Raw genomic sequence first — 60,948 nt, forward strand, 5'->3', positions numbered from 1 at the left:
GGAGGAGGGAAGTCCAGGTGGAGAGATATTTGTCATTGCACGTAATCCTCAATTTACAAATCACAATTTAAGCATTTAGCAGACGCTCTTATCCAGAGCGATTTACAATAAGCAAGGTAGCCGCATACATAGAATGCAGAGAGACAGTGGCCCTCATTCATCAAAGTGGTGTAGACCAAATAATGGACGTACGGCGAGATCACCGCAATTGTCGGCATTTATCAATCTATCGTGACTTTGACTTGAGCGTACGGTACGCTCAGATCTCACGTCTGGTCTAAGGGTGTGTAGGATTGTCTACACCCGTTTGTCCCATCGTAAACATGCGGAGCAGCATTGTCTGACCATCTGACAGGCATCTAAACATATGTATTCACTCCAAAAATGTATAGCTCTAAAACTAATAACTAATACATGTGAAAAAATATATTTTGTAAAGGCATACATCAACGATGTGTCATATGAAATTGGTAGGATATTTCCAAGTGTACGAGCAATTATTACTATATAACTCCTTTATTGAGCAAAACAGCAGTGTGCGCGTCTCCACTATCAGTGCGCTCTGCTCTGGGGTTAAATTAAAACCCAAATTTATTCCAATCATGACGATGTGATTGGTGTCATTCTACAACGTACGGGAAACAGACAACGCTTAGGCTATTCATTATTTAATTCATGATTCAGGTTTTCGTTTAGGATATTTTACTTTACTTATGGCTACAATTAATAAAGTAGTATTCTTCTGATATATCGTGACACATTAGTTGACAGGACTTGCGCTGTTACGAATGCGGTCGTATTTTAGTTTTATTTGTGTTATATTTTCTTATTGGATGTGTGGGCTCAAATATATGTGGTCAAGAAAACAACCTAAGTAACAAAAACATGAGAGCAATATATGTCTGCATGGTAGCCATATATTGGTCAATAGGTAGCAATCGAGGTAGAAGGTGGCAGGAAGGGGTATAGGAAGAGTGAGGTGCTACAGTAGGTGGTGAGGTGGAGTCTGAAAAGGTGAGTCTTCAGATTACGGTGGAAAATTCAAAGTCAGTATGCAGTTCCGACCCGGGTTGTCGCAGGTATTTTAGGGAGGGTCTAGACATCTTTCCTGTGTTAGCTGAGTGAGTGGGAGGGTTTGAAGGGTTGGATCAGGCATTGAAAATATGGGGGTGCCATGCCTTTGGTTGCCTTGTAGGCCAAAATCAGTGTTTTCTCCTGCTGTGAATTGAACTCCGAGTACAAATGCGGGTCCATTCCAGCGGCAATTTATCTTACGGTTCATTTAACTCTTAGAGGGTACAAATAAGACCCTCATGGGTACATATGGTTCCACACATTTTTACGAGTAGCAATTCAAACACACCCAAAACAGCCCAAACTCCACTGGAATGGATAGTTAAGTTGCGACAACTTGCGAGCAGTCACCAGGGCAGGCAGGCGTGTCTAGTCGGGTTATGATGCCATAGCATGGGAGGACGACCGCCGTTAACATAAAACACCTAATGACACCTAGTGACTTTTAATCACACTACAATGCAGTATAATTGATTATAATGATGTATTACAAATGAAAATTATAATCCAAAAGTAAAAATCCATGAGTGACCACTGACCAGCAATTATAAAGTATTACGATTATTATTATTATTATTATTATTATTATTATTATTATTATTACCCTTATTATCATTATATAATTATAAAATGCAGTATGATTTATGAGTATTGTTATAAAGCATTATGAGTTCTTATGAGTGCTAATAACTGTAATTATAGTGTCATACTGTATACTGTATATACTGTATAAACATACTTATAATGCATTACAGACATGGGTTACATTGTTACCCAAATGTTTTAGGGGGATGGTGCTTTGAAAATGAAAGTTAAAGTGGAAAAGGAGTAATAGAGAGGGGATGGACAGAGTGGATGAAGGGTTAAGGGCAAAGTTGGAGTCTATATAAGCCATACGCACAGCAGAGAAAAGCTGTTAGCGGGAGCTCACCGTACCTTAATCGATTGTGAACAGTGCTACGGAGCACAGCCAATCACAAGAGCTCCTAGAGACTTCTGTGGGTTAGGGCACTTACACGCTGTCTGCTGCCCGATCAGCGAGAGGACAGAGAGAGCGCAGAGTGAAAGAGACACAGAGAGAGAGAGAAAAAAAAACAGATGAGGAAAAAAGAATGTGAAGGAGAGGGAGAAGAGGGACTTGAATGAGAATTGGGCTTAGCTATCTCATCTTTGTGACCTTGAAAGCTGCTCTCTTTTGTTTTTTAATCTTGTGTGCGACTACGCGTGCGTGGTACGTGCGATGTAGAATGTGTATCAAGTGGCATCGCCTTGTGCCATCTGTCTGTCTGATGTCTGTCTAAATCATGCCTGTCTGCATGTCCATCTTTTCTTATTCTCTATCAGCTATGTGTTTCTGTTCATCTTTTTACCAGCTGTCCGTTTGTCTGACATCACGTGAGCAATTTACTTTGTCCATGAACTATACCAGGGTTTGAGTAGTTAATGTGGTTATAGGTGGTTAATAAAAAAACTAAATGGAGTCTAATAACACGTAGTGTGGCCTGTCTATGACGTATCTATAACGTGTCTCAAAATGTGGATTATCTGATCCCCATTTAAATTGATTACAAAAAAAGTCTAATATTTCAATATTTCCAGGCTTGCCTAGCTAGTACAACATACTGGGCAACTATTCACTTTTGATATTTTGAAATATATAGTAGCAAAAAGTTTTCTGAAGAAAATACAAAATGGAAGAAAATCTATTTAGGCGGAAATGGCCATGGCCTATAAAGGGAGTATCATTCATGATCCATGATTCCTAAGTTATAGGCCAAAACGGCCACGTATAACACAACCAGCGCCTGAAATTCCCCCTCATACTGTATTTTGCACATAAGGGGAATAGGGGGGGGGTACAACTTGTGAGCTTATCTGAAAGTCTTGTGTTAATCGTATTCCACATTGCATTTTGTCACTCGGCTCCAGCTTAAGGGATTCTAACTATGCTGTTGTTAGTTGACTGTCTGTACTGTAGTCTTTATTATAGTGGCTCCCTTTTATCTCCATGCTCTATTCTTGTGCTGTCTCCTCTGCTTCACGTCTTTCCACTTCGTTAAAACAAAAATCATAATATTCAGCACAAAGGATAATGCGCCCATGAATATTATAGAAAAGATTATGATAATCAAACTGTTCACTTGGCATCAGGAATTTTTATGAACTATGTACATTGCTGTAATCTCTTTGAACTACATTAGTGTCCTATTCTTGTACTGTCTCTCTCCTCCACTTCATGTCTTCCCACTTCATGAATAAAATAAAATAAAATAAAATAAAATAAAAATGTGGCTGCTGCCTCTACTTAGTAATGTTTAAGATACATTTTATTCATCATTTCCCCCTATACCAGCAGTTATCAGTGTTTACCTGCAGAAATACAATGTCTTATCAGTGTATTTTGGAATTTTAACAGTTGTTTTGGTAGACAGGGGCTTATTTGGGTGTTACTTTTTGAGAGCTTCCAACCAATAACAGCACAAGGGTGTCCAAAGGGACTGCTGTCAAATGAATCTATATGAAGCGATCGAAGCTGCATCACTTGGAGGTAACCCATAGTCACAAAGAAAAAACCTATGGAATACTATAGTCTCAAATTTCTCAACGGTCAACAGACATTGATGAGACTATCAGAAAAATATGGTGAACTAGCTTGAAAGCCTCTTTTCAAGTTGCTTGGGGAAAACAATTTTCTACAATATAGGCATGTAGTGGGGGTCCCTGCCTCGTCTCTCACTCAGCTAAGGGATCCTTGGCCTGAGAAACGTTGAAATATTACAATTTGTGTGATTCTGCGTGAACCTGGTGACATTCTGCACAAGACATTTGGCATTGATCGGTCCAATGGTTTGCGAGATTATCTCCAGACACACACATAGACACTCCGAGACCTATTTTGACTTCCATTATAAAAAAAGGTTTGTTAAATATTTGAGTATAGAATTATTTATTTTAGCTTCTGCTGCCACGGTCACTAGTCTTCCTGGGATCCACATGAAACCATAAATACAACATAAAAACCTAACAACTGACACTCGTCAGTCTAAACCTAATTACAGTATGTGAACAAAAACTTGGGGTTTGCTAAATTAGCTCTGGAAAGAAACAGACCCGTCAAGTCCCGCTAACTTCGAATATCCATTATTTAAAAAAAATATTCAATAGTTCAATATTTCAATATGTAAAATATGTTAGCAAAGATGTGTGGGATTGTACGTGAGCCTGGAAACTGTGCACAAGAAATCTGCTAATCCAGCAGGTTGCTAGATTAGCTCCGGACAGACACAGACAATTCGAGCCTCACCGAGTTCCATTATTTAAAAAAAGGTTAGTTATATATATATATAATATTTCAAAAAGTATAGAATATATGTGAACCAACATTTGTGGGATTCTACATGAGCCTGGTGACGGTGGCTCAAGAAATTAGACATTGATCACTCCAGCTTTTTGCAAGTTTAGCTCTGGAAACAGACACAGAGCTCCATTCCAAGCATTATTCAAAAAAAGTTATTCAAAATAATGTGAACAAAAATGTGTGGGGATTCTAGCCTGGTGGCAGTGTGCACATTCTGTGTTCACCAGTCCAGTGGTTTGCGCAGTTAACTCCGGACAGACACACACTGATCCCTATTGACCTCCATTATTTAAAAAAAATTACATTAAAATATTTCAAAAGGTGTAGGACATGTGAACGAACAATAGTGGGATTCTAAGTGAGCCTGGTGATCATAACTTTTGCTTTGATCGGTCCAGCGGTTCGCAAGATTATCTCCGGACAGAATCACAGTCAAGTGAGCCCCATTGACTTCCATATATATGATTAAAGTTAAAGTACACCTTCACCCATTTCCAACCGTATCTTCATATAATTGGTCCTCACTGATGCTAATTAAATGATGGCACCATTTCTGACTACTCACTCTATGTCACAGAGTAGGGATGTGGACTGTTCAGAAACCTGCTTACCAATGACATCATGGGGATTCCAAGCTAACGGAACCTACAGTCTTTCTCTTGTAAAATTAACACACTGAAATAGAAGCCATTGTTCTTGCAACAACAAAAAATTGTGTTTGAAATTACCAAACCTGATGACAATGGCCTGAACTGTCCACAGTACACCTCTGAGACGAGAGCGAGTAGACACAAATGGTACCATCTTATTTGGAGACAAGGTTGAAAATGGGTGAAGTGCTCTGTTAAAGATAAAGTATAGAACACAAGGTGGGAAAAATGGTGAGATACTATGTGAGCCTGGAGTTAATCGACCCAGCGGTTTGACTTCCATTATAAAAAAAAAAGTGTTATAGTTCAAAAAGTATAGAACATTATGTTAACAAAAAATAGTGGAAATCTACTGGAGCCTTGCGACAGTGTGCACAAGAGATTTGATCGGTCCAGCAGTTTGTGAGATTATCTCTGGACAGACACACAGACACTGAGCCCCAGTGGCTTCCATTATTTAAAAAAGAAGTTACATATTTCAAAAAGTATACATATAACATATGTGAACAAAGACATCTGGGTTGGATTCTACATACGCTTGGTGACAGTGTGCACAAGAAATTTGGCATTGATTTCAAAAAGTAAAAAAGATAAATTACGTGGAAAAAAGTAACTTCTGTGGCCTACCGGAAGCATGCATACAAAGTCTGGCGGTTTCCGGAATTAGCTCCGGGCAGACAAGACACATAGACGGTTAACTTCCTGCAAAGCCACTCCGTATAAACACATGGACATTTTTGCCTGTGGGTGGTGATTGAGGAAAGGGTCACCAAAAATATATAGTATCATCATGGAGGTACCTTTTCTGCATTCACCCAACAGATGGCTTGCTCCCTGATGAGCGCTCGGTGGGGAGAAGCAAGTGTCTTGCTCAGGGACACTTCTATGTGTGGCCTCAACTATGACTGGCCGAGCAGGGGGGGAGAAGCCTCTGTACCCATTCAACTATGGCGCCCTAAAAATCAGTAGGGTCCACCTTGCAATCTGCCATTTAGATAATGAGATATCTTGACAATTTGGCCTGAGGGTGGTGCAAGAGGAAAGGTCTCCAGGCCACTGTGCTCAGCAAGTGTCATGGTAATCTAACAATTAAGATTTTGAGATTTTAAAAAATGTGTAGGGTTCATTCTCCAGGGAGAATAAATGTGCAAAGCAGATTTCATGGTCATTTGCCTATCAGATTTTGAGATGTTACCAGAAGTTCTTAGGGGTCATCCTCCAGGAAGCACAGCAAATTCCATGGCAATCCAGTCAGTAGTGATCCTTAGTTCTCCACCACCGCAAACAGGGCTAAAAGAAAACAAAAAACAAGCACAAAAAATTATAAATCTCACGGACGTCATACAAACCAGTCCACAGAATTTCATTTTTGAGCTTACCAGTACTTTCTGCCATGCATTTCTAAATTAAAGTCACGCTAGGACTAGGAGCGCTCCTGTTCACCGTGTCCAGTGTTTTTTGGCATAGCTCCCAGGGCGCCTCTAGTAGAATAGTTCAACTTTTGGAGATCAGTATCACTATCAGGATTGGAGCAATACACCCACAAACGTCAAACATTGAGCGGAGGCATCTCGCTCAGCACATCCAGTTTGGATGAGCGTCTATACGAACAAAAGTGGTCGTCCCCATTTAGGGGAGGGAAGTAGGGCGGGGAGGGCACCGTACTCCTATGGGCTGGGGTGTTGAATGGGCAGGGTAGGATGGAGGAGCTATGTCCTCCCAGTGGGGGTTCCTCGCGGGCAGGTGAGCCAGTGGGAATGGGGAGGAATTAACAGACCAAATTTTAAAAAAGGGTAAAAAATTATTGGACACTAAAATGTCAAAAAAAGACATGCCGATTCAGCTACCTGGTCTAGCTGGTAATGTATTTGTCAGATACTTCTAATAATTGCATGTCTTCAGGAGACCATTAATTCCTTCTAGATGGAGAAAGTTCTTTAAAGACTGCTGCCAAAAAAAAAGGTTTAATTCTCATTTAACTACACATTTTCCTGGTTGTACAATAAAAAGGAGAAAAAACAAACAGTTTAAATAAAAAAGTCTTACTGCTGTGATGGTTTTGAACTTTTAACCTGCAATGGTTAAAAGCGGTATTGAAATGACAAACTGTTTAAATTAAGACACACAGGGGACACCAGTCCAGACCATGAACTCACTCATGTCAATCGAGCACTGCATTGCAAGTTTCACATTCTTGTTTCATAGAAATAAAGCCCATAAGGTCGCCCTCCTCCCCGACCTAGTCAACATCTTCATCCGCCTCTCATCTTCGTCCTCGTCATCACATCAACGGCGTCCTCTACTACCTGACCTACTACGAGACTTCCTACCAGCCCTCCTCTTAGGGGCCCTCCTCTTGCTGGAAGCCCTCCTCCTCCTAACAGCCCTCCTCTTAGGGGCCTTCCTCCTACCGGCCTTCCTCCTCCTACCAACCTTCCTCTTTCCGGCCTTCTTAGCGGCTGGCCGCGCGCGGGCGCTCTTCCTAACTGCAGCTTTGAAGCGCTTTGGTCCGCCCCGTGCACGGTAAGCTCTCATTTGCACTTCATATCTCTGCCTCATTTGGCCAGCTTTGGACTCAAATGGAGCCTTTTCTCTGGGGCCCTGGCTGTTCCACATTTTCCCCAACTGCCTGGCAATGTCCGTAATGGCCATAGACGGGCTACTACGCATGATCCTAGGACGGTGCTCGGCGCTGAACAGGATGAATGCAGAAGCTGGCCTCTTGGGGGCGTTGGGGTCCTTCATCCTCTTCTTCTTGCGTATAAGTCCTGGGGGAGGAACATAACCTTTCATCTCGCGGTCATAGCGGACCTTATCTCTCTTAGCCATTTCCTCATACTGCCTCTTCTCCATGAGCGACAATGAATTCCACTCCTGGGCGCATGCCTTCGAGAACTGGGTAAAGTTGACGGTACCCCCTGCATTCCTACGACAGTCCTGGACGAAGAAGGCGTAAGAAGAGGTCCTTCCACGGGGCTTGTTCTTGTCTTTCCTCGACATTCTCACCATTGTAGCAAAATATCTTAATTGATTGTTTAACCGATTAATTAAATAACTAGCTGAATGATTAGTTGATAACTGTGTCCTGACTCACAAGGTGTTCTAAATAAATGACTCTTATGTATTATCTATGACGTATCCATGACGTATGATTCCATATTTGGGAAAGGTTTCAGCCTGATCCGACCGACGGTGACTCCCATTATAAAATGTAAGTTGCTGTAAATACTTAAAAATATACATATGTGAAAATGGAGGTCCTTCCTTTGTCTACTGGCAGCATGCACAAGAAATGTGGCAGTGATCGGTCCCGCGGTTTGCAAGATTAGCCCCGGAAAAGCTTAGACTCACAGATAGACCCTCTTCTAGACCAGTGGTTCCCAAATGTATCAGCTCAAGACCAATGTTCCCTGTAAGCTGTGAATGAGTGTTCGCGCACAAATCCAGAAGGCGTCGTGCGGCAACAAAATACGTAGCGCACAGGATAGATTTGTGTATTAAAGTTGCCATCTGGTTTGATTATTGCCTGCACCGCATGACCAACCCCTGCTTTGCATAAGGACTATATAGGTCTTCACCTACGACGTCATTACTCACACACACACACACACAGCTTAGCCCTACTGTAGCTATCCGACCATCGGTCACGACGAGAATCACAACAAATGTTTTCCATCACCTAAACATTTTCTGAGCGACCACACCAACAGTATTTCAGACAGAAAACTCTTGGATTGAGTTCAATATATTTGTATTGAGCATACATTTGAGCATAGATATCTGAAGGATAGTTTGTCGTCAGGGCTCTGTCTCTATTCATTCCCTGGAAGCATTAAAATGTTATGATCAAGTGCTATGCCAAATAGAATTACAGGGAATAAATTAAAACCCCAAAGAGAAATATAGAAACGGAGCCCACAGGTGGATGCTGGGTAAACGGTGGGATTGCAAAACTTCATGGGCAGCAGTAGACATGTAGCGAGGCAATGGACAGCAGAGGCAGCAGAGCGGCACAGCGAGCAGCAAGGAGAAGCAAGGAATGATAAGGGAGCCAATTTAACTAGCCCGCCCTGATTAGGCGAAGAGTGCATGTGACTGCCTTGAGTTGTCTGTCTGAACCAGCTCCACAGGCTTCGCATCATGAAAATGCAGTTTTTGTCCAACATGCATAGGGTGACCAGTTGCCCCCCTTTGCGTGGGACAGTTCCACATTTCCATGACTTTTCAGGCGTCCCCCAAATTGAGACGCTGTCCCACATTGTCACTGGCAGCAGTGGCAGGCTCCAGTGTACATACAGTAGCCTAATAAATCAATGTGCAGGTGTTGAGAGGTGCACTGATTGTTGCTGAAGCTCTTAACATGAGCACACACAAAACTAGACCACACTGGACACAGCACTGCTCAAGCAGCACTAGCCATGGTTCACATGACGCTCGGTATGACAGTCATGTTTCAGGGCTAAAGCAGCACGTGAATAAATGATAGGGACACATTTATTTTGTTGAGAGACAATGTTCAAAGGAACCGCTGCAGCATCGTTGATCTAATCGAAAGCAAAATAGGAGTAGTCTACTACAGAATCAAGTTAGAACACAGTTATTTGCTAGCTTGTTTTAAAAGCAACGGTTCAAAATTAAACAATGTAATTGTTGCATTTTGATCCTATCCTCCTAATAGTTGGCTTTCCACTTGTAAATCTCTCTCATTGTCTCTTTTCCAGCAAGACATGTTTTAAGCATGTTAAAATAACATGAGAAATATCCCTAGCTACAGCAGGTTCATAACAAAATGATAGGCAGTATTAGGCCTATGGACAAATATGACATCAAGGCATTAAATAGCTACTTAAGTAATAAGTTGCTATAAATTCCCGCCCATCCCACATTGTCCCACACAAGCGGTACTTCTGTCCCTCAAATGAACAGTTTGGATCTGGTCACCAAAAACATGCACCAGCAAGGCAGTACCAAAACAAACACTCGCATCGACTTTGCATCGCATATGTAAAGCGACTGAAAAAGACAGAGGATATAATGAGAGCAGTTTCTTACTTTATAGCAAAAGACATGATTCCCCTGAGCACAGCGGAGAAAGACTGATTTACTGTAACTGATTAAAGTGCTAATACGAACTGAAATACTAATATTTATGAAGTTGGACATTGTCTTTTAGTTAACTGTAACTATCTCTAACTGTAACAACATCTCCCACACAATTCACGTCTAGCCTTGTAAAGTTAAATGTTTATATTTATGTTATTCAATATATTATTTTATCGCTAAATATATTCCGCAAAATGTACCACGATGGTTCGATTGCTTGATCTTTAAAAAAAAAAAACATGGTGCGAAAATGCATGCGGCGAACTGATGCGGAGTTCATAGGCCTACACAATGAATGGAGAACTGGTTGCTTGAAATGTAACCTATGCAAGTAGGACTGCAACTGTTAATTGAACTAAAATAATGGATTTGAATACAACATTTCTTTGGGGAGACATGTTTTTATTCTTTCCAAAATCTTCAAAACATTGTGAAAATAACTACAGCTTTAGCTTGTATATCGGCCATTTTTGCACTTTATGTGTGACACTGTTGTACGACAAAGAATAACATAGGGCTTAAGTGGTTGATCAGACAAAATGATTTAGTTCATTATAAAGAAAACTTGCCTCTCGATTACTCGATTAATCGGAAAAGTAATCGACGGAATAACCACTAAGAAAATAATCGATAGTCGCAGCCCCATACCTTATATAAGGCAAACACTCCCCCGTATCCATTTTCTGTATTGCTAACAGCCACCCTCTCTCTCTCTCGTGCTTTATTGTTGTTGTAAAATGTCTGGTTGCTCCAGACGAGTGTTATGTCACAACGCTGAGGTGAGAGATCCCATTAGTTCTGCTTGACTGAGTTCACTTGTTAGGGAACCATTTCACCATAATCACAAGAGGGAATAAAAGATGGGGCTGTGAGATTGAGACATCAGTCTGCGGGCTGATAACATCCAGGGGAATTCCAAAAGGAGGAGAGGAGAGGAGGTGGGATGAACTGGGTGAGAGAGCAGTAGGAGGAGGTGGGGGGTAAGAATCCACTACTTAGTGGTTGTCAAACATTTTTCTATTTCAAGGACCCGCCCCAGTTTGATATGCGTTAAGCCATGGACCCCATAAAAATCAAGAGGCCCTGGAACCCCCTCAGGGACCTCCTGGGGGTCTCCAGACCCCACATTGAGAACTAGTGCTGTACTTCATTCATCTTATAGAGCAGTGATTCCCAACCTGTGCCTGGGCCCACTGGTGGGCCGTAAGGATATTGCAAATGGGTCCCCAAATAATTTACAAGAAAACTCAGATTTGATTGATAATATGACATTAATAAATTATAAATACTAGTCCATACCCGGGGTTGTGCGCACTAGTATTATGTGCTCTGTTCACTTCATTTGGGACAAAAACTGTTCCGAAATGTTCCGAAAGGAGCTCGGAACACAATCGATGTATTGATTATTAATAATAAAATAATAATGATAACAATAACAATAACAATAATAATAATGATAATACACAACACTTGTGTATTATCAAACTTGAACTTGACAAAATAAAACATAAATATTTCAATAAACATGCACGTGGCCCACCCATCTGACCACTTGGGTGGTCAGATGGTTGGGCCACGAACGCCTTTGCCTTCAATATGTTCAAGTGAGCCCTGATAAAGAAAAGGTTGGGAACCACTGTCTTAGAGGATTTAGCTTTAATTTGGTTGCTTTCTGGATGTACTGCTGGACAGCCTATAAATTACTTAGCCAATTACTCAACTGCAGTCACAGTCACAACCTCACCAGCATTATCTGACTCTCTGACACTGGAGCTAATAGGGGTGAAAAGTTAAGAAAGACACCAAGGTCCCTGGACGTATAGGGGCTGTTCAAAATGTCGTGGTTTAAATATATATTTTGTTTGTGTAATATATATTAGGGCCCCAATGTGATATACTGTCATGGGGTCCACAATCCACAATTTCAAGCGGCCTCTTTGACCGCTAGTATGAGCGTAATCATTCCAACCATACTGTAGTCCAAAGCTGGGCTGATGGTCCAGATAAGGCACATAGACGATGGCTATGTTTGTCCTCGGTGGACATTCTTCTTTGAAAATAACTTATCGTCGCTGTCGGATGGAAACCTTGTATATGTCCAAAACCGTTACTTATCAACCGTTATTATTCAGTCACAAGCTCTTGTTAATACTTTTTATTGGTTCAATATTTATAAAAACAACAGACAGAATTAACCACTTTCACTTTCAAAAATAGTGAAAATCTACAAGCTCACAACGCATTGTGATACAATGCGTTGTCAGCTTGTATATTGGTTATTTTTGGTGTCACTTTTGTGTGACTCTTCTGTACACATTCATTTACAAAAAAAAAGAAAGAACCTGAAATATGGAGATACAAGATGTCTACCCAACAGCAACAATAAAGAAAAGGCTCAATCTGGGATGCTTGCCAGAAGAGAATACCTCTTTTCTAATTATTTTAACCCTGTTGCACACAACCTAAGAGTCTACACAGATTTGCAGCCACCTGTAGGCAAGAGCTGCTCTCTACAGTTAAGTATCTATCTACAATATTACTATCTTATTAACCACTTACTATACTTAGTAAACTGAATAAAGTACAAAACAAAAAAAGCCTGAACAGGCTGCTTCAAGTGCCAGTGCAGTTCTGGTCAAGGGCAAGCGGTCAATAGCTAGAGCTGCCCCTTTAAATGGCGGTTGTCTAGGAAACAGGTGCAGAAATGCAGGGATTTGGGTGGTGACAGAGTAACCTGGGAGCCAGTATTTAGCACAGTGCTCCACAACACATTTTCATGTCAAGGACCCCCAACTTGATACATATTTTTGGCCACGGACCCGCATCTAAAAGTATTTGGGGCCAGGGACCCCCATAAGAGAAGATTTGAGTACATTTCTTTATCTTAATTATTCCAGATTTAAAAAAGGGGGGGGGAACCATATCTACAAGCTTCACTGTTACATCTGCCATTTTTGAATAGCCAAAGTATAAATAGGGTTAAAGTGGTTAAACTGGATTTGTATGCTTGGGTCCACCTGGAACCTCCCTCAAGGGACCCTTGGGGGTCCCCGGACCCCACTTTGAGAACCACTGATTTAGCAAACCCCCTTTAGAACAACAACCTGCCCAGAGAATGTCACCCACTGTAGCCTCGCTGCTCCACTGGAGCAGTACAAGTGGCACACTGTGTTTATAGACCATGAAAAGCAAACAGTAGCAACAAATAGACCTGCTAACGTGATGTTCTGTCATGCTCTTTACCTGTAGCATAATTAAAGGAGAAAAACAACCTACTACAACGATCTCACAAAATCCACATAGGGCAAATAGTTTCACTTGAACTTTCACTTTTATGAGTCAGCTTTCAGACAACGTGGCCACTTCTGGCATGAAATGTGGATTTTTATCTTAAATGTGATTATACTCGATTGTTTTATATCAATTAGCAATTAGACACATTACTGTTCATTGTATGACATTCCAGCTTGACCAAAATAGAGGACTAAGGCTAAGGCACAACATTCACTGGTACATGAAATAACTTTGAAAGCATGAGAATAAAAGAGCAGACTATTGACCTCACCCACACAGACTTAAAGAAAGCATTCACCTTTCTAGACTTTGCCAGTGTCCTTACCTTCTGGTTTTCACAATTCACTACTGCCCCCTTGTGTCCAAACAGATATTAACTTGAGGGAGACAAACCTCAGAATGTTTTGAGGAATGAATGAAACTGTTAAAAATTGGTGGAAAAAATATCTTCTGAGCAATTTTGAACGCATTTTATGCGTCTAACACATGGGTGTTAGACGCACAGGGGGTGTGTGAACCCTAGGGATCCTTAGAGTTACTGTATGGTAGTAAGTTTTGTTTAAAAGAAAATAATAATAATGTCCGACATATTATCAACAAAGATAAAACATTTACATAACATTGATAGTGCTGTCAAAATAATCTATGAACCTATCAAAGCTGCAGCATAACTTAGGAGGCAACCCATAAAAGAAAAAACAATGTGGAATACTTCTAAGCAAGTTTCAATTCTTTCAACGGTCAACAGACATTGATGAGAAAATCAGCTAAATATGTGAGCTAGCTCCGAAAGGCTCCCTTATCTAACGTCAAGGACTTTAAGATGGCATTGTCAGCGTATATGACTCAGTCTAGATAGTTAGTCCACCTCTCCAACATCACTCTGCTATGCTATTCCCCTGTCACTCACACATCAAAAATGTCACGTAACAGCTGTGTACAGTAATTACAATGCAAGTGTAACAGTGTAGCCCAGCCTGAGGTCAAAGGGGAGTGAATGCAAAGGAATAGCCTGCCAGCCCATAAGCCTAATATCTCCCCTGGCCAAGGGGGGATTCACCATCAAGATCAAAGGGGTTTTATAAGTAATTTGTGTCTCACTACTGTGTTCTAGGTTTTTTCGGAGGGTATACCACAATTATTCCCTCCCACACGCACGGCATGCGCAAATGTTGCCGTTTTAGGGTCCCTTTGGATGGGCGTTAGAAACTTGGCTTTCCACACGGGAGACATGGGTTTGAATCCTGGGTGTTACATTTGTGCCGGTTCAGGTTTTGCCGTGGGTTTAGGTCAAAAGGGGATGTGGGGGGGGATTAACTGAGTAGCCCAGCCCGAAGCTCATAAGCACAATATCACCCCGGCCAAGGAGGGGACACCCCCTTTGGATGAGATGAAGACTCACACAGGAGACCCCGGTAAATCCTAGGTGTTACACACACATGAAGCTGCATCATTTCTAGAAACAGACAGATGCCTTTTATGACACAAATAGAACAAGCTGGTAGTTTATGAGGGTCAATTATATAGATACAAAAGGTAAAGATCTGAACGTTAAATCCTAGTTCACTGTTTCTCAACGTCAAGTCTGGGGACCACAAGAGGTCCAAATGGACCCTTTTGGGCCTGTAACTCTGAGAGTGTACAAATGGAACTAAATCGACCCGTAATGGTCCATTTGTACACTCTCAGAGTTAAATAAACACACAGAACTTTACAATGTAGATTGGAGACCCATAGACAAATTAGGGTATCAAATGGGGGCCCGTGGCCTAATGCATATCAAACTGGGGGTCCTTGAAATGAAAAGGGTTGAGAATCACTGCCCTAATTCATACTTTGTTGCACAACGGTGGCACTTGCAGAAAATAACAAACAAGCAGAAATTAACACTTCCCAGTGACTGAGCGGTGACATGCTATACTGTACAGAAAGTAGTGCAGGTGTTCAGATAGCCTGGAGCCACGACTTGGATGAGGACCTTTCAAATCCAATCGCATGGCCCGGTCCCCATCTCGGCCGGTCCCAGACCCAGCCACCACATCAGAGCAGATACTGTGCTCCGCTAAAGGTTACGACTCACTGTGACATTTCTGTAGAAAGCAAGCAATCCCGCATTCCTGAACTAATCCTGCATGTATGTGTGTGTGTGTGTGTGTGTGTGTGTGTGTGTGTGTGTGTGTGTGTGTGTGTGTGTGTGTGTGTGTGTGTGTGTGTGTGTGTGTGCAGGCATTTAGAACTCTGATTATGCATGCTTAGCAAAGGGTTCTGAAATAAAGAGCAAGATGGACGCAATGGACAGTCGATTAAGATAGTGAAATAGAGAGTATGAATCCCATTATGGAACATTCTGCCTTTATGAATTCAAGTTCAAACCGTTGCATTTATATTATCATAGACAAGAACATTAAGTGTCAGCAAATGACAATAGAAACTTTTTTTTCCACTTCTGATCTTATTTTACAAACTATTCAACAGATTGAATTGGAATGACTCATGAAACTAACATCTACTATGCCCTTTTCCATTAAAGAGACAAATTCATTTTTATCTCTTGGAAATATATTTTGGAAAGGGGTATTTTGTGAGTTCATGGCAACTTAATTTAACAATAAAATAAATGTATATAATAAAACTGTTTCTCTGCAGTATACCCTAAGTTTAGACCAGTCCATTTCAACTCATAAACGTTCTTGAATCACCTCACACAATCTTACACACAGGTACACATAGGGCTGGGCATCTCAGTATAATATTGATATTAATTGTGACATGAGACTAAATATCATCTGGGATTTTGGTCATCATAATATTGTGCATGAGAGCAATTCACCCATTTTCAGACTTATCTTTATATAAGTAAAACTGATATGGTCATATTATGATGGTATCATTTCTGTCAATTTGCTCTGTGTCTCAGAGGAGGGTTGTCATTGGTAGGCATGTTTGGTCATTTCAAAAACAAAATCAATTATTATTATTATATATTTATATTATGAATGCGAGAACAATGATGTCTATTTCAACATGCTAACTTTCCAGGAAGAGAAAGGCTGTAGTTTCCATGTCGTTGGAAATGGAAATGGTGCCATCTTATATGAGAATTAGTGAGGACCATTTATATAAGGGTGAAAATGTTAGCCTTATTTTAAACTTTAAAAAATGCAAAGATTTGCAAAAATAGCCGATCTCACAATGAGTAGCATAACGACATGTTGTGAGCTTGAAAATCTAATTTTTGCCATTTTTTTGGACATTTTTGAAAATATTTGAGAAAAAAAAGAAATAAAATATTATCATCACAATACCATATTATCGGCACAATAATGATAGTCATTTGACAAAATATATTGTGATATGTTATTTGTCCATCTGCCCAGCCCTAGGTACACAGATCAGAAGAACCAACCAGAGTTTGCGCACGCACGTGTGGTTCTCCTCACGTGCACGTGTGTGCATGCATTTCCATGTCAGAATTTCACTCAAAACGGCACACCACTGTTCAATGTGTCAGCACTGAAACATTTTCCAATAATGTTCACTCTAAATGCCACAGACCCCATTATCTGTTTACTTACTTACTTACTTAATTAATATTCAGAGACTGCTTAACGAAGGCAAACAGAGACAGGCCGTGTGGCAGCCATCTTCTAGTGGCCAGTTGGCCATCACGTAAACACATAGCTTAACAAGCCTAATAGACAGCGTCACACACAACGTCCATGAACAGAGATGGCGAACAATGACGGGTCCCTACATTACAGGCCTGCACACAGATTGGAATCTACAGTACGGACACAATGAGTCAGACATGCACGCACGCACGCACGCGCACGCACACACACAGAGATATCACCTTTAATCACTCATTGCATTCAAAACCTTTTTCATAATACAAGGCTCCAGTGGTGGATGAATAAGTACTCTGACTGACTTAAGTAAAAGTAGCAATACCAGTATAAAAATAAGTATATGTCCCACATTCAAAATGTTACTTAAGTACAAAAGTAGCATCAAAACATACTTAAAATAGCAAAAGCAAAAGTACCCAGGCCATTATGCACAATAGCAATTTTCAAAATCATACAGTAGGCCTATATGATGCTATATCATGTTAAATTGGACTATTAATATTGATCATTAACCACTTATGCCGTTTTATACTTAGACTATATAAACAAGTGGATCTACAAGCTCATAACGTCGCATCACATCGTCTGTAGATCTACTATTTTCAAAAACTGTATAACATCTTTTATTACAAATTTGATTAATTATTAATAATCCAAATCTGCAAAGTAACTAGTAACTAACAACAGCTGCCAAATAAATGTAGTGGAGCAAAAAGTACAAGTAAAAGTAGGCTACCTCAGAATTGTACTTAAGTACAGTACTTGAGTAACTTTCCACCACTGCAAGGCTCTATCTCGTGTCCAATCAGCATTTAGCGTGCTGTGGTGGCCAGTGTGTCCCTCCCTCTGATCTTTTATGCCACAGCAGACACACAGAGCCTCTGCTCTCTCATAACAAAAGCATTTTTTTTCCTCCGAGATCCACTTCATTACCCACACTAATGTGGAGCAAAATGTTTATTCAAATGAGTGCGAGTCTTGAGATCAAATCCACTAAAGCGAATAAGAAGAGAGAAGAGGGAAAAAATGCTGAAAAAGGATTATCTGCTTGCAAAAAGAAATCATATTTGAATTAATTACAAAATGAAGGGGCATGGGGGGTTAAAAGAATGCTTATTTTCTGGCCATTTCCTCATTTGCTCGTGCGTTTGTTTATTCATCAGCCCGGCCACTGGCATTATTAGTATGTGTGGGTGGAAACAGAGAATAATTACATTTTATCAGGATCAACTTGACAATGAGAGCCTTAGTGAGTAATTGATTGGCCGTTGCTTAGAGGGGGGTGGCACATTGTGAGCATTTGATTGGCCACTACTGGCTTTCTATTAGCAATTGATTGGGTGGTGTAATTTTCCACCCCAATGACTGGCAGCAGGAACTGATATTGTGCGACTTTGGCACCAGTGTGGATGTCTGCATGCATGTGTATGTGCGTGTAGCATCAACAAGCCTTTGTCTGTCTGTCTGTGTCTCTGTGTGTGTGTGTGTGTGTGTGTGTGTGTGTGTGTGTGTGTGTGTGTGTGTGTGTGTGTGTGTGTGTGTGTGTGTGTGTGTGTGTGTGTGTGTGTGTGTGTGTGTGTGTGTGTGTGTGTGTGTGTGTGGGGGGGGGGGTTAAATATATGAAGGTCAGATGTCGTATGCCGAAAATAGCCGATCTATAAGGGCGCTCGGGTGGCGCAGTAGTAAACTGTATCTGCCCACCATGCTTTGTCGAGCGCCAATACGAACACAATTGGCCCGTGTTCGGGAGAGGAAAACCGGGTGGGGTGGGTGATATTTGTCGCTGCACATACTCTATGGGCTGGGGCGGCACCTGCCAGTGGGGAGTGTTGGGCGGGAGGAGTAGGACGAAGGCTCTAGTCTACGTCCTCCCGGTGGGGGCTCCTTACTGGCAGGCGAGCCAGTACGATACAACAGCAGTGACAATACACAGAAATGTGTGTGGGGAGGAATCAATTGGAATAACGACTAAATTGAGGCGAAAAGGGAGTAAAAAGCAATAAATAATTAATAAATAAAACATAAAAAATAGATGATCTATAAGCTCACAGCGCGTCACATCCACGACTGAGCTCATAGATTGGATATGTTCTGCCCGTGCTGCCGTCGAATGACATGGCATAAATTAGGCATCAGTCACATGTGACAGTGTGTCAGGGTCACCTCTCGTCAGGATGCATGGAGAGGAGACGGCAAATCCACCCTACACCCCTCCATGCGCACTTACACGCACAGTGTGCATTCTCTCACGCTGGTGATTGTCCGTTTTCACATCACATCCCTAAAATTGTGCACCGAGATGGTATTCATTGATGATGGAAGAAAAGGAATATGGTCAGTCATAGCAGCTGTAAAAGCCAAGCCATTAGGGTTGATATGACATGTAGCACTGTGAGATGTGGTCTTTCTACTGCAGTACCACTCACACAGTCATTCTGCCGGCTGAGAAATGAGCGCAATCACAGCTCCATCTCAAGATAGGCCACAATGACTCATCCCATCTCTCTTTCTTTTTCACTTATACTTGTCACAGCCACTTTACTCATACGCAGTCAAATCCTCCATGTTACTTTAAAGTCGCAGTCCAGGGGTCGTCAAAATGTTTCAGGCCAAGGACCCCTTAGCTGAGAGAGAGACGAGGCAGGGACCCCCAACTACACAGCATATTGTATACAATTGTGTTGGTTATTCAACTTTTCTTTTTTTGAGAAAGCCTTCCATTCAACTTGATAAGAGGCTTTCAAATCTAGCTCACCATTTAGCTGATTGTCTAATTGTTGTCTGTTGACTGTGGAGAGATTTGAGACTAGCTTGGAAGTATTCCACAGGTTTTTGTTTTAAGTGAATGGGTTGCTTCCAAGTGTCAGCTTTGATGACTTCATAGATCTTGTTTCACAGCACTATCATCACTGATCACCTTAGTAATGAATGATTTCCCGGTCAGAGTTGACAATATGGTAATCTCGAGCAAAGAAGAGGTTACCTATTTGGGCTGTATTCTTGACAAACTGACAGATGAAAGAATTGCATCAAAATTGAGCAAGAAAGTCAATGAAAGAACAAGATTTTGGCCAACAATAGTGCTCTCAAGATTATGCTTGCATCTCTTGGTTCGCCAACATCTCAATGTCACTAAAAACTAAGCTTCAGACCTCCCAAAAACAAACGGATACGACTAAGCCCATGACCCACCTAATTCCAACACACTTTGCTAGTTTGGGCTGGCTCAGGGTAGAAGACAGGGTTAAGCAAATATCAATATGATTGGTATTTCAGATATTCAAAGGGACAGTGCCCTCAATACCCTCATACCTGTCTAACTCTGGTCTCTTTCAAAATTGTCTAGAAAAAAACATCTATCAGGAGACCACAAGGGGAGGTAAATGTAAATTCCCATCAAAAGGAGGTGACATTCACTGCTGCTGTTTTTCCTTTTTCTCCTTTGTACATCTAGTGTTTGTATTTGTTGATGACATACTATCATTGTGTTAATTATTTATGCTATTTTGATGAATTGAATACATAGGACCACAATAAGTCCCCAGGACTTTTTTATGTTATCCTTTTAGCCAATATCTTACTATTCCACATGCTGTTTACATTTTGGACCAATACATTATTCAATCAATCAATCAATGTTTAATGTTTGTTTATACAGTATCTTTGCTAATAATATGTGGGATTCATGTGTATTTTCAGACAAACATTTCGGGGAATAAAGAAAAACAAAAGTTCCTGTCACACAAAACGTTGGCGGTCCCCATGTAGTAACTCTGAGGACCCCCTAAGGGACCCAGACCCCCTGTTGAAGAACCATGCTGCAGTACATTACTTCCATGTCCTACCTGGGATTCTAACCCTGATCTCCCACACGAGAGACCACATTTCTACCGCTCATGCCAATACGGCATGAGCTATGAGCTCATGTACTGGAGCAATATACCGCTGCTATATTGCAAATTTGTTCTCTTACCATGCCACTTTTCAGGCCCATGTATGCACAATGTTGAGTAGGGATATGGATATGGAAACTGTGATCATCTGCCATTTCATCGTTGTTGGGTGGAAACCTTGCATGTCCAAAACGGTTACTTCTCATGCAGCAAATGGAAAAAAGAACATGTGTTCCAAATGGATACAATGTAGTTATTATTTATTCACAAGCTCTTAATACTTAAAGGGATATTTCACTTTCAAAAAAACGTTGGTTCATTTTATCATCTACTCAGGCTTTTGTGAGCCCCCCAGACAGTTTTTAAGTTGCTTGATTCAGTATTTAGATATTTGATATTCATTTTATCAGACACGCCCCCTTCCTATACAAACCCATTATAACTTCAAACTCCATTTTTAACATGTTAGATTCATCTAAAACACCCGTCCTTGGTTTTGGTGACTCAACCCGCCCTCCTAATACAAGGGGGCCGTGTTTTTTCTATAACTTTTTTCATTTATTCTTTATATTATTTTTGGAAAATGAAAAAAAATAAATACAATAAAGAAATAAAATAAAATAAGTGAAAAAAGTTATCGAAAAAACACGGCCCCCTCGCGTATTAGGAGGGCGGGGTGAGTCACCAGAACCAAGGACGGGTGTTTTTGATAAATCTAACATGGTTAAAATGGAGTTTGAAGTTATAATGGGTTTGTATAGGAAGGGGGCGTGTCTGATCAAATTAATATCATATATCTAAATACTGAATCAAGCAACTTAAAAATAGTCTGGGGGGCTCACAAAAGCCTGAGTAGATGATAAAATGACCCAAAGTTTTTTTGAAAGTGAAATATCCCTTTAATACTATGTTTTACAAATAGCAATCTACAAGCTCCCAGTGCATCGCAACGTGTGTGTTTTGAGCTTGTAGATCGGCTATTTTGCAACTTTTGTGTGACATTGTAGTATGACGAAGTAGGTCATTCATTTACGGAGAAAGAATATGTAAAAGGTTGAAATATAGACAGTTTCTGCCCGATGGCGACAATTTGTTGTTTTCATACCTGAAACTTTTTTCCTTTCTATCAATGTCACTATAACCAAACACCATGATACAGGGATTGTATATACTTGCTGCTCTGTATATGTTGGTTACAGTATGTTTTCCACCTGTACAAGAAGCATTGCCATCTATCCATTGCTACTTTTTAAATCATGCACCTTATGTATACTGAACTTTGTATATTATATTTGACTGTGCCTTCCTGCTATTTTTGTTTGTTCCTTTCCTTTATATTCTCTCTTCCACTATTCTAACTATTCTTGTAACTTTTATAAACTGTAATGGCATGATGTAACAATTAAGTTGATTCTGAACCAGTAGGTGTCCTACCCCACTGGTTCTCAAGTGGGGTCCAGGGACCAGACAAATCTTCTCTTATGGTGGTAACTGGCACAAAATCTATTTCAAATGGGGGTCCATGGCCAAATACAAATAACTGTGGTAACGGGTACCACACTGGGTACCCTAACAGTAATAACGGGTACAGCGAGTACTCTTACCCAGATACAACGGGTATTGCATAACCGGGTGGGGCATGCATTCCCCAACATGCATCGTTCCCAATTTACATCATTCCCGACTTGCGTGGTCACAGTGTAGACTAGTTTGTTTTAATGAAGGAGAAGAAATTGAGGAGGAAGAGAACAGGGACTAGGTGAAGAAAAGTATCTTTGCTTCTCATGGTGGCTAACTGCAGAACCAACTTGACCTCACCCAGGAAGGACTGAAGCAAAGATACTCACTGGACAATGGAGGAGAATAAAAGGATGCTTTAGTTAAGCAGAATGAGCAACTGACCTCACCGAGAAATAACTAAGAAACAAAATGCTCGTCTAATTAGCGACTGTTAAGCAAATATATAGTCATTTGTGTGCATTCATTTGTTAGAAGCTTAAAAAAAAAAGGTTTCTTCAAATAATGTTACTTGACTTAGTGACTGTAACATTACCCAATTACTCAATACCATTACCTCCAACAAAGCGTACGGTATCCTGTAAAGTAATACTGTAATACCAGCTCTCAGCCTGATGTCCAGATCAATTTTACCATTTTTTTTTTATCCTAGTCGTGGTTGCATGGGAAGGATCCACAATAAACAAGCTTAATCCGTGAACACCTGATAGCAGATAAACACAGGTCATTGAAACAAGTGCATTAGATCTCTATGAAACCTGATCAGAGACTTGACTCTTTTTGAAGGACACAGACACAGAGAGCGTGACAAACTGCTTATTAAACAGAGAGCGAGCGAGACGGACGCTCTGTGGAGCGAGCAGCGGGGGGAGGGGGGGAGGCGTGACCACGGAGGGGTGACAGAGCGAGACGCCACAATGAAGAAATGTGGAGATGAGAGGATAGAGAGAGAGATGGAGGGGTGGCTGGCACTGACAGGGGTGAGAGGAAGGCGGAGAAAGGGGGGCACTTGCTTTGGGAGTAACGTTTTTTCCAACATTAGCCGGATAAAAAGATCATGCTTTTTTCAACCTGGTGTCTGTATTTTGGGCATGTAATTATAGGAAAAATTCCCCAAAAGTCTATAAGCCGATGCTTAATTTATATCTGTTTGTTATACGTCAGTATTGTGCAGCAAAAATAGCCGATCTACAAGCTCACGTGTTGCAGTGCGCTTGTAGATCGGCTATTTTCGCTTAAGCGTTGAGCTAAATGGTGCAGTTATCCAAAGTGCTCTACAGTGTGCATTACATTCACCCATTCACATAACGAAGGCAGAGGAAACCATGCAAGGCACCAAATCTGCTCATCGGGAGCAGTTAGGGGTTCAGTGTCTTGCTCAGGAACACATGAACACACTAACCCAGTGGGAGCCGGAGATCGAACCAAGGGCCGCTCTAACTCCTGACTCTGAGCCACTGTTAAGGTCTACAGATTAGATACAATAATAATACAATAATAATTTGTAATGCTTGTCTTTTATACACATGGAAAAGAAGCAGGGGACCCCCTGTCAATATCAAGGATTAGCTGCATCATAGTGTAGTTTTAAGAGAACAGATCTTTTTCCAGTTAACAACACAGTAGACAACCACAACACAACACAACCACCCAAACTAATGTCCTTCCCTTTTTAACTGAACTGGGGGCCACATTTTCTGGATTTCTTTCCATTCCTCTCACATCATTCGTATTTCATGCCTTGAAAGGGTAAACATACCTATTCCCCTCCTGCTTTTGGACAGAGGGAATTGATGATTTTACGCTTTGAAGATAAGAAAATAACAATCGATAGCGTAAGGGGCTATAGTACAGTACATTGAACGACAGTCCGTTTGAAAGTCAACTATTTAATTTGTCTAAGGTATAGTAGTTCCAAATGTTCAGAAAACAGACAAGTTTAAACCTAACATTTCCCTCTTCCTAGACCTCGTCAGTGGAATTGCGTTGCTAGGCAACAGCTTGGGTCCAAGTGTATTTCCTGAGCCCTCTAGGGGACCAAGTACAGACCCCTGGGGGACCCCATAGTATCTAGGGTTTAAGCGGTATACTCATTTCAGAGACAAATCTAGCGTGTTGTATAAATAGATAGATAGACCTTTCTCAATCCCACAGGGGAAATTCAGTTGTCAATGTTAGGCCTACAGCAGTAAAGAAGGAGACACAGGATAGATAAAGAAATGGAGATGCAGCTAAGGGTAGCAAAAGCAAATACCAATAGTAATGATAAAGATACAAAATATTGTCAGCAGCAGGTAGCAATCCACTGGGGCTAGGAGAGTACCAGACACCAGGTTGTACTGCAGAGACTAAACAACAACTGGCCTGGCCATCTGCACTTGGAATACTATTAATGTACAGTAAAGTGCAGTGTATGTAGCCTACAACAGTATTGACATATACATCGGTGTTAGCAGCAGAGGAAGAAATAGCAACAGTCTAAGCCGCAAGTAGTCCAAGAGCAAAAACACCACAATTATGAGACATTAACAGTCCTTTGTTGTGTTCAATATTTGAATGATCATCTAACAGTTTGTCTCTGATAGAGTACAGTAAATATCCATAGTCCATAAGGGGGGGGGGGGTGTCTATGACCTAATGCATATCAAATTGTGGGTCCTTGAAATTAAAATACTCCAGTGTACAAATGGAACCTCATAGACCCCTCGACCACTGGTCGTCACCAGACCCCATGTTGAGAACCAGTGCAGTAGAATCTGTCTCCCTGGCTTTAAAAAAAAAAACTCCTATCTGTTCCTTATTTCCTCACATTCCAGCCAGTAATGATAAAGGAGGAAGTAGGAAACAGCAGACCTTCTGGGAGTCTGTTCTTCCAGTCCACCCGTCCTCGGGGGAAAAGACAAGGGAAATGACTATCAGCTACACTGCTATGGAGAAGCAGCAGCCATCAGATAAGAAAGTGTTGTACACGCCACTAGTAAATCAATCAAGGTCATCAAGGTCACTCTCTGTTCTTGTTCTCTCTTGGCGTGTGAACGTTGACTTTGTCTTAGCTGGGTAAAGCTCTATTATCTAATGCAATTCAGCTGTGGCAAAACTAAAAGTGTCTTTGCATTTTCCAGACAAGAGAAGACAATACATCCCATCCCTATGATATGCCAAAGCTTTTTAAGTAGCCCTAACTTCATCCTATATGGCTTTTTCTCAGGTGACCTTGCAGTGGTTCGCTATTCCACACTGCCACCTAGTGGTCACACACAGCCATAACTAGAAGGGCCTGTTTGGTACGTGTGATAACATTGCTTTGGCATTGTTTGTGCACGTGTTTGAAAAGGCACAAGGCGGATAGGATATGATGATAATAAAGGATGCTTATCGTTAATGGCTTGTGTCAATTATGTGTGTGTAGGCTACAGGGCCAGACTGGGAACACATTATCAGGGCGTGAATGTCAAATGACAACAGGTCGTGTCTCATGTCTCAAACACAGTTAACACAACTTTAGCCTAATAGCCAGTGGTGTAAAGTAACTAAGTACATACATGTACTCAAGTCTCTCTATCTCTGAGGGAAAATATTGTAGGCTTTCTTTACTCCTCTACAATTATATTGTAGCCTACTTTCCACCACTGGCTAGGACTACCCCTGGCATTGCACATTGAACAGTAGGCTATGCAATGACGACGCATACCTTTTGACATAGTCCTTTGTTGCTGGCTTCTTCTCGTAGTTGTAGAATGGTTCCTCCTTGGCAGTAATAGTCCTATTTGTGTAATAGGCTGTTGTTTAGAATATTTTTCTTTGTGTTCATTTAGTCTACATTTGCTGTACGTTTGCGGTAAGAACCATGACATGACAGCTCCTGCTGGTCCAAACAAAACACACAGCTGTGTCTATTGGTGTCTTGTTGATTGAGTGACGTCAACCCTCCACCAACTCAGTGCCACCTATTAGAGAGTTACGCCAACTCCGTTCACTTCTTCGGGCCAGGTCTTCCACATACACATACATTGGCGAATAGTGCCAAATCCCTAAACCGGAAGTTCATGGAATGCATTGAAGTCGACGGCTCCTTGTCACTATTTCCAGCTACATGAACCACGTCACCAACGCTGTTTCTGACCCCTCATTGGCGCAACTCTCTAATAGAAGGCTCTGCACCAACTGCCCCATGGCATAGTAATAATGCAAAAAAGTTAACTTTAAAGACTTCAAGAAACGAAAATAATAACAATAATATATATTTTTTAAATATATCAGCAATAGCTGACTTCTATCAGTTCTGACTATACCTTTTCCAGCCCGATTATGTGTTAACGGTGTTTTATTTTTGAAATAACAAAAAAGGAGTTCAGGAACATACATTTTAAACTCTCCCAAACAAACTAGAACAATTTCATAAATTAACGTATTTTTTATCTGTACAATATATTAAAGATGTAATTGCATGATTGTATCATTAAACATATATCTTTAAATACAGTAGGCCCTAGTAGGCTATATCTGATTCTGTTGCTATAATCAAGTGGAGTGCAACCTACAGTTCCATTCTGGTGGAGATATTATGACGAACAGAGGATCTGAGGGCCCTTAAGAATGGTTGTCTGCTAAAGCCTTACCAGACAACACCCAAGAGAAGTAAAGGTAGGGTGGTGAACTATTTTAAAACAGAAAAATTAAGTGTGCACACAAGATCATGCTCCCATGATGGATAATTATTATTTTTTACCACAGTGGTAATTACAGGTGTGTGCACTGACCAATTTCACTGATGTTTAAACAATGTTTAAAAGGCAAATCTATTATACGAAAACACACACAAATTTGGGCAGTTTTCTGCATGTGTTTCCTTAATTGTTTAAAATCAAGGAAAGAAATGAAAACATCCTAAACAGCACTTTTTTCCAAACCTCGCTGGACAAAAAGCTTGAGAGTAGCCTACAGGTTAATAGTCAAATCTTTTGTTTCAACAATATCCAATCCCTCCTAGAAAATGAAATTCGTTCTTCAGCAATCAGCCCCTACAAACGAAGTAGACTATACTCAAAAGACTTGCAAGGGGAGCATTGTTTTTTGTTTTGTTTTTCAACTCATTGATCAAAAACAAAATGAGACCCACCATGGAACAAAACAGAGGGAGTCATCTAATGTCCATGTCTTTAGAAAGTGACTTGTTATGGGAAATGGAATGGCAAACTTCTCAGCTCCAAAAGCAATAAAAACAGTTCCTGTGCGTATCCTAAGCTATAATAAAACTGTCACCAACTGAATGTTGGTGAAGGTCTAATGCTGATGCAACACAACAAAGTGATAATAAAGCCCTGAGCACACTAGGGGCTCTGAGCACATTCCAACAACTTGACTTCCAGTCAGTGGTGGACTGACCATTAGGAGCACTGGTGTAGATCTTTGTTAACCGTGTGTGTGTGTGTGTGTGTGTGTGTGTGTGTGTGTGTGTGTGTGTGTGTGTGTGTGTGTGTGTGTGTGTGTGTGTGTGTGTGTGTGCGTGCGTGCGTGCGTGCGTGCGTGCGTGCGTGCGTGCGTGTGTGTGTGCGTGCGCACATGTGTGCGTGCATGCGTTGTCTGTCTGTCTGTCTGTCTGTCTGTCTGTCTGTCTGTCTGTCTGGCTGGCTGGCTGGCTGACTGTCTATCTGTCGGTACAAGATATTATTGCCCACAAGCTCACAATGCGTCACTTTGTGAGCTTGTAGGTCAGCTACTTTTGGTGCAAGACACGATTTGAAACCAAGTATATATCAAGCTACAGGCCTGAGAGGGAGACAGAGTGAGTGAAGAAAAGGACATTGAATATGAAGTACATTGGTGATTGATTGTACTTGTCCTTTTGTTTTTCTGGTAGGCAGTGGAGGCCAAGATCAGCAAAGAGATCATCAACCACCTGGAGAAAATCAAAAACAAGAAATTAAACTACGTAACACTCGGCAAAAAGCGCCTCACAAATAACCCCATGGTGATTGGTTCACTCCGTGTATGGGCACAGTTTAGGACACAATTCAAATATAAGCAAGCTTTGAACTGTCTCCCAATAATGTCTAATGCACGTTTCCCGCCCTCACTCATGGATGCAGCATTCAAGTCATGGGCCATGAAGGGGTTGAAGCGGGTGAAGGATCTGTTTAAAAAAGGGTTGCTTATGTCCTTTGAGCAGTTGGTAGGCGAGTATGACATTCCTCGTTCACACTTTTTTAGGTATTTACAGGTGCGGGGTTTTGTTAAGAAATATTTTGCTTCTTCTCTACTTCAACCGGACGGATGGCTTGATGAGTGGCTGGAGGGAGACCCGAATCAGAGGGGGATGGTGAGCTTAATATATAGCGATATTCAAGAGATGGCATCCCCATCACTGGACCGCAATAGGGAGTCCTCCTGGTGTAATGATATGGGACTTGAAATCCCCGATATTTCTTGGCAGCTGGCAATTAAAAGAATACATAAGTCATCTGTATGCATCAGACATGGACTACTTCAATTCAAAGTGTTTCATAGGTTACACTTCTCTAAGAGCAGACTTGCTGAGATTTACCCTAATGTTGACCCGACTTGCTCCAGGTGCCATCAAGCTCCAGCCACTCTCTACCATATGTTCTGGTCATGCCCATCATTATCACAATTTTGGCTTTCTGTTTTTGAGACCTTTTCTTTTATCTGTGACAAAGAGATCTGCCCTAACCCCTTGGTTGCGGTCTTTGGAGTGGTTCCTAGTGAAGTGACTGTTTCTGGCGCCCAGACTGATGCTGTGGCCTTCTCCTCTTTATTGGCTCGACGCCTTATCTTGTTCAATTGGAAATCAGCCAGTCCTCCATCGCATCGACGCTGGTTCGGAGATGTGATGGCTCATCTAAAACTTGAGAAGATGAAATATTCTACCAGGGGTTCTGTTCAGACATTTTACAGGGTTTGGCAACCATTTTTGAATTATTTTGATCAAAAATTCCCGGCTGGGGACACTTAGGTATGGGAGTTTTTTGTTTTTTTTTGGGGGGGGGGGTTATTTTTGTATTACTGTCTATTTACTTCAGGTATTGTTAATGTACGGTTAATGTATGGTTATGTTCCGTCCTGTAATGTATGTATGTATGTATTGTTGGTGTTGAAAAATCAATAAAAACAATTCAATAATTAAACTACGTAAGTGGAATTGTGGACAAATATTTGATGGTCACTCATGTGATCTCATGGTTGTCAAAGTTTGGCTCCGGTGACCCCCAGGGTTCCCTTCAGGTCAAAAGAAAACATATTTAGCCTACATGTTTTTTTGTATTTATTTTATTTTGTCACTGTAGGGTGGAAACTTTGTGTGTCCAAAACTGATCCAATGTAGTCATTAATTAGTCACAAGCGCTTCTTAATACTTTTCTTTGGTTAAATATTTTAACCCAGAGACACACTTAACAACTTTCACTTACATTTTTTCAAAAAATTGTAGATCTACAAGCTCACATGATGCTCAAGGACATTTAATCATCCGCTGGCAAAAAAGAAATAAGTAATCTCACTAACCAATGTGAAATGTGAGCCCATGCAAGCACTTCTTGTTCTGTTCAACTAACACTTTTTATTTGTTCTACTTGACAAAACCGTAATACCCAGACCAGGCCCTGTCATTTGTCTCAAAGTGTCCAGAACCTGAAGCATTTTGTAGGGATGTCCGATATTATCGGCCTCCCGATATTATCGGCCGATATTAGCATAAAAATTGATATCGGGAAAATATCGGTATCGTTTTTTTTTTTTTTTTTTTTTTTTTTGCTTTATAAATAAGTTACAGGAGTTCTTACTGTATATGGTGTGTGTGATATGAAATTTGAGCTTACCCTAATCACAATAATCCCCGCATATATCGGTATCGGTTGATATCGGTATCGGTAATTAAGAGTTGGACAATATCGGTATATCGGTTATCGGTAAAAAAGCCAATATCGGACAACCCTAGCATTTTGTAAATGAACTGAAGAAGACAGAGGTCTTCTCGAAAGCCTGGCTCATAATGCCAAAAGTCTCTCTAACTATCATCAGCTGGTTAGTGATGCATTTGCTTCTTCTGAATGAAGACTGATGTTCTGACATGAACTCTAAGTGCAAGCTGTCTTATTCTATCTTTCTCTTTCTTTTCTTTTCTTTCTTTTTCTCTTAAGAAGAAGGTGTGCAAATGAAGTAAAATTACGGAAGGCAAACCAACGAAGGTCAGAATAAATCAGTACATCAATTTCCTTAAGACAATGAATGAGAAAGACTGCGTAAGTAGCCTTGGGGTACATACACTGCTCCCACTCTCACCACGTACACATACTGTACAAGGCAATTGTGTGTGTGTGTGTGTGTGTGTGTGTGTGTGTGTGTGTGTGTGTGTGTGTGTGTGTGTGTGTGTGTGTGTGTGTGTGTGTGTGTGTGTGTGTGTGTGTGTGTGTGTGTGTGTGCGCGTACGTGCGTACAGTACGTACGTGCGTGCGTGCGTGCGTCTAAACTTTTCAACAACAAAAAAATCTAAACAATTTTCTAACATTTTCTAAAACCTTCAAACATCTTCTAAAATTGCTCCTCACTGTGGTTTGCTACACTTCCTGTAAGCAATTCCACACTATCACCTAGTGGCCACAGGCACACAAAAACTGAGTGAGGTTTAATTCAAGTTAGGTGGACAAACTCGGATAGTTATTCAAAAACAAAAAAATATTTGAACACAGTAAGAATGTGTGTATTATATGTTTATTATTTGCTGATGGACTAATGCACACAGTCACAAATAGTTGAATTTAAATGTTAAAATATTTGATTCACACATTTTCATTAGACAATGCATTGTACAAAGTGAACAATGGAAATTTACAAATAAGTATATGGCTTGTCTTGGCCATGGTCACAGAAAATGTATTTTGATTATTGTACCAGTAATTGTCATTTCTTTGTATACTTCAGTACTAAGCTTTGTACATATAAATTATTTGTCAGATCTTCCTGTTACAATTGTTGTTTAGAAAGCCTAAACTGCAGGCAGAAATGTAATTTTTATTTAAATGTTCCAATGTTCAATGCAAAAAAACATAATTGTATCATTAATCGCTAATTATTTGAATGACAATTAATCGTCAATTAAAATTACATGATCATGAGTCATGACAGTAAGTCCATTCATCGTATGCATATTGATTGAGAACTTTAATTATCATTCAGAGATAAGGCAACACGAGTATTACGCTGAGGAAGGCATTCAGCCGAAATGCATCTGTCGATGGGCTGTTGCCTGTTTACTTTTTAAAATAAAATGAAGTACCTGAGGGACATAATGTGAGTGCTGGCATTATTCTCTTATAACACTAGTACTCTCCCATACAAAATAAGTAGAAAGCACTGACTCAAATGAATACGTGCTTTGGGTCTTCTGCAGTGGTGACAAAGTACTCAACCCCAGTACTTGAGTCAAAGTAGAGATACTCCTTGTCAAATATTAATTACATAACTACAAGTGAAAGTTGCTCAGTCTGCACTGGAGTTAAAGTGCAGGGGTAATTGCTTTAAAGTAAATACTCAAAATTACAAATTACAAAGTTAATTTTCTTTTGCATTAAAATTTTGACACCCCCTGCCCAAAAAATATCAATAATAGTGAAAATGGCAGATCTACAATGTCACAACGCGATGTTGTGAGCTTGTATATGTCATTTATTTTCACTATATTTGAAATAAGGCTTAAGTGGTTAATTTATAATGTGCGTTTTCCTTCATAAAAATTTAGTCGAGTCAAAAGAACAATAGTTGTCTTAAAAGTGGAGTGGAAAGTCATGATTATCCAAAAATATTTACACAAGTACAGTACTCAAGTAAATGTACTTTGACTGTCCACCAGTGCCATTCTGAAAACAATTGGCAACACTAGTATTCTCCCATATAAATAAGTGGAAAGCACTAACTCAAACAAATAAGTACTTTGGGTTTTCTGACAGGTTTCTTGTGGGATGTGGACACAGGAGATTAAGACAAGGTCATAAATCAAACTAAACCCATTCATGCAGATAAATAGCGCTGTGAGCCAGCTGTCCCTGACGCAGTGTTCTCCACACTAGACAACATTTTAATAATACATCTTTGACCAACACTGTGTTTGGATTGTTCTAAAAACCATGATCTTGTTTTTCTTTTCTTTGAATAAGCGTTCACTGACCTCCCTCGAGAAAAGCATGTCATCCCTGCGTTGGTCCAGAGCAGCTCTTACCCATCCAGCCAGGGTAGCACTGGCAATGAAACTGGGACTTCATGTCCAGGACCTGACGTGGGTTCATCTGTCCAAGGACTCTGTAGTTATTCCCTCCTTCTGGTTTCTTCTCAGCTATCACTTCAAAAGTAGTCGGGTCAAGGTGGAGGTAGGCCTGGGACTTAGGGTCAATCCTCTGGCATCTCCCCTTAGAAGAGCACATCGTCTGGCTGCATAATGTGGCTGCTGTTGTCACATTTACCAGGTAATGGCCCAGGGTCTCATCGATGTAGTCTTTGACTGCAATGCAAGAAGCCTGCGTAAAGAGCAGACGATACACAATGAAAAACAAACCAAACATAAGAAACATGTGCTTTTTTATGTGCATTACGTACAAATGACTTCAAGGTAAAGGGCAATCTCACTTTACCTTAGATTCAGCATAGGTTTCATCTCCCCAGAGTATTATCCCAGCAGATCCTAAAGCAGCGCTCTCACCGATGGTATAGACCAAGTGCTCCTATACAACTAGACGCGTCGCAATTGGCAATTGCAAAGTGTGGTTGCGCCGACGCCGGTCGGGACTCGAGTAATACGCTAGGAGGAATACCGTCGGAGACTGCGCCAATTACATTGTCACGTCACTCCTGAGATCGCTTGCGTTTCATTTTGAAGGGACTGACTCCCCCAAAAATCATGTTTTTGCATCAAACGGTAACATTTTGCGCATTCGTGGCGACCCCTATGGGTCAAAGTGGAAATGCTTTTGGGGAGTCGTTGAGTAAATCACCCTCGACATGTGATTTAAATTTGGGATCGATTGGACGTTTCGTTCGTGATTTTTGACATTTTTGGTAAAACGGGTCCCTCCCACTAACTTTGGAAACAATTTACGGAAGAACGGTAAGGACTATGAAAATGCCGTTTGGATATGTTTACCGCATGGGCCCAGAGATCATGTGTACCGATTTCTGTGACATTTGGACAAAATATGTTGGAGGAGGAGCTAAAAGTGTGGTTTGAAGAAAATTCAAAATGGCGGAAAATCTATCCAGACGGAAATGGGCGTGGCCTATATGGGGAGTTGCGTCGTGACCCAAGGAATCCAGGGGAAAATAAATTTTGATTTTACGACCTACGGTTCAAGAGTTATAGGCCAAAACGTAAAGTGGGCTGTTATAGCGCCACCATGTGGCCGACTGGTGTGATTATTTTTTAAATAATTTAGCAATAAACTATTAACCTCCCCTCCAAGTCTTGTAACTGTAGCCCTTACGGTTTCCGAGAAAGAAATACTTGAATGGGAGTTTTTGCAATTCCCATGAAAGTGAATGGGGAAATTTAATGCACTAATAAATCAATATCAAAAAATCTATCCATACGCAAATGGGCGTGGCCTATATGGGGAGTTGCGTAATGACCCAAGGAATCTAGGGAAAAATACATTTTGATTTTACAACCTACGGTTCAAGAGTTATAGGCCAAAAGGTAAAGTGGGCTCTTATAGCGCCACCATGAGGCCGAATGGTGTAATATTTGTTTAAATAATTTGGCAATAAACTATGAACCTCCCCTCAAAGTCTGGTAACTGTAGCTCTTACGGTTTCTGAGAAAAAAATACTTGAATTTTAGTGTTTTCACTTTTCCATTGAAGTTGATGGGGAAATTTAATGCACTAATAAATCAATATCAATTAAACTATGCAACCAATCTCTTAGCCTTATGCAAGTGCACGATTCCCGGTCAGACCGGTCATTTTGACATATAGCACTAAATTGGGAAAAATAAACTGTGGGAGGAGTAGCGGCCCGAAGTATTGTTTATCTATAAATAAATAAACAAAGTATAAGGAGTACTATAGTCTGGTTGCCCTGTTAGGGCAACCACACTAATAAACAGATAGAAGAGGTGGAGAGATTATTAACTCACTGTCATGGCAATGCCACATGTGTACATTGCACCTGAATACAAACAACTGACACTTGCCTGAGAGAAGAAGTCTAATGCGGAGGTGTAGCTGTAGACGAAGCGAGAATACGGAAACACAGGCAGAGTTAAGGGGGTCACCTGTGAACCCACTCTCATGGCCTCCAGGATGCGGTGCTGAGTAAAGAGAAGGACATCTCTGTCAATGTTAACAGAACATTGTCAGAACAGTGCCAGACCGCTCACCTGGCTGCATGCAGCTCTCAAGGTCAACTTCAGGTAACTCACTTGATTTCCTGTTATTCAGCAACACTTTGTTGGATAACAGCAAAGTGTTGGACACTATGTGTCCGAAATCATTCACTCCCTACTCCCTATGGTTAGTTCAATGTAGGGTCTATAGTGAACTCAGCAGCAAAATAAAAACATGGTAAAAACCTTGTGTACAGTACACTACTCAGGTCACCACCACTAATGATGTTATTGCTGTCGCGTGCCAGATAAACATTGTCATCACCTTTGTGATCACCTGCCCGATTGCCTTTATAGGAGAAAATGCCCTCATTTTATCAACATATTTTCTCTCATTTATGTCTTTTGCTGAACCACAGTTGCTCTCTGCCCTGCCCTTAATCAGTACAGAGGTTATGCTAGGTCGTTTTGCATTTTGTTCCTGATAAGTATGCTTTTAGCAAGAAACAAGGGAACTGATGGCGTGCTCAACTCAAAAGTCTGAAGAGTGCTGACCGAAAAGGCACATAAATAGCAAATGGCAAAAATGATCAGCACTTGCAGATAAACATGTAACACTTTTAATTACTCAGAGCAACAGAAGGAAACGGATGCGTTTCTGAGACATGTGGGTGTGACATGGATATCACACCCAAACAGTGAACTTACTAAGTTCCCTTGAAGGGCTTTTTAACAGGTTAAATGGTAAAGAAAATCCGTAGGGCTTAACCATTAATCATAATCGTCCATACTCTTAACTACAATAATATATAAAGTATGTACACTTTTGCTTGATTGGGTCTAGATAGTTTAGTTTCTCTGGTTTCTAAATTTGCAACTGCCCTCCAGAAATGACTAGGACATTTTCCTCTTTTAAATGTTTTTTTTTTACTTTCTAAGTTCAAATTATTCTTTATTTATTTATCTTATTGTGTATCTCTGTGAGGGTGAGTGTGTGGGGGCGCACCTGCCCTCCCAACTCTTTGCATGGCCCCAGTAGGGAGTGATTTTGGACACAGCCAATGTCTCATCTAACCTTCAGTTGCGTGAAAACCACCTCACACATATCAACAACAGGCCCCTAATGTCTGGTGATACGCAGATATCAAATGCAAGGGTAGACAAAGTTAGATGCTCTAGGCGATAAACCTGAAGTGGCCTTGATAGAAATATTTTGATTAATCATAATTTGTCTAATGTCCTGAACCTGCTTTAAATGTCAAATTAATATAATGCTGTCATATTGGCCTAAACTCTGTCATGTACTATTCTGCTATTTCTCTGTCTATGCAAGGTCAAATTAGTTACAGGCCTTTCTGTGGTTATCTATTGTTTTAAGAACACCATATCTCGGTGTTCTGCTCCAAATGCATAACCCTTCTCGCAGTGTCACGAAGTTACCTCTGACCAGACAGGTCAGAGCCGAGGCTAACGTGTTGTTCGAGACATGTGGACGCTGTTTGTTCAAAGATAAACTGTCACACCATCATCATCATCATCATCATCATCTACCATCATCATCCTCATCTGACGATGACGTACTCATCCTATCCACCAATAGCAGGACTACTCCTCTGACGGCTGGACGCTTGATGTATCTTCAATGATGTCATATGTTTATGTTACTGGACGCGGTTAAAGACCAGTGCTTTCTCTGTTTAATGGCAGAGAGAGACGACGACCGATGATGCCTACCACTGTGATACTGTAACCTTCCCACTCTCTCTGTCTGAATACAAGATATTTAATTACATCCATGGCTGCCTGTGTCCTGAGTCTGGTTTTCTTTATCGCCTTTTATGAAAATGTTCTAATACTTATATGAATATCGATGTGATGTACTGCCATGTATCGATATCTATATATCTGGTTGATAAGGAAAAAACCTACTTTAACAGGCCTACTTCACGTAAGTACACCAAGGTCACAAAATATTAGAGTAAGAATCACCTTTATTGTCACATCACAGGTTTGCAGGCGTAAAGAAGTGAATGAAATTATTTTATTCATGCTCGCTCCATCATTTTGTATTTTTCATTAGAAGAGAGAGGACATAGATATTAATGTACCACATTATGATATTATTAATACAACTCATCTGTAGAATAATTAAGAAAAAACGCACACCAGTATGATTAATTAGTAATTTGAGTAAGGTCTGAGGAAGAGCCTCCCGGCTCGAAACCTCCCTCGAGAAAAGCATGTCATCCCTGCGTTGGTCCAGAGCAGCTCTTACCCATCCAGCCAGGGTAGCACTGGCACTGAAACTGGGACTTCATGTCCAGGACCTGACGTGGGTTCATCTGTCCAAGGACTCTGTAGTTATTCCCTCCTTCTGGTTTCTTCTCAGCTATCACTTCAAAAGTAGTCGGGTCAAGGTGGAGGTAGGCCTGGGACTTCGGGTCAATCCTCTGGCATCTCCCCTTAGAAGAGCACATCGTCTGGCTGCATAATGTGGCTGCTGTTGTCACATTTACCAGGTAATGGCCCAGGGTCTCATCGATGTAGTCTTTGACTGCAATGCAAGAAGCCTGCGTAAAGAGCAGACGATACACAATGAAAAACAAACCAAACATAACAAACATGTGCTTTTTTTATGTGCATTGCGTACAAATGACTTCAAGGAAAAGGGCAATCTGACTTTACCTTAGATTCAGCATATACTGCATCTCCCCAGAGTATTATCCCCGCAGATCCTAAAGCAGCGCTCTCACCGATGGTATAGACCAAGTGCTCCTACAATAAACAGATAGAAGAAGTGGAGAGATTATTAACTCACTGTCACGGCAATGCCACATTTGTACGTTGCACCTGAATACAAACAACTGACACTTGCCTGAGAGAGGAAGTCTAATGAGTAGGTGTAGACGAAGCGAGAATACGGAAACACAGGCGGAGTTAGGGGGGTCACCTGTGAACCGACTCTCATGGCCTCCAGGATGCGGTGCTGAGTAAAGAGGAGGACATCTCTGTCAAGACCACGCAGTTTCTGGCTGAGGTAGATATCGGGGTAGAGAGCAGTGGAGTTGTTCCAAAGCCAGGACAGCTCATTGTTCCTCTCTATCGCTATAGGAGGACACTCACCAGTGTAGTCAACATTATCTTTTATGTAATTGTAGCAGCTGGGAAAGCCGTAGTAACCCCACAAGCCCTGGGGTCTGTTTCTCTGACCTAGTTTCAGTGTCTCCACCATCCATTCCCTCGCAGCTTCCTCAAACTCCTTACGGGCGACCTCCTCTATTTGGGCAGGACTCCAGTCTGGGTGCTTGGACCTCACTAGTGCCATGGATGCCTTTTTGTACACCTGCTTACTCCCCCAGTTTCTCTCCCATATTGGTCTCCAGCTTTCCCAGTCTATTACACCCAGACCCTGAAAGTCTGGGTCGGGGATATCAGTGAGGATGTCTTCATTTGCCACCCGGAGGTGCTCATCTAGATTGGCATTCTGTGGCAGTCCACCGTTAACAGGCGTACCTTGGGGGGAGTAGCTAGGATACAACCCTAATTTTCCAGAGTAAAAAATGGTTATGCTGTCACCCATGAAGCTTTGGTCCTGGTTCTGGACGATGCTGAACATCCCCAGGTCCAGATCCACACCATAACGAGACTGGCAATGGGCTGAGGGAGCATTCCATATGGTAGCGAATGGCTCTTTGGAAAAGAGTGATGATGGAGCATGCTGCAGTCCAACGACAACAGCAATCACGTTTAAACACAGCAGTACCGCAAATGGACCTGCGTAAATGGACACCAGCAGAAACGGCATTTGAAATGCACTTATTTGTACACATGTACTCATGCATTAACTCATGCAGGCTACTTTTTATTGGAATTCTGGTCACGGAAATGGTAAATGTATTTATTTTGAAGTAATGATACATGGGAATTAAGTTTGAATAAACCAGTGTGTTATTACCAATACATTTCTTTTTATCGCAGCAGACAAAATTAATGATTAAAGTTGCTGTATCAACTCACCCATTTTAGCACTGTTGTGAACTTGTCTCTGTCTCCCTGTGGCCTACAGTGGAGATGTAGGAATTGTGGATGCAATCAGTTGAAGGTACTAGCAGCATAAGCAGATGGCGCGCCGGAGAACAGATTGATTTGTGACACAGTGGTCAGTTATCAGAATGTTAGTTTATTGAAGTTGGGCACACATTTTATACTCATAGGTTTACATAATACAGGGGAGGAGAAAGCAAGGGTAATCAAGTTCATGGTGTACGTACATGTAGTTCAACTTTTTGTTTTCTCTCAACTTTTTATCAAGAAATGGGAACATTACCAGAACAGTGCCAGACCGCTCACCTGGCTGCATGCTCTCAAGGTCAACTTCAGGTAACTCACTTGATTTCCTGTTATTCAGCAACACTTTGCTGGATAACAGCAAAGTGTTGGACACTATGTGTCCGAAATCATTCACTCCCTACCCCCTATGGTCAGTTCAATGTAGGGTCTAATCTATATTGAACTCATCAGCAAAATAAAAACATGGTAAAAACCTTGTGTACAGTACACTACTCAGGTCACCACGTGTGCCAGATAAACATTGTCATTTTACTTTCAGCACAACACATGATGTATATCGGGTTTGCGATAGTAGTCTGTGGACCCCTGTGGCTTAAAGGTATCCTCATTTTTCCTCGCTTCTTATTCCCTCCCACCGAAAATGCATGGAGAAAAAGCTGCGAGGACTGAGAGAACCAAGGAGTATATTGAGCAAGAAGAGGTCACACATAACATGTTCTAGGGCTAGGCACTTGGAGGCAAACTGGACAAGAATAAATACATCGGGTTGTACCCTACTTCTCATGATGAACTGTGGGATAAGATGAGTCCACTAAATAGAGTGTAAAATAATTATCACTTTACCACTACAAAATGGTGTAATCACCATAGTGCACTACAGTATATTGAGTAGGGAGCACTCAGCAGGCACATGATCACCTGTGCCTGATCACCTGCCGGATTGCCTTTATAGGAGAAAATGCCCTCATTTTATCAACATTTTCTCTCATTTATGTCTTTTGCTGAACCACAGTTGCTCTCTGCCCTGCCCTCAATCAGTACGGAGGTTATGCTAGGTCGTTTTGTATTTTGTTCCTGATAAGTATACTTTTAGCAAGAAACAAAGGGAACTGGTGGCGTGCTCAACTCAAAATTCTGAAGGGTGCTGACCCAAAAGGCACATAAATAGCAAATTAAGTGATTAGCACTTGCAGATAAATATTTAACACTTTTTCTGAGACATGTGGGTGTGACATGCATATCGTACCCAAACTTACTAAGTTCCCTTGATAGGCTTTTTAACAGGTTAACTGGTAAAAATATGTACGGCTTATCCATTAATCATCCATCCTCTTAACAATTAATAACAATAATATATAAAGTATGTACACGTTTGCTACATCTACATTGTTTAGTTTCTCTGGTTTCAAAATGTGCAACTGCCCTCCAGTAATGACTTGGAAATTGTCCTCTTCTAAATGTTTTTATTCACTTTTTAAGTTCAAAATATTATTATTTTCAAATTATTCTTTATCTATTTAGCTTATTGTGTATCTCTGTGAGGGTGAGTGCTTGGGGGTGCACCTGCCCTCTCAACTCAGTGCATGGCCCCGGTAGGGAGTGATTTTGGACACAGCCAATGTCTCATGAAGGTTAGATGAGACATAAGCTACGTCTCATCTAACCTTCAGTGGTGTGAAAACCACACGTCCCACACATACCGTAATGTCTGGTGATATGCAGATATCAAATGCAAGGGCAGGCAACGTTACATGTTCTAGGCGATAAACCTGAAGTGGCCTACTTCACTTTATTACACCAAGGTCACATGATATTAGAATCAGAATCACCTTTATTGTCACATCACAGGTTTACAGGTGTAAAGAAGTGAATTAAATTATGTTATTCATGCTCGCTCCATCATTTTGTAGGTAAACGATGCGAGGACAGAGAAAACCAAGGAGTATATTGAGCAAGAAGAGGTCACACAAAACATGTTCTAGGCACCTGTAGGCAAACTGGACAAGAATAAACATGATCTTTGAATAATTGATGTGCATACTATCTAATTTTATTGAGATATCTAAAGAGCACAGTTGACTGTGTACTGTCTTCACCCATTCTGCCCAGTAAGAAACAATTCACTCAACTCAATACAATTAGATAGTGTGCACATTGAAAAACAAGAGATCAGAAAACAATGTGTGATGTGTCTTTGTTTTTCTAAACTACGGTAATCATTTGACAAAGATCGCAATAATTCAAAGATAATGTTTATTCCTACGCTTGTCCAGTTTGCCTCTTAGTGCCTCGAACGTGTACTCCATGCATCCTCAGAGGAATGGACCTAGCCTGGGACCAGACGAATCTGCGAGTGCAAAAAGAAATTGCACTCTACGATTTGGGTCTGGCACCGCTCCATAGAGAATCCATTTCCTGTTTCAGAAGACGTGGGGCACCAATCAGGGCCCAGTATTCGAATATGGGCGACTGTAATTGGTAGTTGGTTGTAGGTCTAACCAATTGCGTCGAGGGACATTGTTTTGATCCCACCCCTTGGGAAACAAAACGTCCTCATGGAAGCACCAGACTCATATCCACGCAGTGATATAGTCTAGCTACGCCAGGCTAGAATGGACCAAGGAGCAAATAAAAGACTCAAGTGAGGGAAACAAGGATACTATTAAGAGATATGGGATCCATCGGTTGTACCCTACTTCTCATGATGCACTGTGGGATAAGATGAGTCCACTATAGTGTAAAATAATTATCACTATACATTCGGACACCACTACAAAATGGCGTAATCACCATATAGTGCACTACAGTATATATTGAGTAGGGAGCACTCAGCAGGCACATGCACAACCAGTGCCCGAGCACCTGCTGGATTGCCTTTATAGGAGAAAATGTCCTCTTTTTATCTACATATTTTCTCTCATTTATGTCTCTTGCTGAACCACAGTTGCTCTCTACCCTCAATCAGTACAGAGGCTATTTTAGGTTTTGTATTTTGTTCCTGATAAGTATGCTTTTAGCAACAAACAAGGGAACTGATGGCGTGCTCAACTCAAAAGTCCTAAGGGTGCTGATCCAAAAGGCACATAAATAGCAAATTAAGTGATCAGCACTTGCAGATAAACACTTGCAACTCAGAGCAACAGAAGGAAACGGATGCGTTTCTGAGACATGTGGGTGTGACATGCATATCACACCGAAACTGTGAACTTACTAAATTCCCTTGAAGGGCTTTTCAACAGGTTAACTGGTAAAATAAATCTTAGGGCTTATCCATTCACCATTATCATCCATCCTCTTAACTATAATAATATATAAAGTATGTACACTTCTACTTGATTGGGTCTAGATTGTTTAGTTTCTCTGGTTTATAAATTTGCAACTGCCCTACAGTAATGACTCGGAAATTGTCCTTTTCTAAATGTTTTTATTCACTTTCTAAGTAACTCACAACCAATGTCTCATCTAACCTTCAGTGGTGTGAAAACCACACACCTCACACATATCAACAATAGGCCCCTTATGTCTGGTGGTATGCAGATATCAAATGCAAGGGTAGACAAATTTACATGTTCTAGGCGATAAACCTGAAGTGGCCTACTTCACTTTAGTACACCAAGGTCACAAGATATTAGAATCACCTTTATTGTCACATCACAGGTTTACAGGTGTAAAGAAGTGAGTGACATTATTGTATTCATGCTCGCTCCATCATTTTATAGTTTTCATGAGAAGAGAGAGGACATAGATATTAATGTAGCACATTATGATATGATTAATACAACTCATCTGTAGAAAAATGAAAAAAATCTGCACACCAGTCTGATGCTCCCATTGTGGAATTTGAGTAAGGTCTGAGGAAGAGCCTCCCGGCTCGAAAAGTTACCACAAATAAAACATTCCACAATGGGAGCATAATATATCTGCTCTCTCACATCTACCAGAGATCCTTTTAATACAATCTGTGACAGTGCGTAAGAAATTAGCTGCATCAATCACAGTAAGCTTTAACCACTTAAACCCTCTATACTTAGTAAATGGACCTGAGTTGGCAGTTGGCCCGGTACTTGCTGCACTCGTCCTCCATGAATTGAGTGCGTGGGGATCTCATTTGAAACAAGCCATTGCGGCTTTTATGAGCGATCCATTTTAACTGACCTTGTATTGTAAACTGTACTTCCATGTGCTTTTTCTCTGCAATCTTCTAAATGAAGTATTCAATCAATCAATCAAAATCTCTTTGCTAAAAATAGCCAATCTACAATCTCACAACAAGATCTGTTATTTCTGGCGAATGTTCCCCCCAGAATAGGGATGCTGGGGTTCAAGTGGTTAAAGAAGATAACTGGGTGTGTTTGGGAACTGTCATCTGAACGCAAGGGACAACATGATCAGATTCACTCCAAAGGGGGAAGGAAGGCAGCAATGGAAGAGGACTTTCCTCGACCAACAAAAAGAGGATGAGGTCACCCCCTACAGGTCCTCTGAGGTAGTGTCTATGTCTTTAAAATACATTTTAAAAGACAAGACAAAGAAAATGTATAAAAATGTTCAATGCCCCATAACCAATATCTCATGGACCCTGATAACACACCACACTTTAACCGGATTGGTTTTCTATGCATCCTTTAACCATTGGATTGTTCAAAAAAGATAAAAAAAAACATGATCTTGTTTTTTTTTCTTTGTATAATTATTCACTAGCCTCCCTTGAGAGAAGCACATCATCCCTGCTTTGGACTCGAGCAGCTCTCACCCATCCAGCCAGGGTAGCACTGGCATTTAAACTGGGACTTCATGTCCAGAACCTGATGTCTGATCATCTGTCCAAAGACTCTGTAGTTGTTGCCTCCTTCCGGTTTCTTCTCAGCTATCACTTTCCAAGTAGTCGGGTCAAGATGGAGGTATGCTCGAGACTTAGGGTCTCTCCTTTGACATCTCCCCTTAGAAGAGCACATCGTCTGGCTGCAAAGAGTGGCTGCCGATGTCACATTTACCAGGTAATGGCCCAGGGTCTCGTCAATGTAGGCCTTGACTGTTTCGCAAGAAGCCTGCGTAAAGAGTAAATACACAATGGACAAACCAAACAAAATTAATATGCACTTTTAAGTTATTTACAAGTGACGTCAAGAAATATTATAATCTCCCTTTACCTTAGATTTGGCATAGGTGTTGTCTCCCCAGAGTACTATCCCTGCAGATCCTAAAGCAGCGCTCTCACCGATGGTATAAACCAAGTGCTCCTACAATAAACAGATAAAAGACGTGGAAAGATGATTAACTCACTGTCATGGCGATGCCACATTAATATGTTGCAGCTGAAGTACAAACAACTGCAACTTGCCTGAGAGAGGAAGTCTAAAGAGTAGGTGTAGACGATGCGAGAGTACGGAAACACAGGTGGAGTTACAGGGGTCACCTGTGAACCCACTCTCATAGCCTCCAGGATGCGGTGGTGTGTAAACAGGAGGACATCTCTGTCGAACCCACGCACGTCCAGGCTGAGGTAGATATCGGGGTACAGAGCAGAGGAGGTGTTCCAAAGCCAGAACAGCTCATTGTTCCTCTCTAACTCCAAAGGAGGACACTCACCAGTGTAGTTGACAGTTTTATCACTGAAGTAATTGTAGCAACTGGGAAAGCCGTAGTAACCCCACAAGCCCTGGGGTCTGTCCGCCTGCCCCAGTCCTAGTGTCTCCGCCATGAACTCCCTCGCAGCTTCCTCAAACTCCTTACGGGCAGCCGCCTCAATTTGAGCAGGACTCCAGTCTGGGTGCCTGGGCCTCACGAGTGCCTTGGATGCCTCCCAGTACACCTGCTTGCTGTCCCAGTTTCTCTGCCATACTGGTCGCCAGCTTTCCCAGTCTACCACAGCCAGACCCTGAAAGTCCCGTTCAGGGATATCAGCGCGGATGTCCTCAGCGGCCACACGGAGATGCCCATCTAGACTGGCATTCTGTGGCACTCCACCGTTAACAGGCGAACCTTGGGAGTATCTGGGATACAGCCCCATTTTGTCGGAGTAAAAAATGGTTATGTTGTCACCCATGAAGCTTTGGTTCTGGTTCTGGACGATGCTGAACATCCCCAGGTCCAGATCCACACCATAAAGAGAGTGGCAACGGGCCGTGGGGGCATTCCATACGCTGAGGAAGGGCATCTGGGTGAAGGGTGATGATGGGGCATGCTGCAGCCCAAGGACAAGTCCCATCACATTGAAACACAGCACAACCTCAAATGGACCTGCACAAATGGACACATTACTTGAACAGTATTTGAAGTGCAATTTTCAGCTGAGAAGAACAGAAAATAGTGCAGCAAGTTAATGACTTAATCGTTCACTTTGTGATGCAAGCATGAAATTTGGCACACATACTCTATAAGGGCCACTCTTATGGAAAAGGGCGCTGGCCACTCAAAAATCCAAGATGGCGACCATTTTTTTCAAGATGGCCACCACCGTAGCGGAGCAAATAGTGATATAATATTTCAGGTTGTGATACAATGATGATATTTGGCACACATACTCTCTAAGGGCCACTCTTATGGAAAAAGGCACTGGCCACTCAAAATTCCAAGATGGCGACCATTTTTTTCAAGATGGCCACCACCGTAGCGGAGCAAATAGTGATATAATATTTCAGGTTGTGATACAATGATGATATTTGGCACACATACTCTCTAAGGGCCACTCTTATGGAAAAAGGCACTGGCCACTCAAAATTCCAAGATGGCGACCATTTTTTTCAAGATGGCCACCACCTTAGTGGAGCAGAGGGTGCTATAATATTTCAGGTTGTGATACAAGGTAGACATTTGGCACACATACTCTGTAAGGGCCACTCTTATGGAAAAGGGCACTGGGCACTGGCCACTCAAAAATCCAAGATGGTGACCAATTATTTTCAAGATGGCCACCTTAGCTGAGCAGATAATGATTTAATCTTTCAGGTTGTGATACAAGGATGAAATTTGGGACACATACTCTGTAAGGGCCACGCTTATAGAAAAAGGCACTGGCCACTCAAAAATCCAAGATTTGTTTCAAGATGGCCTTCTCCTTAGCAGAGCAGCAGAGCAGATAATGATATAATCTTTCAGGTCATGATACAAACATGAAAATTGGCAGGAGCAGTCTCCAAAGGTCACTTGACAATAAAACAATCACAGACACATGAAATGTGAAGATGGTGACCATTTTCCAAGATGTTGTTTTTGCCCAAATAGTTTTACTCACATTTGCAACTGCACAGTGCTGTGCAGACAAACCCCAATTTGAAACATTTGCACCTTCCACTGCACCCTTTTTTGCAGCCACATTTGGTGAGTTCTTGACAACTCTCTGCAAGTGGTGAATTGGCTGTCCAGAAGACCTGCCATTCTTCACCAAACTTCTTCCATCCCCAGTCAGCTGGACTTTCTGATTCAGGCTGACGTTGGGTGGATTGACCCCATATGCAGCCGGCCTGATACGCTGCACGTTTGGTGTGTTGAATCAGAGCTGCTCTCGTTGGAGGAATGGCTTCATATGGCTTCTGCTTTCGGACAAACATGTCAAATCTAGCTTCATCCACACTGACAGCTGTGATCGATCGTACATCAGGACCACAAACTTCTCCAGGATATTCAGGTCATCATCACTCAGTTTGGGAGGATATTGGCTTAGTTTGGTGAAGATGGGAGAAGCCTCTGAGCAAATGTTCCATGTTTGCCAGGCAGTCTGTTTGCCTTTATTGCGAAAGGCGGAAACATTATCGCAACCAGTGAAGGCATGAAAGAACAGTATGCCTCTGGTCTTTACTGGTCCAATACAGTGGTACAGGTCATGTACACCAATCCACCTTAGGCTCTGACCATGCCTTAATGCAACCCACAGCTGCTGGAGACCAAGGTCCTGAAGTGAGGGAAACATGCTTAGTCCTATGACAAGAATGTCAGTGTCATTGGCTTTGATCATGATAGCTTTGCTACCCTCCTCTGTTGCATGCCTGGCATGTACAAAGATCCAAGTATCAGCTTCCTCATGGAAACATTTGTCCAAACTAACCAGACTAGTTTCAGAGGTACTCAATACATCTGGTCCCTTGGTTACAACAACCATGTTTGGTACAGTCATGTGAGAAATCTTGTCAGCCAGAAAGTGGAAGAGGTCTGTCTTGTTGTCGTTATGTCTGAGGAAATTGCGCCAATTTGCTGGAACTTTATTCTTGTTTGTCACTTGCCGTCGACCTCCCTGGCTGAGTTACACAGCAGTGATGCCACCATTGTGCCCTGGTTGTGCAATGACATTCACTCTATTATAATAAGCTATATAAGACATAATGATACCAACTATCTGTGCCAAATGTCATGCTTGTATCATAACCTGAAAGATGATATCACTATTTGCTCCGCTAAGGTGGTGCCCACTTTGAAGAAAATGGTCGCCATCTTGGATTTTTGATTGGCCAGCGCCATTATCCATAAGAGTGAACCTTAGAGAGTATGTGTGCCAATTACATTTCATCCTTGTATCACAACCTGGAAGATTATATCACTATCTGCTCCGCTAAGGTGGTGGCCATCTTGAAAAAAATGGTCGCCATCTTGGAATTTTGAGTGGCCAGTGCCTTTTTCCATAAGAGTGGCCCTTAGAGAGTATGTGTGCCAAATTTCATCATTGTATCACAACCTGAAAGATTATATCACTATTTGCTCCGCTAAGGTGGTGGCCATCTTGAAAAAAATGGTCGCCATCTTGGAATGTTGAGTGGCCAGTGCCTTTTTCCATAAGAGTGGCCCTTAGAGAGTATGTGTGCCAAATGTCATCATTGTATCACAACCTGAAAGATTATATCACTATTTGTTCCGCTAAGGTGGTGGCCATCTTGAAAAAAATGGTCGCCATCTTGGATTTTTGAGTGGCCAGCGCACTTTTCCATAAGAGTGGCCCTTAGAGAGTATCTGTGCCAAATGTCATGCTTGCATCACAAAGTGAACGATTCCTTTGAAATCTGCCATTAACTTGCTGCACTAAAAGGGGAAGTATGCTATTTCCCTTTTTTTATGTTATGTTAAGGGGTTGATTACAAACTAGGCAATTTCAAATAGATTGTATTCATCCCTTAACATGCAGTAACTCATGTACCTTTCATTGGAAATTTGGTTGACATTTAAAATATGTATTTTGAAGTAGCCTAATGATACACGAGCGTTAACTTTTAAACCAGCTGATGTTTTAGTTACATGCTATTTTTCCCTGAACGTCATTTCCCCCCAGACTTCTCTAGGATTTCCTATGGTAATTTATTTCATGATTTATTGCATAAGCATGAGCTCAACTCACCCATAGCAGCTAAGAGCAGGTGACTGCGTGTAACTCTGTAACTGTGCAGTGAACTGTCATCTGAACGTGAAGTACATTGATAGTTTGATTCACTGTAACCAGTCTCGTGATCACAACATTTCACTCGAAAGGGGAAGGAAGCAAAGGAAAGCAGTTTGTGGAGAGGAGTTCCCTTGCAGTGTTGCCATGTCCGCTTATTATAAGCGACTTCGGGCTTATTTTTCTGTGAAGTTGCTTTTAAATATTGTTTAGTTGCGGGTTGCAGTTTATTGGGCTTGCTTCTAAAGTGTAGTCGCTTATTTGGGCTTGCTTCACATTTTTTTAAATAATTTTAACCAGTGGTTCTCATATATTTTCTTGTCCCAAAATTAATATGTATTTAACCCCCCAATCTGACAATGTTTTGTGCCAGGGAGCCCCGTACCAGATTTGTGTTGTTAGAATGTTTCGAAAATCTTCCAAATATTCCACATTTCATTTCAATACTTTTTTTGAAAATAGCAGATCTACAAGCTCACAACGTGTCGCATCGTGACGCGTTGTGAGCTTGTACGTCTATTTTCAATACAGTAAGGTTCGTTTAAAGTGCTCTTTTGGGCCTGGTTGCTTATTTCTCTCGCAAAATCTGGCAACACTGTTCCATGACTAAGCAACAGGACGAGGTCGCCCTCTATAGGTACTTCCAGGTACTATCTATTTTAAAGTCAGGATGTTTTTTAAAAAAAAAGTTCAATACCCCGTAACCAATATGATATCTCATTGACCCTGGATACCACACCACGTTTTAACGGCAATGGTTTACTATGCATTATGAATACAAGATAAATACCCATAATTATCAAGGAAAGAAAACTGTCCATAATTATTCCGCAAAGAAGTGTCCTTAATATAGTAGGCTACAGTATATGAATTGGGTACTCTAACGTTTGTGAAGCAACCATAATGAGTTGTCCGGCCTAAAATTTGAATGTAAGTCATGCTGCAAGTCTTAAAAGGAGTTGAAAATAACTCATGGCTTTAAGGCACCCTGCAATTACAAGGGGAGGGGGTTATGGGGCTGTAGCGGGCAACATGTGTTTCTCCCTGAGGAGAAGCTAACTGCCTCCCCTTTGTGACAACATGTGTTTTCTTCTCTCAAAAGAAACAATCTGATCGTGGAGAAACTATTTCTAACCTATACATGCAGCACAATAGCCTTCAGTATAGAGATAAACTCAATTTGACTCATTCTTGGCTAAGAATGGCAACTGGCAACTTATATCTTTAAAATATGGATATTTTCAGCTCTGTACTACAAAGACTCATCCTGTGTGCGTATCTATCCATCACAATAATCATGGGACGTGGGAGTCATGTGCTCATAATGTCATGGCCTCTTGTCCGGTCCTGGTCTTGCATGTCCCCTCTCTGACACACACACACATGCATGCACGCACACACTTTTCCTGTCACTTTCCACATTGTGCTGCTCAGAAAAACAAAAGTTGACACTAAGCTGAACCAAAAAAAATACATTTATTTCAACAAGAAGGCATCTTGTCAAACAGTTTGATTTAAAAACAAAACAACAAACAAAAAAAGATCATAGTAAGAGAAAAATCATAAAACACAAAGTGTCACCATTTTGTTCTTTACAGTCAAGACTGAAATGCTTGAGCATTTCTAGTAAAAGTGCTGCCAAAATAAGGGGCGAGAGAGAAAGAGAGAGATGTTAGCATAAATGGAGCGGTTTGGTGTTGTGTATTTAAACTTTTTTGAGTGTAGTAGTCATGGTTCAGAAATACAAAAATGACAATATTGTAGAAAAGAAAACACTTTAAAAAAGTACATTCAAATAAATAGTATTTACCTCGATAATAAAACATCAGATGTCATTTGGAGGTCATGGAAGAAGAGGTAAGGCACTAAAACTACCTTTGTGCTGTTCCCAGAATTAAGTGCATCATTTCCATTTCAGCACAGTTATACTGACCTACATATTCTCGTTTGTCATAATGTCACATCTCCACAAGACCTGTTTCTTATACAAATCATGGGAATATGACACCTTGAGAAACAGTGTCTGATAGCAGAAGGGAGCGGAGACAGAGAGCAAAATGTAAACAAAGTTATTTCCAGCCAGCCCTCCAATCATGTGAAAAAATTAACACACATAAACAACCCTAGCTCTGCAGTTTCCACAGTGTTTCTCTGAAAAAAAGAAAAGGAAAAAAAAAATCACTTCTTGTCATCCGTAGAAATGCCAACCTTTACACTACAGCAATCAAAAGAACAAAGAAGCGCCCACAAACACGCACAAAACTAAAAAAAAAGAAAAGAAAAAAAGGGGAGGAAGGGGCTAGGCTTTGAAATATAAAATGATATGACTACTGCTATGTCTATTTATTAGTATGTTAAAGCCACTTAAACCCTATATTACTTAGTTGACTCTTAGGGCTCTATCCTTCGGCCACTCCTTTTTCCCCTCTACACACCAAAATCTCTTCGCCGAAAGTAGCTGATCTACAAGCTCAAAACATGTCACGACGCGACCCATGGTGAGCTTGTAGATCGGCTATTTTCGCCTCCAGGATAGGGACGCTAGGGTTCGAGTGGTTAACACAAGAGGAAAGCGCTGAGCACCAAGACCACACATTGCACTACGGCGGAGGCCGCCGGTCGGGAAGCGAGCCCTCTCTGCTGCAGCGGGTCGATCTGAGCGCAGAGCTCCCCTTGGTAGCCGCTGTAGCACTGACACTGGAAGGCGCCGTGGAAGCGCTTCTTGCCGTCCCCGCCCAGCTCCCCGGTGACCGTCCACTTCCTGCCCTGGCTGACGATGCTGTGCGTGAGGGGGTCCAGGTGCAGATAGACATCAGTGTCTGGATGTCTGCGCAGGCAGCGGCCGTGAGAGCCGCACAGCGTCTGGCTGCAGAGCTCTGCCGCCGTGGAGACGTTGAGCAGGTATTTGCCCAGAGAGCCCTGCAGATAGTCGTTGAGGTTGGAGCAGCTGTTCTGGAAGAGGCGAAGAAACACAAATAGACAGTCATTACCCATTTAGAGATATAGGCCTTTATTGATCCCACGGGGGAAATTCAGTCGTTATGGCAGTACACCCCCCCCAACACTTCACTCTCCCTGTGACCCTTCTTGCCACAAGAGACTCACTTGTTCTCATCTCTTTGTTTCTTAGTTTGCATGTTCTTGACCACAAAGGATTTAGACAGGTGCCAGGTTCATTGTTTACCTGGTATATTATATTGTCTAGACAGATGCTAGGTTTACCTGGTATCCTAGTTTCTTGAGGCACTACACTGTTCTCTTTCTGCATTCTATATATATGTGTATAATATGTGATTATTTGCATTGCAGTCGCTCTGGATAAGAGCGTCTGCTAAATACTTTTATTGTAAATTGTAGTACAGCATTTAGGACACACAGAACAGATACAGAAAAAGAAACACAGCTAAGAGTAAGAAATACTATTAATAATAAAACAAGAAAGAAATGACTTGAAGTCATATCCTACCAGGTGCTCTGTGTGTGTGTGTGTGTGTGTGTGTGTGTGTGTGTGTGTGTGTGTGTGTGTGTGTGTGTGTGTGTGTGTGTGTGTGTGTGTGTGTGTGTGTGTGTGTGTGTGTGTGTGTGTGTGTGTGTGTGTGTGTGTGTGTGTGTTTTCATAGACCTGATTACTTGTTTTTCGGATTGCTTGTTTCTCTCGCCAAACCTGGCAACATTGAATCTGCGACAATAAACGCTATAATGGTTTTTATGTAAGTGGTGGCAACATTTTTTGACACCACACGGGTCTTCCCAACAATGGCGAAGATTGAGGTCAGTGTGAACATGGCCAAAGAATAACTTAATAGTACAAAAGTATTGGCATCAAAATGTACTGAAAGTACCAAAAGTAAAAGTACTAAATCTGTGAAAATAGCAGATCTACAAGCTCACAACGCGACCACTTGAGGCCAATTACATCAGCTATTTTCAAAAAGAATCTTGAAAGCAAGCCCAAATAAGCAGTGGTGGAAAAAGTACTCAAATTCTCTACTTAAGTAAAAGTACCAATGCTGCAATATGAAAATACTCTGTTACAAGTAAAAGGCCAGAATTCAAAATTAACTTGAGTGAAAGTACAAAAGTATTGGTATTAAAATGTACGTAAAGTACCAAAAGTGAAAGTACTAAATCTTTGAAAATAGCAGATGTACAAGCTCAGTACAGTACTTCAGTAAATGTACTCAGTTACTTTCCAGCACTGCAAATAAACAGCGACACGACGTTGTGACGTCTTTGTTGAACTGCAACATGGCGTTTACACTTTGTTAATTTACAGCCTGTAAGGCTACATCTACATAAACGTTCAGATTTAAAATATGAAGTGCTTACCCCATGGCCACGGATGTTACACTTCATTTCGGGTGGGTCTCAGTACCCGTATATTCCGTATTGTTCAATACAAAGCATTTGAATGCAATCGGCGGCCATTTCCTCATAGAGTTATAATGTATCAGAGTGCATACACCCCCCAACCACTACATCCGCGTAGTTGGAAAAAGACGGAGACAATGGCCACCAATCGGATCAAAAAGCTTTGTATTGAACGATACGGAAGATACGGGTACTTATGAGGGCCCGTATATAATTATAACACCCGTAGCCATGAGATAAGCACTTTATATTTGAAATCTGAACGTTTATGTCGATGTACGAGTTGTAAATGGAGAAATGCAAACATCAGGTGTAAGTTCAACCATGACGCAAGTTCAACCACGACGCTTAACAATGCAAAGCTCGTCAACTACCGTCGTCACCCCAGCGTTGTATTTGTCCACATCTTCAGTGAAATTCTTCCATACAAACGAACATCGAGCGGCCTGTTGTTTAGCTGGGGCCGCCCTCACCTATAGCTGCTGTGTTTGCGACATGTGAGCAACATCATGTATTTGGTTTTAATGGCAATCATTAGCGTCCTGTCTCGGTCTCTATCGCGCAACATAGCCGTTCATCGTATGGGGAAGTCTCAGTCCCTCTCTCTCTCTCTCTGCTGCAAAGCAAAGGAGGAGAGGCGGGTGCTGTAAACTAAACGACACTTACTCCCCATTGGCTTAAACGGGGGGGAAGTGTGAAGGACAGCCAGGACAGCCAATGAGACTTAGGTGTCGACCCCTGAGTGCTTAGGTGTCGACACCTAAGCACTCAGGTGGCGAAAGTCTACTGAGGCTGTTTGTAGACTCAGGCGCTCTTCGAGCACCTGGTAAAAAAGAGTAAGGGTACACAGTAAAGTCTTAGTATTCATTTAACTCCTGAGAGTGAACAAATTGACCCTTTAAGGGTTCAGAGCAAAGTCTGTGTCATCTTTTAAATAACTTCTGGAAACGTACCACAGTTTTTATTGCCTCTTTTATCCACGTTTATTTCTGTGTATACCTTTTCATGTTTGTCTTAATTTGTGATGTTAACTGATGCTATTTTTTAATTGATGTTTATTGTATCCTTTGATTTTTACTCTGTATTTTATTTAGCTATTTTAAATCAGTTTGTAACCCTGTTTGGAAATGTGCTTTATAAATAAAGATCATTATCATTTGGTTCCATTTGTACACTCAAAATGAACCGCTTAAACTCTATATACTTGACTGGGGTCCCCCAGGACTCTATACATCTGCTTCTTTTTCCCCTCTTCACCAAAGCTTTTCAACAAATGTTCGCCCCCAGAAAAGGGATGTTAGGGTTCATATGGTTAAAGCATATGTAAGTGATTTTTTGTTTTTCAAGTTTTGTTTTGTCTTGTTCAAAAGTTAAAGCTCTATAGAGTATTTGTTCAGTAACAGGGGTCTCCCCATCTCTCCAGCTCTTTAATAAACAGTAAATGCATTTTCAGGTTGGGATACCAATTTTATCCAATCAGGAGAGAGAACCCCATGAAAACATGCCATGTCTTGCCCCTGCGGACGGCCAAATTCTATGTTAATTTACTTCAGATTAAGTATTCCTTATCTCTCTCGACCAGGCGTGCCTGGTAGTTCAGTCATGCCTGGTTGAGATCATTTATCAGCTTCACTTTTATAGTGTTCCAGTTCCAGATTTCTCTGCTTTTTTCCCCCATCACTTTCAATTTCTCTTGTTTATCCTGTATCCTGTAGGAGTTCTCATTCCTCACTGGATTAAATTGATATCCCGCCAAGGGGATGCCTTTAACTCAAGAGTGTTCAAACAGAGCCAATTGGCCCATAAGGATCAAAATGTCATGTGAGGTGATAATGTTTGTGTTAATCTGCAAAGTACATTTGGGGTTTGAGTTTAAGCTAGAGATGGACGATTTTGAGTATTTGGGGAATGAGGGTTAGGGTGAGGGTGCGTTCAGGAGATATATAGACAGAAATGAGTTGTGTGGATATGATGACCAAACAGGTAGAGGCATTTGTTGTTCATTTCACTCAGCTAGAAAAGTCGAATACATTCAGAAAATGTTATGACTGTATTGTAATGCAGCCCTTAACCACATGAACCCTAGCGTCCATATTTTGGGCATGTCATACTAGGCAAACATTTGCCAAAAATAGCAGATATACAAGCTCATAATGCATTGCGTTGTGACACATTGAGAGCTTGTAGATTGGCCATGTTCAGTGAAGAGATTTAGTGTAGAGGGAAAAAGGAGGGGACCAAGTATAGACACCTGGGGACCCTGGTCAAGGTGTATATGATGCTGATTTCATTCACAACAATGACTCTGATACAGTGATACAGTGGTAGTGATACAGAAGTGGAATTTCAAGGTGGCCCTTTCGTAAACAAACAGCATACTGTGGAAATAATTCTCAGAAACAGTGACACGTACACTGAAATTATCATATTGGCAAGCCAACTTAAAGTGATAGTGTACTCAAAAATAACAAGCTGTCAACTAGTTTCTCATAAGTACTGTATACTATAAAGGCCAGTATTGTTTGAAAAGTTTCTTTTCTGCTGCGGCTAATATTTGCTTCATAATTGTCCCACAATGAGGTAACGTGGTGTTTTTTTCTGTATCGTTCCTGTATGACCAGTCAAGCAGAGAGAGTTCAGCTACTGGTATGTGAACATCAATACCTCATTGGCTGTTTGTAATGGAGCCTTTGCATTTATTTATATTCGCTTAAGCTGGATTAGCCACACGTTTTATAGGCTTTTATAAAACCTTATAAAAGCCTTGTGTAATCTACAACACAAAAATAAAAAAGCAATACCTTGAAAAATGACAATATTGAATACACAAAATAAGTTGAGGGCATAAGAAATTTGGATCTTGAATAGAAGATAAACATAACTATAAGTATGTCTGTAGTCTATATCATGACAATGATCATGTCAAAAAGTATTGTATAGTTGTTTTGAGGTTGGTATGACGATGATTTATTTACTATTAGTTCCCAAAGGATAAATTATCACCAGCACAGAGACATCATAAATACATACAGTAAAGACAAAACATAAGGTGGTTGCCCTGTGTTAGTGATAATCATCATAATTATACTCCAGGTTCAAACTAGTTATGTTAACAGTCTTGGTTGGTATTGTTCTCTAGCATTGCTTGCATATGCACTTGTTTGAATGCTTTGCCTTTCTGTGTTAATTCACCTCAAATGCTACATATTTCCAAACAGCAGTTTTTTTTGTATGTTTTTTGGACGTTCTGAACAAATTGAAGCCAAATCACACTACGGAGAGATGGAAAGAGGAAGCTCAATCGGGGCGGGGTGGCTACATTTGGGCAACCGTGTGTGTGTGTGTGACTGTGTGTCCGCATGCACGGGCGCACTGTGAGTGTGAAGCTGCGGAGCAAGAAAAATGCAGGTTGTTTTCTTGACTTTTTCCACTAGGCAGAGACGAGAGGAGTCATAGTAGAACGCGTGGCAGGTATTGATAGTGCAGCAGATGAGTTTAAAATATTCTGAATCAATATGTATTGAAAATTGCATATTTGTGACAAGGCTAAAACTGATTTCTGCGCACACTAGAAGTGAGTATATGAGCCCACTGAAAAGGAAGTGGGTATAGGGCGTATACGTTCATACCCTCCTCTACACCATGGTTCTCAACCTGTGGGTCAGGACCCCCAGGGGGTCCCCAAATTATTTTGGGGGTCCCCAGATGATTAGCTTATGTGTAACATTGTTTTCTCACAACATTAAACAAACCAACATACAGTATAAGTGTATACAGGGTATCAGCACATTTCAAAAGTGACAATTTAATGACTTTTAAGACCCTTTTAATACCAAATTGGCCAAATTGACAAATTATTACGTAAGAAAGAGGCAAACATTGTGAAAATAGCCGATCTACAAGCTCACAACACCGTTACGAGGCGGTGTGAGCTTGTAGATCTGCTATTTTCACAATATTTATCTGTGGAACCGAGTCAAACTAAATTGAATGCCTCAACTCCTACATACAAAGTGCTTGTCAGGGTGGGGGGGTCCCCAGTTGAAATACGATTATTTTGGGGGGTCACGGCCTGAAAAGTTTGAGAGTCACTGCACTACACCACCACTGACTGCATCAATATATCGCCGTTTGAGTGGTTGGTTATGTCTTATGTGGTTTCAGGAATAAGGTGTGTGCCTACTTACTTTGCTGCTAGCAAAAGCTGCTTCTCCCCAAAGGATAATTCCAGCAGCTCCCAAAGACACACTCTCCCCAATGGTGGAGACCAGATCCGTCTGTAAAGAGATGAACAATTCAAATCAATGACAGCACAATGACAAAGAAACAGTGCACACATGCATAAAGTCACTGTGAACGTCAATGTCACAAGATGATGGGGTCATAAAGTTAGTGCAACATAAACCTGATAAAGTTATCAGCTGTTATCCATTCATTCTGCCATAAGGAAATGCTCTATAGGGCACCAGTGAGGTCTGAAACTCAACCAACACCCATCCTGCCCCCATACATACAAAGAGTATTGGGATGTGTGTCTGCTAAAAGAACAGGAAAGGACTGTGGTTATAGATAAGGAAAAGTAAGGAGCCAGCATAATGTTGAACAGAGAGACAGAGAGAGAGAGAGAGAGAGAGGGAGAGAGAGAGAGAGAGAGAGAGAAGGGTGTGTTGAATATTTGAGCCACCTACACTGTGACTGAGTGCTCAGCTCAATAGAAGAAAGTGTTACAGAAAAAAAAGTCATATCCTGAGTTGCCTCATAGGACTTTGTGGCTAGTTTTTTCATCATAGAATGCATAGTTTGAAAATGTATAGTGTAATGCATCACCCCCCCCCCCCCAAGATGATCTAAAAGAAAATGTAAAAAAGATATACTGTATATATATATGCAATAGGAGTCTCATCATTGATTGTAAGTAAAGATTGTAAGTACACTACAATTTTTGTAATGTTCTGACAATAATTACATGTCCACAGTTCTGACGACAGCATTAATGTGGTTACTGTGTGACAGCCATTTACAGTGCCATCGTGCCACTGCAGACTTAAGAGGGTCCCTCACCTCCGTCAGCAGTTCCAGGGATTTGTCATAGGTGGGCCGGGTGTACACAAAGACAGGACGTGCCAGCCCATGTCCCGACGATGCCAGACGCATCCCCTCCTTCACACGGTTCCGGACAAACTGGCGTCCGGAGGGCGAGGACCGCAGCACAGTGCCCATGTAGATGGACGGGAAGAGGGCTGTGCTCTCAGTCCACAGCCATTTCAGCTGATCATTGCGGACCACCTCCACGTCAGGACAACGGCCTGTGTAGTTCTCCAGAATACGCAGGTAGTCGTGATTGTAACAGTCTGGGAACAGGTAGAACCCCCACAATTGGTTGGGCCTGAGGTTTTTTGCAATTTTCAGGGTCTCAAGCATGAATTTCCGAGCCGACATCTCAAACTCCTGCTGGGCCAATTTTGTAACGTACTCTATGGGCAAAGTTCGGTTCTTTTGGCTCACCAACTCGCGCGACTGGCTGCGGTATATGTCTTTGGTGTCCCAGTTGCGTATCCAGAGTGGGCGCCACTCTTCCCAGTCAATAACAGCCAGGCCTTTGGCCCCCTTTTCACGTATGTACCTATTGACACTTTCTGGCATCTTCTCCAGGTGCTCAGTGAGACTGGCCACCTGTGGCAGACCACCGTTCACTGGAACGCCGCCTTGCTTATAGTAGGGATACTTACCCAAGCGGTCCTTATAGAAGATGGTGAGGTTTTGTTTAAAAAAGGCCTCGTTGGGTGAGGCAACAATCTGGAACTGGTCCAAATGAAAACGAATGCCATGACGCGGGAAGCAGTCCTCTGTCGGGGCATTCCAGGCCAGGATCAGGGGCTTTTGAGAATAGAGGGGCCATCTCGTTGGCTTCAGTTCCAAAGCACAGAGGCAGTCCCACAGCAGCACAAGCAGCAGCAGGACTGTACAGTCAGGCTGAGACCAGGACATGTCTTCTGGTGTTTATTTACAGAAAGGACCTTCACTCTCTGCTCTCCTGGCAAAATTCAAAGAGGGACATTTTAATACGGTTGGATGGCTGCCTTATTAAAAAGTGCTCATCACATACATATACATATACATATATATATATATATATATATATATATATATATATATATATATATATATATATATATATATATATATACATATATATAATCCAGTTCAAAGGGAATATGTCTTAATATAAACGATTCATCTACGTGCGTATCCCAATATAGACAGTGATTAATAATCCAGTCAAAAAGAAATGATGCCTTAATAGAAATGAATTACTACATTGCTATGATTAACCTACAGTGTGATTTTCACTGACAATGAAAGTGTCTCAAAACAAATGCAGACTAAAGGTTTTGGGAGGGCAGATAAATTGTATTTATGCTATTTGTGGACACTTATGCAATGCATTGTACATTACCAGGCTCTTGTGTATAAATGACTATGGTGACCTCAGTGTGAATTGGAAGCGCCACGCTCTGCTCCACTATAAACTATTTATTACTTCATGGATCAAAATAGTTTGTATTTGAACCACTGTCCTTTAAGTGAATATGGTCAAAACGAGCATATCCTGCATGTATCTGACACGCTTGATGCATTCTTTTTAGAAGGACATTGGTTTGTTTTGCACAACAAAAATAAGTAACAGTAAAAATGAGCTCTCAACAAGCAAGCGAACAAAACTTACCTTTATTGGTAGACTGAGGAAGCATTCCCAAAAGTAGTCTGAAAGTTCAAGCCACGTTTTGTGTTTTCTTCAAAACAAAACTGGCAGTGTACAAAAATGGAAGGAACTTTTTAAATGAACAACGGAGAGAAGATAGTGTTGTAACTTGTCCCACTTGGCCGCTGTGTAGCGGTACGTTAACTTCTTACCCCCTGCGCTGTTGTCAGTTCCCCGACTGCCAAAGCACTTCAGGATGTTCCATTCACTGTGAGAGGGGGGAGTGGCGACATCCAAACTACTTCACACTGTAGGCGGGTCTTATTTCTTTGACCAAACTTGTGTTTTAAGCCCCACGTTTTCTATAACTCCGTTTATTAAGTTGATTAGTGGTAATTGTGTCGCTTTATTGGTTTTTCGTCTGACCTAAATGGTTTTCACATGTCCCTTCCAGCAAGGAATGAGTCGGCCCGGTCCAAGAAAGTTTGCCCACTGCTGCCATGAAACAGATACACTGTACTGTACTGTAGCATTGCAATGTCAAGATTCATAGGTCATTGCCAGGCATGGCAGCAGACAGTGGTGGAAAAAGTAGGCTACTCAAATGTTTGACTTAAGTGAAAGTATCAATACTGCAATATAGAAATACTCTGTTACAAGTCCGGGGTTCAAATTTTACTTGAGTAAAAGTACAAAAGTATTGGTATCAAAATGTACCAAAAGTAGAAAGTACTCATTATGCAGAATGTCCCATTTCAAATTTTCTAATGCATAAAATATTTTGAAAATAGCAGATCTACAAGCTCACAATGTGTTGCATCGCAAGGCATTGTGATCTTGTAGATCCGCTATTTTCAAATGGCCGATGTATAGGCAGTGGGCAAGTGGGTAATGTATGTTTTGTAATAGTAATCCAAATCCACAAAGTAGCCTAACTAGAAACTAAAGTTTTCAAATAATTGCAGTGGAATAAAAAGTACAAGTACATTTGCCTCTGAGATGTAGTGGGGTAGAAGTAAAAGCACTGAACATTTGGAAAATACTGAAAATTTGGAAATACTCCAGTAAAGCAAAAATACCTAAACATTTTACTTAAGTACAGTACTTGAGTAAATGTACTTTGATACTTTACACCACCGCATGCCAGTGCCCTAAAAATAAGGCCGTGCCCCACTCTACCACCCCTATCTTGGCTATAACATTTCAGATGAATTACAAATCAATGAAATCATTATATAAAAATAAATTAAATGTGTTGAAGGAACCATTTCTCAGTGAAAACATTATCATTCCTATGCCAGCAACTTGGATTCTTGATTCAATGTCAAGCAGACTGTAAAGAACAACTGTGAACTTGTGTAGCACATGACACAAAACCTACATTATGTTAATGAACTGGATCAGAGGCAAGCAACGGCAGACTTGAAACACATCTCGGACAGGGCACAAAAAAAGGCATCTGGCGTGCAGATGTCACTGTCTGCACGTGATGACGGCCACTGGCTCATTGAAGGAAGGAACCACATGCAGTCATGGTGCCAAGTACAGCAGATAAAACACAGTGAGGAGTGGGCTAGACGTGAACGATGACAGTT

At 41.3% G+C, this 60,948-nt stretch overlaps 4 protein-coding genes across 4 annotated transcripts; all 4 read right to left on the minus strand.

Annotated features, from left to right (window-relative positions):
* Positions 1 to 6,346: 6,346 nt before the first annotated feature.
* On the minus strand, positions 6,347 to 8,082 carry LOC311048489 (high mobility group protein B2-like; the record flags this gene model as incomplete). The annotated part of the gene is made up of 2 exons (XM_084061748.1): positions 6,347 to 6,372; positions 7,413 to 8,082. The coding sequence occupies 2 exons, from the start codon at positions 8,080 to 8,082 to the stop codon at positions 6,347 to 6,349; spliced, it is 696 nt and encodes a 231-aa protein (XP_083917874.1).
* Positions 8,083 to 31,066: 22,984 nt separating this feature from the next.
* LOC311048491 (hyaluronidase-like) lies at positions 31,067 to 36,960 on the minus strand (the record flags this gene model as incomplete). The annotated part of the gene is made up of 6 exons (XM_084061750.1): positions 31,067 to 31,125; positions 32,751 to 33,045; positions 33,160 to 33,249; positions 34,716 to 34,854; positions 35,854 to 35,922; positions 36,956 to 36,960. The coding sequence occupies 6 exons, from the start codon at positions 36,958 to 36,960 to the stop codon at positions 31,067 to 31,069; spliced, it is 657 nt and encodes a 218-aa protein (XP_083917876.1).
* On the minus strand, positions 36,821 to 38,652 carry LOC311048492 (hyaluronidase-1-like; the record flags this gene model as incomplete). Its single annotated transcript, XM_084061751.1, has 3 exons — positions 36,821 to 37,417; positions 37,533 to 37,622; positions 37,723 to 38,652. 3 exons carry the CDS (start codon positions 38,650 to 38,652, stop codon positions 37,091 to 37,093), a joined length of 1,347 nt encoding a protein of 448 aa, XP_083917877.1. The 3' UTR covers positions 36,821 to 37,090.
* A 3,892-nt stretch (positions 38,653 to 42,544) lies between these two features.
* On the minus strand, positions 42,545 to 59,581 carry hyal2a (hyaluronidase 2a). Its single transcript, XM_084061752.1, has 8 exons — positions 59,378 to 59,581; positions 57,712 to 58,684; positions 56,838 to 56,927; positions 50,841 to 51,231; positions 48,241 to 48,363; positions 44,260 to 45,158; positions 44,069 to 44,158; positions 42,545 to 43,966 (listed from the first exon to the last, which is right to left on the minus strand). Exons 2-8 carry the CDS (start codon positions 58,636 to 58,638, stop codon positions 43,640 to 43,642), a joined length of 2,847 nt encoding a protein of 948 aa, XP_083917878.1. The 5' UTR covers positions 58,639 to 58,684; positions 59,378 to 59,581; the 3' UTR covers positions 42,545 to 43,639.
* Positions 59,582 to 60,948: the final 1,367 nt, after the last annotated feature.

Source organism: Gymnoscopelus microlampas, assembly GCF_963454915.1.
Source record: "Gymnoscopelus microlampas genome assembly, chromosome: 7".
NCBI lineage: Eukaryota > Metazoa > Chordata > Actinopteri > Myctophiformes > Myctophidae > Gymnoscopelus > Gymnoscopelus microlampas.

What these genes read in the sequence shown, in the direction of transcription:
- hyal2a (XM_084061752.1), bottom strand. Translation starts at nt 58,638, where the DNA reads ATGTCCTGGTCTCAGCCTGACTGTACAGTCCTGCTGCTGCTTGTGCTG. An exon ending in CCCTGGAACTGCTGACGGAG is followed by an intron (nt 56,928 to 57,711) that starts GTGAGGGACCCT and finishes ATCTCTTTACAG; the next exon opens with ACGGATCTGGTCTCCACCAT. An exon ending in GCTCAGCGCTTTCCTCTTGT is followed by an intron (nt 48,364 to 50,840) that starts GTTAACCACTCG and finishes TCCCCTTTCGAG; the next exon opens with TGAAATGTTGTGATCACGAG.